Below are 72,089 nucleotides of genomic sequence, written 5' to 3'. Positions count from 1 at the left end.
CATCGTCGATGAATGTTTATTTGTTGTCTCTTTTCAACAGGTGTGATTGTATCAAACCGAAGGTCCAAGATAATTGGGAGGGAGCTCATTCAAATGTGAATTTAAAGCTCTTTTTTAATTGACCATACAGATTGGACCAGTGGAAAGTCTTGTTTTCTTGCTATTTTAGGGCACCAAGCTATGACTTTACCCCGAAGAGGACGAATTTGCAATCAATTTAGAATTCTGAGAAGCTAATTGATTTAGAAGTATCAATAACTATATTTTAGGCTTCCCAGTTGCAAAAGAAGTAATGCCACGCTCGCAGTACTGGATTCATGGGCGCCCATAAGCTGAATTCCAGGGGGGAGCAAACCTCATCTAATCGGTACCTTTAATGCTATATAATAGAGATCTCAGAACAAAAATATAAAAATAAGGCAGCATCATTCATCCAGGGAGGGCGGGAGCCCCCCACCCCGCCCCCCCCCCCCATATGGGTGCCCTTGACTGGATTCAACCAAGTTGATTCACTTGATTTGTAATGAAAATAAGTAGTAACCATCTTTTGAATTTACGGAGACATATAGGGATTTCCATGTTTTTTGCGGAGACATATAGCAAATACCATGTTATTCTAACAGACATATAGGAAATATCATGTTATTCTACGACGCCCCTGTACCAAACAGGTTTTTCTGGTAGGTATTCTACAGGGGCATTACACCCTTTCAAAGAGAGTGAGTATCCTCTCACATAGCCTTATACTTCTATGGCCCCTCCGTACCAAACAGGTTTTTCTGGTAGGTAAACATTTCTACAGGGCATTACACCTTTCAAAGAGATTTACACAATACCGGTCCTATAGGTAAACATTTCTACAGGTCATTACACTCTTTCAAAGAGGAACGAGTATAACTTGATTGGTGATGTGGATTTGAATAATAGGAATAGTTTTCTTTACACTTCATATTAATAAGATAATTGAATTCAAAGAGAATATTTTATTTGCGAGGATATTAGTGGAGAAAAAAAAATAAGTGATGCATTTATACTATTGGAGGTTAATAATGGAACCGACAGTAGCAGCAGCAACGATATACGAGTACCTAATGTAGCTGTGGAAATAACTGCTGGCTGTAGACTATGTCTTGAATGGGACACTATGTATGCTAGATACGTGATATTATTAAGCAAATTTAAGCAGGAGGAGCAGCTGTGTTTTGCTGGAAAAGTAAATATTCTCCATATAAATAAACTTCGGTCAGCATTAGATGTCCTATCGAAATATATTGATGAGAACAAAATGCATCAGTGAATATTATTATTGTAATTCTGATCAATAAAACTGTTTCTAAATCAATGGTATTTTTTCTTTCTATAGTATACAAGCGTATATTTCTTAGATTATAAAAAATGAATTCTGTTTAGTTTTAAGTTGGTTGTGATATATTTAGTAATAAAAAAAAAAAAAAAATGGATAGATTCGAGAAAGATCGAATCATGAGGAATCTAGTTCTTATGGAAAAACGTTTAAGTCTAGATGATAATTTTCTATAGTTGTCTATTCAAAGGAATACATTTTTTCCAGGAATGCTTGTCGATATAATGAAAACCGATTCTCCATCATTAGACTATTGTATGAAGCTTCTACATCGTGGTCCAAATGCATTTACACAATTTATTGATATATTGATCACAACACGACAAAATGATATTGTGTATATGCTTTTAAACATTAGTTTAGAAATTTAGGACTTTTTTTCACAAGAAAGAGGGTACTCAAGAATGATTTACTCCTCTCTCTCTCTCTCAGGCAATTGTTTTTTGTTACTAGCTCAGTTTCATTGTGGTAGTGAGAGTGTCAACACATGACAAAATGTTCCATACATGTCCGTTATGTATGTACTCACCGGGCAGCTGGTCATCATGTGAGAATTGCACAATGATTGAGGAATATGATGAAAAGTGTAGATTATGCAACCCGTGTAAATTGCATAGAGGATATGCTGTGCAAATTAAAGGTTGTAATTCCTGTGTTGAAGAGGTGTGTGACTCTCATCCTAGAGGTCACCTATGCTCCAATTGTCATTATGATAAATGTAATCAGTGGGAGAGTACATATCCCGGTATGATTGGAAAGAATCCTAACCGTGATTTTAGTCTATTGCTACGAGATTGGTATCGTCTTGGTTTTAGATTGTTCTGGGAGGAGGAACCGGGTCAACGATTCAACTGTTGGAACAACAAAGGAATATGGTTTTTACGTCATCGTTGTGAAGACACGGGGTGTTATGATTATAAACCCACTGATTTTTATTTGGCTGTGACGGAATGCGATTCGACACTTGAGGACACTGTTTGTGAAATTGCTTCAAATAAGCAAATTGAAACATGTGAATTCTATAGAATGAATGAGAATAGTATCATTGACTATACAAAGAGATATGACAAGAGAGAAGTCACACTCTACTGTAGAAAATGTGACCCTGACATTGCACTACATCAGGACCAGTACACTGTGAATTCAGATAATCTACCTGCACTAGTTGTTGTCGACAAATACCTAGTATTGTATGGAATCTAAAGAGTAGAAAAGTCGTTTTATCATGTATATATTTTTTTTTTATTAATAAACAATTTAACATACATCTTTAGAACATTTTATTCTTATGGCCATAAAATCAATATCAAATACACTTGTAATTATTTTATCCTCTAGAAAGTCGTTCCATCGAGGTACGTCAACGTAGATGTTGAGAAACTGCTTGTAGGTGTAGCCACGACATCTTAACATGAAAAAGAGTAGTGCATGAAAGCCACGTGTCTTAGTCGCTAAATCCTGTACTCTTCGTTGATTTTGAATAATAGTTTTCCCCCTGCTTTCAATAAATTTGCTGATGTATGGAGCATAGAATTTATACGATAGGCCACGAGGATAAAAAAATTCAATATTCTTTGCTGTTTGAAAGATGCATAGCCAAATGGCCGGTCGTTAAAGTCAATGGACTACTATTAACAATGATTAGGGTGTTGCTAACACTTGGAATTTTTTCAATGAAGTCCAAGGGTATGCAATAGGACTTGTACTGGGACATGTATGGATCCATACTAAATACGTTGATTATTTGGTTTGTGTTCATGGTGCTAGGTCTAGTAGAACACTGCCGTCGGGCGTGATTCCCCAATAGGTTTCAAATTGACTCAGTGATATTAGGGTGATACTCTCAGTCAGAGCATTGGCAAATGTACACTCTAAATGTACATTCCCTGTTCGTACTATGGTCATATCTTGCGTGCCTGACAAATCCAAAACAATAACCCCATGATTTTTTGAAAACATTGACTCAGTTATTCCATTTTCAAATACTTGAGAGCCATGATCTAGGGACTCCATGGTTAACTCATATAGAGTTCTATAGGATTATTTGTCAAATGATAGAGTGTACAGTGGAATACCATTCACTTTACGCACGGGGCTAAATAGATCGAAAAAATTAAAATCGTGGGGGGATTCAGTCCAGGATCCAACGGCACTGCCACTCTTCACAAACACCAAAGCCAATTTTGAAGGGATTTATCCATTGATAAATGATGAATCACTATAATTGCGAGAGCCGGTGGCAATGTGACATTGATCTGTGATCGTATGGGGGATACGAAGTTTAAAGTTGTTACCATTGGCTCTTAGCTTTTCCAATGCAAAAGAGCTCATAACCTGTTGTTTTCGAACGTGGAGAATTGCCGATTTGATAATAACATTTGCATCGGGTACTGCAGGAAGTGTTTTTGTCAAAATGAAATTCGATGGTCCCATCTGTAACTTTATGTCAATCTTGACATTGGGGGGTAGCCATTGGGATATATTGAATATCTCATGATTTAATTTTCCAAATAGATGATACTCCTGGGTCACTGCAGTAGTCAACTCACCATCAGTATCAACACCTGTTCGATATTCATAGCCAAATGGTTCTCCTCTCAACTCCTTTTAAGCTTTTGGCGTCATCATCATAAATTGTATATAGCTTGCATAGTTGGATAAATTATTGCTAGTGCTCACCAATGTTCCATTAATAAATACATTAATTTGTTTGAATAGGTTGTGTAGAATACAGTTTTCATAGGAGAGACCATCGCCGGCATTTGGAGTAATATTATCTGACTTTTTCTTCGCCACAACATTTAAATCAATAAATTTTGACGATAAATCAATCAAATAGTCTTAATTGGAAAATATTTCAAAGTGTATATTCTTCGAGTAGGGTGGTTGGGGATGAAATTGTTCAGAGTAGCCATAATTGACACTGACATCAACATTTTCAGCATTGAATAGATTCGATGAGGAACTGATTGATGGATATGATATCTTGTGAGGGAGATAAGTCATCTTAAGAGAAGAAATCCTTCTTTGATCTAACAATCTTTTTCTTCTTCTGCTGCTTATTGGCCCTCGTTGTTTTATTTCTCAAAGTCCTTGTTTCTGTCCTTTGCTTCCTGCCTGGGTGGAGACTGATGAGTGAATGACGCGAACGCATCCTTTTCAATCCCTCCCCAGTTTGTCGAGATTTTAATTGCTCACCAACGGCTCTTGCTGAAGATCTAATATTGTCCTTACCACTCTCCTTGAAATTCTTGCCCGACCCCCAGTCCTGTAGTCTGGAGGCAGCAAAATTTGATGCAGCAGGTACAAGATATGTTCTGGCAAGGGGTAGTGCAGAACGAAATAGCTTAGCAAACCAGCTGCCAAGTTCATAGCCAGATATTGTTGCACGCCCCTTGTAGTAGTCCAATCCATTGCCTATTTGACGTGGACTCAAAGCACCGAGATAACAGTCAATATTAGGACAGACAAATGGAATTCTTCTATTGTTCATATTAGGTTATTGTATCCGTTGTCGTTGACAATGGGTCAAAAATAACATGTAATCACAGCTAAGCCTTTTATTATTCCTAAAGGATCACCCCATTCACTTGTTAGCGTTAATTGACAGAATTCCAAATACGAAGTGTTTACAGGAAAATACAGAAGACGCTTTATATTATAGTGATGAACAAGTTCATGATTTGTTTTTCGTTCAAGAACACTTAGGAGGGGAACATTTGAATTACCGACTCTCGACGTTTCCACAAAGGATGCATAGAGAAATATGCAAGAGTCCGAGGCGAAACCAGGTGGATAATGAGCAAAAATAACTTGATCCATCCCGTAAACAGTGCCAGCATTTTTCCCATGGATCATATTCTGTTTGAAGCCAAGAACATCTCTCAAGGTGTCATTGAGAATAATTGTTTCATTGTCAACAGGTGCGCTAATGTAAATACTATCATGTTCCAATGAATAATTAAAATGGAACGTACCATTCCGACGATATGAGATTTTTCTATTGATTGTACGACACAAATCCCCCATATTATCATATTCAATATATTTCAATCTGACATGTAGATAGTCACTAGATTTAAGTGCTTTAACCCATTCATAGTGGGCATAACCCAACCTGTTCATATGCCAATCGAATGGTATAACTTTTATATCATACACACGATCCTTTCTCAGGATGTCATAGATATTTTTGATGATACAGTCGACAAGAGCCACTTCGTATCCACCGTCAAATTTGATGGCGGGTAAGAGTTTTGTCCAGAAATCACTTGTCATATTTAAGTCATTGTAGAGAGGATCGGAAACGTTGGACATGAAAGTTATATAGAAATCATGGGCTATTGTCATTATCTTCAAAAGCGATTCAAGAATGAAAATCAGAGTTGTATCCTAGCCACAGAACAATTAACTGTTTCTTACCCCCGCGAGAAAGCGTCTTTAATATCTTTTCAATTTGATAGATTTCACTAGAATTTTTAACTTTTTGCAATTCATAGTCATAAAAGCCACCGAGAATCTCTTCATCTTTGGTATCACACAGGCGATAAGTTATGTGTTTAGTGTCTAGAATTTTTGACACTTTAAAAAGTGCAGTGGACCACAAGTAAGTCCCCTTTTCAAAAACATTAGTTGTTCTATTAATTCGAACATTATCACAAACATTGAATTTATTTTTCTTCATCTTGACTTTTGACTCATTGGAATATTGTTTAAGAAAGGTGTCAAGTGTATTATGATCCGAATGATGAACTTCCGTTGGTGTAGAGTTGGACAATGATCGATGAGGTCTTTGATTATAAATCAACATGATTTTATCCAGATCATGAATATAAGCCGGCGTATTTTTCAATGTACAATATGTTGAAATTAAAAGTCGAATAGTTCTTATCAATCGTTCGTCCAATGCGGCCTTTATAGGACTGTGACTATGATAGAGCAGTGTACTATATTTCTCTAGTACTTTTGCAACATGAGGATCAACAAATTCACTACCGCGATCCGTTTGAATTTTTTTATATGAATCCTTTTCGAGAATACTTTCAATGGCCTGAGCTACTTCAACACCTCTCTTTGATCGCAATGGAATTGCATATACATAGCGACTAAAAACACTGATTGCAAGTAGAATGTACTTGTACGGTGTATTGTGACGTCTTTGAAGCTCATCTAGAGTCAGGAGATCTGCTTGCATTATATGCAATGGGTAAAAGGCTTTAGTTTTTCGATATTGATTGGCATGAAGTCTGTGATTTCTATGGAGAACGTAACTTTGCTCATTTTGTTGATAGTCTTTTACACTTTTAGTGTGAATAATTGTGACTTTGGAAATAGTTGTGAGGGAACCTAAACTCACTACCTCGCCAATGTTTTCACAAACACCTTTCTGAACTTCAGCCATTTTGAACATAAACACGATGTGTAATGTCCGCTACCCTTTTGTATACTGGCTGATGGTGACCTTGGTTTGATATGTCTCCGCTGTAGTCTAGCCACCAGTGGTGTGCTAGTATTTTCCAAAACTGATTTAAAATCTTTTTCTTCTTCAAGTTCATATTTTAATGTTGATGATGTTGATGATGCACCTTCATTTATTTTTTTTTGAATTTGTCTATTGCCAATAAGACTTTTGGGGAAGTTGAATGTATTTAGAAAGTTGTATAGATGAGTGTCAAATGATAATAGTCCTTTACGATTTGTGACCATGTCATACAATAATTCAAGAACATTATAGCTCCTGCCCTGAATTATAATCCTTTCACCTTCGCTCTCAACTTGAGTTTCACCATTTCCCAGAAGATAGATTAAGAGTCATGTTATTTTTTCACGATAATAGATGGGGAACAGATTTACTAATTTCAATAAAATCTAATACAATTAATACTTCTATAATTGTGTTCCAGCAGCAGCAGCAGCAGCAGCAGACTCTTGAGGAGATGATTCTTTTTTGAGATCAGCAGTGGGCTTTGATCGATAGTGTTTGTCCACTCGGCAAAGTGCATCTTGAAGTAAAATACGTTTTTTATCATCCTCAATAGTTTTATTGTCGACGAATTTAATCAGATTCTCCGCAAAGTGCTCGACGGGTTAGAATGCGAGTTCTATTTGGGTCAATTTATAGTGTTTTGCCATCTACAGAAAACTGTCTACAAGTCCTGCAATTATTGGCAGTAAAAGTGTGAAAAAGCTAATGCCCGCCTGAAGAAGTCGTTTCCTTTTAAAATTCTTTCCTTGCTTTTTAGAGGCCAATGTACGTACAATGGAACGATGTTGCTTTGCCTGTTGCTTAACTACTTCTGGCACTTGAACATTATCCTCGGTCAAATTTAAACAAAGTTCAGATATTAGATTAATAAAATCATTGTCAATACCGTGTTTGAGTATCGCTTTCCTAAGCGGAGGTTTTGAAGTGCTTAGAACTGAAAACAAAAGTCTATTTTCATTTAGTTTCTTCAGTGTCATTATAGCACCTAATACGTCTTGTTAGTGTTCACAGGAAGATATATTCTAATTTCACTGACGAAAATATCTTTGACTACACGTATATCCTCGGATATATTTTGATTAAGATCCAATAGGAAATAGCCATGGGGTTTATTACTTGCCTGATTGTATGCTGAGAGCAGAAATTTAGGGGCACCTTGATAGATTTGTTTATTGAGGTTTATTAGCGAGCTAGAATCACGAACAACTCTGTAGATGATGTAGTAGGTGCAGTTCAAAGCAAGTGTTCGCATACATTTGCTCTGATGAAAGAGATTGTGTAGAACCAGAGTAACGGAAATCTGTTCATAATCAGAGCGAACAGTGAACAATTGCAGCATTTGCTGAGACCATTGTTCAATAGATTCAGCCAGATCTTCAATGATCAGCCAAGAGTTTGGTTCAATAATGTTGAAAAAATCAAGTCCCTGTATGAACTGTATCTGCACTGATCCCATGGCAGCAGCAATTGCTTTTATTTTATCTTATGACTCCTGCCAAATAATATAACAATAGTATATTTTTTTTGGCTTTTCCACAAACATTTTATCACAATTTTTTATTATTTCAGTTAAATTTTGTTTTGCCTGAAAGTGAAGGCCCAGACAGAAACGATCGAAATGGTGATTTATATGGATACATATTCTTTTCAACATTTCACCTGAACAACTAACTGTAGACCCTAATAGTCTAATGACTAAATAATTTCCCTACTACTACTCTGTTCTTCAAGAAGGAGAAGAAGAAGACAAAGACGAATAAAGAATCATATTTTTTTCTTTTATTATATGCACATAAGAAAGTAACAATACATTGAAAAAAAAAATCCACTTTTTAAAATTTATTTATAATAAAAAAAATACAACATTTACATGGGCACAAAGAGAAAAAACACTTTTTTGTTTATTTATAGATAAAAAAAAACATTAAATTAGAGAGAGCACTTGAAAAAAAAAAATCTGCTCTAAGTCCAAAAAAAAAAAGATAACTTTGGTGGCGGTGCGCCCCCCCCCCCGCGCTGGCGGCGGCGCCCCCCCCGGGCCACGAGCCCCCCCCCCCCCAAAGGCCGCGAGGCCCCCCCAAAGGTTTTTAGGAAATAATTTACAGGACTTTATTTAAACCGAGACTTTCCCTGTGGGCAATACATTCGATCCGGTCTTGAAGTTAAATAGTGTCCAAGGGGGAGGGTGGTCACACCATCTTGACAAACATAGACCTTGTCGGAAATGGTACTCATGGCTATTTTTTCTACATTTACAGTATAGTTCCTGTAGTTCAATGAACGAATTGCCAACAATTTGGCCTTGTGCGGCGTATTTAGGACAATACAAGCCCATTAAATGTCAATGTCAAAATTCGGACCCACATAGTGCATGAGCAACTTTGCTCATCGTTTCTTGTTTTCCTTGTCGTGTGTTTATATACATTCCACTGGTAGACCGAACAACATACCATGAGCCATCCGGTCGCGTCCGGGTTACTAATTTTAAAAAATAATCTGCGTTGGCGCCCGAAGGTTAAAAAGATAACGGTAAACACCCCCACTCCCATTGGTGTAGTTCATCCGTGAACTGATAATTTCGCCGTGCGCCAAATCATCAGCTATTGTCTAAGTTATTACTTTGAGCTGTAGAGACTTCGTGTCAACATAGCATACATATACGTTTTCATGTGCCTGCTACTTTACCCTAGACAACCTGTCAGGGAATTATAACATGATCCATTTATATATTTTCAAGATATTACTGTCAGCTGCACTATTTTTATTCAGAACAATGCGTCTTTTTTTCCTATTCAAAAGTATTATGTCTGGGCCAATGATTGTAAAGGAAGTGTAATTGGGATTGGCAATAATTCGAGCACATTGTTCTGGATCGGTCACAACGTCACAACGATTCCTATTGCGAACACTCTCACACATTTTGCCGAAAGCCGAATTCAAAATGAGTTTATAAATTTATTTTTCGGCTTTCGTCTGTGCTGCAGAACGTTTGCCGACAAAAGTGTCAACAAATATTTTTAAATATGGTTTTTGAGTAAACTCGAGTCATCTGTGAGCTTTTGTGACGTTGAAACCATTGTTACACATCCATTTTAACGCTACATGATGTACAACTGTTTTTTTTCTGGTAGTAGGTCAGCAATAAGTTTTTGTTTTGAAGGTGTTGATTGCAATCCATCCAGCTCGATTGAACGCCTATTGTGAGGACTCAAAGAGTCCTTAGTCACAGGTTTATTGATAAATGGGAAAAAAAAATCCTTTACTGAATCGTGAAGCTCGACTGGTATCTCTCCGTCCATTTAAAAAAAACATTCTACTAGCACATTCTCTTCAACACTGTTAATGTTGGGGAACTGTGGAACTTGAGGGTCCTTGAGACATTTATATTCATAGCAAGGTCGTGAATAATGGGACATGGCCGAGGGGTAGAGAGAATTCATATCAAGGAAAACTGCATCCGATTTTGTCCCCGTCTTCTCTCCTGTTGGATCAGTTTCCAAGATATGGTCCCCGTGACAAACAAACCCCCCCCTCATTGACCTCGCGAGGACCAGATGCTGATCAATGTCAGTGATTAGCCCAATTTTTTCCCACTAATTTTCAGGATGAGGTCCATCACTAGATGAGGCGAAGAAAAATAATAACCCAAATCAAGATTAAATTCCTCATAAATTTTATCTGTATTGTTACACATAATGTCTAACAGTTTTAAAACGTCACTCGAAAAATACAGCTTGTAGTTGTCATATCCATTTTTACATCCTCGCTCTGCCCAAACTTTTTAAGAAAAACTGTATTCCTCGGGGGTGCAACTACGATCGTGAAGACTGTCGTAAAACGATTCAATTGGAGGAATAGTCTCCTCGGCGAATCTCGACATGGAACAGTAATAATCATAAGGATAGATGCCCTTGACTGTTAACAAATCATATAAATCATTTGGAAGTTGTTGCTTGAGAAGGGGGAAAGGATTGCTGCCGTCATCTTTTTTCTGCACCTGAATTCATTCACTCAATGATTTAAGGAAAAAACTGTATGAATTTAAAAAGTGAATTTTATTCGTGTACTCAATATCAGCTTCAACAAATTTCCACATAAATTCCAAAACAAGCAACTTTTCCGATGATTTAGGTTTGATTTTGTACGTAAAGCTGTCTATCACCAATGCATCATCGTCATCTACTGTTCCATTTCTTTGAAGATGTACCAATGCAGGTAGCACATACTTTAGATCATAGTTAGAGTTATGCATAGAAACCGGTAGAACATGTCGTCGTTTAATTTTTAAATTACACAAATTGTGAGCCCACCATTGAAAGTTACTTTGTCCCGTTGAAGTAGGGTCAATAAGGTGATTATGGTTCTGAACCGCATCTTTTGGAGCACGGGCCCCCCTACACACCCAGCAAATTGTCCCCTCTTTCAATATACGTGTTCCTTTAGTAGACACTGTCATTGGATAAGATGTATGAAATAATCATAAAAATTCCCCGTTTAATGTTTAAATTACAGAAATTAATTGCTTTTCAATGATTCCCTCCTCATACATAGTAAAAAAAACCTCTTTCAATTGAATTTTATTGATGGCATCACAACTGGCATGTGTGTAGGAACACGCAACTAGTTTGTGTTCCTTGACTATATTTGTCCTTGATGAGTTCGATACCTCAGCCAGTCTTGTTTCACAATCTAAAGACACTTTATAAGATTGCAGAAGAGAATTTTGAAAATTTTTAAATTGTAAAGTGTCTTTGCCTTCTACCGGCATTTCTATTCTTTTATTTCTATAAAGTTAGCAATGCCCCATGTGGTCTGAGAATGTTCGCTCAGATGTGAATGAGAAAAGGCACATGGGACAATAGAAACGTTTCCCAAATTTTTTACTTCGAGATAGGAGTTGACTTATCGCAGTAACGGGGAAAAAATGACCATAAGAATTTACATCTTTGGGAGGTTGGTAAATAACCCATACCTAATTTTTAACATTTTCCACTGTCGGTGTCTTCACTGAATGTAACAACCCTTTTTTATTCGGGTTTTATCCCCCCTCTCCAAATTCAGTGTCAAACTGGAGACCACATCCCTCCCACCCCAGAATTTAAGTTTATTTCTAGAAAATTGTTATTTCTTTAAAGGACACCGGATACTTTCCCTCTAAACAATCAAAATTTACTTTTTACTTACCAACGGTGGAAATTTTTTCCACCGTTGCGTGCAAGTCTGTCGAGACTTTTCATTGTTGACTCATTGTATAATGTCTCTTAGGCTGCTACTAAAAATGCGTTCTTAAAGCATTGCACTCCCGTTTCAAATGTGAAGCCCTGAACCCCACTTGTAGCCGATAAATCTGGGTAGCATTTAATTTTTTTACCTTGTCCATCCCTTAAAATAAAGTTTTTTTAAAATCTACTGAGATTCAGATCCATGCGTTCAATGTATAAAACGGTGGACCCACTTCCCCTCTCATTAAATTTATTCAAAGTTGAAATTAGTTTATTTATCCGGTTGAAAAAAATATCTTCAAATTCGTTTGGACCTGGATAAAAAGTCTGGTTGCCTGTCGGAAAATTAAAACAAAAATTACCCCTGGATGTTCCATTTCGTAAGTAAACTTTTTAATTCACAGACGCTTTAAGTCCCTCTCGACACTCCCAATTCTCGATCTGAATCTCAATTATTGCTTGAATTCACTCGATATAGCGATAGAAAATTTTCACACGGTCATTTAGAATAATGCTCGCGTTTTCCTCGGGGGGGCTAAAATCTATCCTTTATGTTTGCAAATGGCTTAGAGCAGATTCTAACAAATAAAAATCAGGCAATTCCGGGGACGTAGCACTGTTTTCATGTCCTGACCCTGTTTGTTCAGGACTCAATTCACTAATAGTAAAGTTATCATTAAAAATGTCCCCGGAAAAATTGAGGCCAACACTTTGCATAAGTCGGTCCATGTCTATAGCTTTAAATTAAGAATCCAGGGGGATATCATATAAAAGACCTTCACTAATCTCCGTCCAGAGGGGGCAATGACAGATGAGATTCGGAATTCCCGGACAAGTGACGTAAGAATTTTTCCCATCTTCCCAATGACTCTATAAAATGTCGGGATTAAGTTTTTTTTTTTACAACAGTTTTATCACAGTTACAATACCAGGTTCTTTTTTCTTTTTTATCAAGAAATGTATATTAAAACAAAAAAACTGTTAATAACACACACACACACACACACACAAGAAGAAATAGTAGGAACGATTTATATAGAGTTTCTAACCCCATAGTCTACAGCATGCTGTATGAAACAACGTCAGATAGAAATGCACTGTGAACACAATTCTTTCGATGTTTTGAATTTATACTTAAAAAATTCTTACGAAAGTTTTATCACAATTGTAACACACTTTTCTTTTTTTTTATCAAGCAATTTCTTTTTTTTAACTAAAAAGTTACCCCCCCCCAACCCCTCCCGGGGGGGCCCCTTTGGACCCGGGAGTTTCCTTTGCGGGCGGAGGCTCGATACCCGTTTGAGTTGGATGTATCCGACTTCACAATACTGTTCAAATAGAACAGCTTCAAATTCTTTTTTCGAAAGCATCTTTCAATGAGAATAATTGTTTGACTTGGCCCAAAATAATGTTTCTTTGTATCGTTGTGGAATACACTTTTGGAGATTATTAAAAATAGCTTCTTATCGCAAAAAGACGTCCTGTTACATGAAACCATACTTAAAATTCAAAGCGGATTAAGTGGTGATGGAGTAATTTGATAAGAGCCCGGATGTGTGCGAAAGCTTAGCGCAATAATACCAGTTTAAAGAGTGCTTTCCAACTGTGAAATAGCAAATCTTTTTTTTTTTTTGTTTTTTTTTTTCAAATAGTTAGTTTTTGTTTAAAATGAATATTGGAATTATTGAACTATAATGCGTCTTGGTTAGAAGTTACAATGTAAGTTTTTTTTTTATAGAAATGCGTTATAAGCATTCCTTTATATACCGCTAATTTGGTTAATGAAAGAAAATGAAATAGTTTAGAAACAAATTTTAATTTTTACTCATCAAAAGCTATGTTCCTGAGAAAATTTTTTCTTATTTTTGAAAAAAAAAAGGAAAAAAAAATATATACACTTACAAGTTCTGGCTGTACATCAGAAGTCCGTGGCATGGCTTGAAGAGGAGTGTCCCTTCTATCTTGATTTGATCAGGCTGAGGCATTATGTGAAGCAGCCCATTCCCTTTTCAACTTCCTTCCAACTTGCGTGGAGCTAACACTGGCGTCAGAGGACTCTGGCATTAAAAGATTCTTGGCTATTGGCCGGTCCAGGTCATGTGTAATTCTATCAACGTATTTTATAAGAGATGGCCTTGTGGCTTGCATCAACGCAGGTTCGATCCATCTCGCTTTCTTTTCCAGAGTGGCATTATAGCACTTATCTTCTTCCTTTAAAAAAAAAAGGGCAAAAATTTAGCATGCGACAAAAATGCATTTTGGGTTTGGAAAATAATTCAGTTTATGTTAGGCATCTAAATTAGTGTAAAAAACATCTTGATTTCAAAATCAGGGGTTTTCAATTAATTTTTTGAGCAACTGAATATTAATTCGAAAAAAACTGGGTTTTCCACAAAATTTTAAAAAACCTTAATTGTGCCTTTTTTTTTTCTGCTTCGAAAAGGTTTCAAGATGCTGATCTTTCTGCTAAAAAACTGGCCGGGGCACTGGGACAATTTTGGTCCTTGGGTGATAAAGATTAATAATCTCCGGATTATTCTGATTTAAACAGGGTGCAATATGTGCCTATTTTTTGCATTAAAATACTGGTGTTAAAATAGGGGGAACTTAAATTTTTTTTTTTTCAATTAAATAAATATTTATATTTTCCTTTATTATCAAAATAAAATACTCATTGTTACAAATTTAGATTTTTTAGAATGATTTTCAGCTCTTAAACTAAGGTAAGCAGCATAGATTCTAAATTATTTTGGTTCTTCTTCTAAAGACTAAAAGCACCATTAGGCTACTATGATCTAAAATATCACTGAAATACATTTTCCAGCAGTACATGGTAACGAACTATAAGTAAGGAACAAATCAGGTTAATAGTAACCAAAACTCTAAAAAGGAAGCTTTTGTAACAATACAATAAAAGAATCAACATTTTATTCTAACCACAAATTACCGATCGAAAGCTAAGCAATTTTTCAAAAATATCCCTATAAAGGCCCACTGATCTTGATAAAAATCGCACCGTAAATGCAGACTGGGATGGAAGTATTTTCAAAAACATCCCTAAAAAAGCCACTGATCTTGATAAAAAGGAAGCTTTTGTAACAATTAATACATTAAAAGAGTCAACATTTTATTCTAATCCCAAATTACCGATCAAAAGCTAAGCACTTTTTCAAAAACATCCCTAAAAAGGCCCACTGATCTTGATAAAAATCGCACCGTAAATGCAGACTGGCCTGTAATTATTTTAAAAAAAATATCAATAAAAAAAAAAGCCACTTATCTTTATAAAAAGGAAGCTTTTTTAACAATTAATACATTAAAAGAATCAACATTTTATTTTAACCCCAAATTACCGTTCGAAAGCTAAGCAATTTTTCAAAAACATTCCTAAAAAGGTCCACTGAACTTTAAAAAAATCGCACCTTAAATGCGGACCGGGCCGTAAGCATTTTAAAAAATAAAACTAAGAAAAAAAGCCACTGAACTTGATAAAAATGAAGCTTTTGTAACAATTAATAAATTAAAAGAACCAACATTTTATTCTAATCCCAAATTACCGATCGAAAGCTAAGCACTTTTTCAAAAAACATCCCTAAAAAGGCACACTGATATTTATAAAAATCGCACCGTAAATGCAGACGGGCCTGGAAGTATTTTAAAAAAAATCCATAAAAAAAAAGCCACTGATCTTGATAAAAAGGAAGCTTTTGTAACAATTAATACATTAAAAGAATCAACTTTTTATTCTAATCCCAAATTACCGATCGAAAGCTAAGCACTTTTTCAAAAACATCCCTAAAAAGGCCCACTGATCTTGATAAAAATTGCACCGTAAATTTCAGCCTATAAGAGAACTATGTAGAGGTTTCAGCTCCTAAGCAATAGGCTTCTAAGTGCATAAGTACCCTTAGTTCTAGTGTCTGTCTTAAATAGTCAAAACTTTTTAAAAGAGGTAAGCACACAGTGTAAGGAAAGAATTTCTTCCTTGACTTAATGACAAGACAATTTCTTTTTATTATAATAATGAGAAAATTTAACTCACCAGAAATTGCTTCGAATTATCCATTTCTATGTAAATGTTCACAAAAAATGTCAGTAGTGTTAAGTTGAATAAACTATTCAAAACTGTTGAAGAATCTAATTTGAAACCTGAATGTATACAAAAAATAGTTGAATATATTGGCAACTAAAAAAAACACACCGGTTTTTCTGACACGGATTTAACCTAAAAAAAAACTTGTATATCATGAAATAGAAATTCAGTTAATTGTGTCAGAAAAACTTGAACCAAAACAGATTATACCCAACCTGTTTGGTACGGGGGCGTCAGTAAAGTATAAGGTTCTACCAGAAAAACCTGTTTGGTACGGGGGCGTCCTCAAATTCAATAGATGGTAAAAAAAAAAACATGTATATACCTTGAACTACAAATTGCGTAAATCTCTTGGCAAAGGTGTAATGACCTTTAGAATAGGACTACTAGAAAAACCTGTTTGGCTATACCTCCAAGCAAATTCATTATTAGCATTCTACTAAAATAGGCTACGTTTTGTGATTTGTAATTGTTTATCAGCTATAATGAGGGGGATGTGAGTCATTGTTTAGGTGGGGGTAGGGTAGATTCCTAAAAAAGTACATTTTAATGGATAAACTGCTTACTCTTCATGAGGCTTCAGATGAATGTTGAAAGAGGAAGGGGGAAGAGTAGGAATTATTTAAAACGTTTCTATATTCAGATAACATGTTATATTCCCACATCTACCAGCACAAAGGTGGGAAATGCAAGGCAGGTTATCATCAGCCCCGCCAGGAAATTTCTTTTGGATGGCAAAAACTGCTAGGAACTTAGTTTTCAGCAATCTTAAATGGTGTTATTTTCTTTTCTATTTATATGAAGTACTTTAATGCATTCTAACAAATGTATGTAATATATTTATCGATAAAAATCCTGTTGTAGAGGTTGTGATGGCTTCAGTTATGTAGAAGATCAAAGGTCTCACAGAATTTCAATCCATACAAACAATAATACTCCTTTTTCATCCAACCGAAATTCCTTAATAATAACATTAACAAGGACTTTTTGCCAGAATTACTATTCATCGCCAATTTTTAAATACCTTCAAATTTTATCCAAAATAGATGTTATAAAATTAAACGTAGGACGGTATTAATCAACGTACAATTATTGATTTGCAAATTTTAAAAGTATTATATCTTGGTTAGGCCTGGGTATGATTTGGAAAACAATCAGAAATTAAATAAAAAAAGAGCTTTTCAAATGAATGCAAGGAACAAATTTGAAAACCTATTTGAATAGATTACTCTTTATATAAAGGGGGCTGTCTCCTCCTTAGCTCTTTACTCGTTATACTCTTTACTGCCCACCTGATCAATCTTTTCGTTACCCAACGTCACTTATTCCTCGCCTTACCCAACGTCTTTATTAATTCCTAGCCTTAGAAACTTAGTGTTCTTAATATTAATTTTTAAACATATTCTACCACCCTGAACTCGCAAAAACCTCTAAAAGTTCATTCATTTTGCCCAGACTTTCATCTAGGATGCTTAAATGATCAGCATAATCTAAGTCCAAGAAAATATAAAGGGGGATAGAACACAACCCTGCATAATTCCTGATTTAATACGAAACCAGTTGCTAACCTCATTCCCTACCTTAACCGCAGCAGTGTTATTCTCGTACATCGCACTAATCACTTTAATGTATTTATCCGGATAAGACCTTCGCTAAAACTCTTCTATCAACAGTGTCGAGCTCTTGCTCATAGTCTATAAAACTGAGGACCAATGGTGTTTGATAGCTCAGCTCTTGCACTTCTTAATTATTAACCTAAGAGTGAAAAGTTGGTCGACACATCCTCTACCCTTTCTAAAACCGCACTGTTCTTCTCTTATCACTTTGTCTACATTACCGCTCAGTCTCAAAAGTATCACATTAATAAGTATTTTGCTACACATAGAGACAAGGCTCATGCATTGATAATTACCACACTCACTCGTATAACCCTTCTTATACAGTGGTTAGTTAGGGTTTTCCTAAAATCACTAGGTACTTCCCCTTTTTCAAAAATCATATTCAGAATCTTCAGTAAATTATTTCTAACCTCAGAACCACCATATTTAAGAAACTCATTTACCAAATTATCTGCACCTGGGGCCTTATTATTTTTTAATATTTTTAGAACTGTCGCTAATTTTTTTCTCACAAAACAAATCTTCTTTCACATCCAAGGTATCAGAAACTTTTTCATTTTCCTCTATATCTTTTCCTGCAACTCTACCTCGGTTTAGCACATTCTCAAAATGTTCTGCCCATATCTCTTTAATTATTTCCTTATCATTAATTGTGGCCCTGTTCCTATCTTTAACAGGGACAAGGCCGGATCGACCACTCTCTCTCAATTTATTAACATGCCAATACGATATTTTACTATTAGGCCGTCTAGCTGCATCTTCCAGATCCTCGACAATTTTATCCATGGCCTTCGCTTCGTACCTTCTTAGTTCATATTTTAATGCTTCCTCCACTTTCTTTACAATGCTCTTGTTTTTATATGATCTGTCATTCAGATAATTATTGTACTAGCCCCTTCTCCTCTATATTAAACCTAAAGCTTTTTCACTAATATTCCTATCTGCGTTCCTAATTTTCTTCCATAAGACACCATCAGCAACTTCACAAATTGTTTTCCCTAAATTATTCCATCCATCTTCTACATTGTCAAATTTTAAACTCTCAAATTTAGCATTCAACTGTTCCTGGAAAGTTTTTCTCAAATTCTCATCCCCGAGCCTACCAACATCATAACTTCCTGGGAAGTAGTTAACCTTCCGAAATTTTAGCTTAAATTAGCCCTAGAGAATACTAGATAGTGATCTTTACTTTTAACATCAATAACAGCACTCCTAAACACCCTACTATCTTCTATTGATCCTGCCAGTCTTCGGTTTACTATAACATAATCAACAAGGTTTGTTGTCTTACGATCACGTGACTACCACGTTAACTTATGGGTCATTTTATGACCAAACACTGTATTGGTTATAACTAAATTGTTATACCTACAGAATTGCAGTAGTCTATTTATATCTTACTGTTTTCCTTTCCTACACCAGATTTACTAAGTTTAGGATATCATCTCTTCCTATTTCTAGCAACCTAGGCGTTAGAATATTAAACTAAAAATACCATATTTCTACATGGGACCCTTTCTATTTGCTCCTGTAACTGTAAGTAAAATTCATCTAAGTCAGCAGTATCTCCGTCAGTCCGTTCTACAGGGGCATATACCACCATAACTGATACCCTAAACTTTTTAGTCATAAAATTAGCGATTAGTATTCTATTATTAGTATCTTCCCAGCCTAGACAAGACTTAGAAGCTTCCTTATTCATCATGAGCCCTACCCTCTTTTATGTACCCCATCCTTCCTGCCTGAGTAAATAAATTCTATATCACCTAATTTCATCCTTCCTACCCCTGGGATATGAGTTTCTGAAACTCCTAATAAGTCCAATTCGAATCGTCTGAATTCGCCATTCAAAATGTCGATACGATAGTTAGATGAACAGAATGATCTGAGTTGATATACAGTCAAACTGAAGCTGAAAATCGGATATTTTGCGAAGATACTTTAATAGGTAAACCAAAACCTTGGAATTGGTTATTGAAAAGAGATTAGAGTATTAAGTCACTTGGATTTATGTTTCTTCAATACCAGTATTTTTTAGCTTTTACCCAAAAGAAAATTTGGTTCTTCGAAATCCAACCAAAAATTAGCCGTACGAACACGAAATACAAACTATTTTTTTTTCTGGAAAATTTTGAAAGACTCAATTGTAGACTTGGGAAATTCGAAATAAAGTAGAATTGCTCCTGAATTGAACTCGTGTTAGAAAATACTTGAAACCACGCGAGAAGAGAACAGAGCAGTATATGCTTTCATTATATTTTAATCATTTTAGCTGGTCAAATTACTTGTGAACGGACTTTTTATGATAAACTAAATAAAAATGACATGTTTTTATCAACTGAAAGTAAGGAGTAATAGTAAAACGTTAGCATATTATCAAACAGTTCGTGGTAACAAACTGTAAGTAAGGAGCTATCCGGATCAATGGTAACCGAAACTCTAGAAAACGGGATTTTGATACCAATAGATACATACAAAGAATCAGATTTTTTTGCTGATTTCAAATATGTCTGTTTCATTCAGTTTAATCATACCCATCGAAAGTTACGCGCCTTAAAAAATTTGACTTATATTCGAAAAAAGGGGGAAAGACCCCCTACAAGTTATAGAACCTTAATGAAAATCACACCATCATATTCAGCGTATCAGAGAACCCTACACTAGAGGTTTCAAGCTCCTATCTACAAAAATGTGGAATTTTCTATTTTTTGCCAGAAGAAAGATCACGGATGCGTGTTTTTTTGTTTTTTTTGTTTTTTTTTCTTTTCCCCAGGGGTGATCGCATCGACCCAGTGGTCCCAGAATATCATGGAAGGGCTCATTGAAACGGAAATTAAAAGTTTTAGTTCTCTATTGAAGTGACAAAAAAAATAGAGGGCAACTAAGCCCCTTCTAACACTCATTTTTTCCCACTGTCTTCCAATCAAAATTTGAAACAGCCATATTGTTTAGCATGGTCGAAAGTACGATAAATATGTCTTCCAGGATGACTTAGTCCCCCGAAGTCCCCGGGGGGAGGGCTGAAAGTTATGAACTTTACCCAATAGTAACATATAGTATTGGTTATTGGGAAGTATACAGAAGTTTTCAGCGGGGATTTTTTCTGGTAGTGGAGGGAGGGTGGGTGGGTCGAGGGATACGTGGGAGGATCTTTCCATGAAGGAAGTTTTCATGGGGAAAGGGACATTGCTATGAATGAGGCGCCGGATTTCCCAGCATTATTTAAAAAAAGATCAGAAATTAAATATAAAAACAAACAAGTTTTTCAAGTGAAAGTAAGCAGCAACATCGAAACTTAAAACGAACAGAAAATATTACGTATATGATTGGGTTCGCCCCCTAGTCAATACCTCGCTCTTTAAGCCAAAGATTTTTTAAGTACTTTCATAAGAGCTATTTATTCTAAATAACGGCCTTTGTGATTAAGGGGTCATTTTTAAAGAATTGGAACAAAATTCGAACTTTAGCTTAAAGAGCGTGGTATTGACTATGGGGCGAACCCCCTAATATACGTATTAAAATATATGAATATAGAAGTTCGTTACGTAAGTTAATTCGTAAGTTAAGTATATTTATTACTAATAAAAACATTAGTAAATAAAATTAAACTATTAAAGTTTCGATAAATTTAAAGTTTCGAGAAAGCCATTTAACCAAATAAAAGTAAAATTAATATGCAAATTTTGTTTTAATTTTTCATGTACGGTGAGCCAAAATCAAAATCTATATTAATTCAAAAACCTTAAAAAATTAAATATAAAAAACAAGTTTTTTTTTAAACTGAAAGTAGTCCTAAGGAACGACGTTAAAACTTAAAACTAACAGAAATTATTTAGTATATAAAAGGGGCTGTCCCCTCCTCAACACTTCGCTCTTTACGCTAAAGTTTGACTTTCTCGCAACTCTATTTTTTTTTAAACAATAAAAAACTTTAGCGTAAAGAGCGAGGCGTTGAGGAGGGGGCAGCCCCTTTCATATACGGAATAATTTCTGTTTGTTTTAAGTTTTAACGTCGTTCCTTACTTTCAGTTAAAATAAATTTTTTTTTTGTTTAATTCCGTATATGAGGGGACTGCCCATTCTCAACTTTTCGATTGCTACGCTCAAGTTTGACTTTTTGTCAAATTTCTTGAAGAACAAGTGCTGAAACACAAGGGCTGCTGAATTGGAATAAGAAGCTTTTTTAAAGCACTAAAAAGCTGTAGCATACCGAGTGAGGGATTGAGGAGGGGGCAGCTGTCTTCATATACGAAATAATTTTCTGTTCGTTTTAAGTTTTAATGTTGCTAGTTCTTTCAGTTGCAAAACCTTGTTTTATTATTTAATTTCTGATTGTTCTTCAAAACATGCCGGGAAATCTACCTTCTCTCTCTGTGAAGAATCCCCCAATGAATGGTTCCTCCCCCAAAAAGTTCTCTCACGGAAAAGTCCTCCCGCCAAAAGTCCTGAGGACAATCCCCTCCTTGCTGAAATTTCTCCCCAGATAATTCCCCAGGAAAATTCCCCCTAGTGACAGGGGGAATTATTTTTTTAGGGCGGGGGGCAAAATAGGTTAATCCGATAAAATTGCATCAGGAGCAAGTTTATTTAACGCAAACCCGCGTTAATTAAGTAAATTACACTACTTTAGACTACGTTAGGGGGGGGGGGGGTCCTCCACTGCCTAGTTACCCTCCAGTCTTGGGGGGCTGGTTGCCCTCCAATATTGTTGGTCACTTAAAAAGAGCACTTGAACTTTTACTTTTCGTTTCAATGAACCCTCTCGGGATCTTCAAGGACCATTGGTTCGATACGATCACACCTGGGAAAAAAAAAAAAAATAATAAACACACACCCGTGATCTTTATTCTGGCAAAAAATAAAAAATTTTGCGTTTTTGTAAATAGGACCTTGAAACCTCGACAGCAGGATTCTCTGATAAGCTCAATCTGATGCTGGAATTTTCAAATTTCTTAGGCTCTTAGCTTTTAATTCCTTTTTCGGAGTTTCCAAAATTCCTTTTTCGGAGTTTCGAAAAATAGTGCAAATTACCATAATCACTAGACGAATTTTCTTGTGGGGCATAGCTTTTCCTTTGGATATGGCTGGTATTCCGCACTAGTACGTATTTGAGAAAGTTTGCATACACTCTAGGGCAATATCCAGATATTAAGGGTGGTGTGGGGGCTGGGATGCAATTCCACTGGTAGAAGTCGTTCTTCTTGTAGAGAGTGTTGAATGATAAACCAAATGGTATGTTTAACTTTTAGCCAGCGAATTTATTCATTATTCTTAAATTTTACCAGACATTTTTCCTGCGGAGGGGAATGAAGGGGGCAGGGAGTGCTACCAGCAGTTTTTATTGTACCAGGATTTAAATGGGTATATTTATGATATTTCTATTTTGGCACATTTCAATCGTCTTCTTTTTCCCAGGCTCCCATCACCACTTATTGGCTGCACTCATGTCATTTAGGGCAACTTAAAAAGTTGCCTAGAAAACGGTTGCAGTATTATTTAGGAAACCACCCTAGTGTTGAGGGATTATGACTTCGTAATACCACATTAGGGATGGGGTTTAGGACACAATTGTGTCAGTAACAGTTAATGTATTTGTAAAGAGCGTTGAATGGTGAATCGGAAGATAGGTTTATCTTTCATCTAGCGAATCCAACGTTCTTAAAAATTTACCGGATATTTTACCACAAGGTGTTATTCCTCCTGAAGCTCGGATTTTACTCACCTCTCCTATTAAATAACTTCTTGTTTAACTCACTTATCCTTGAGATGCTCGACTGTTGCGATATTATTTTAATTTTCCATAAGATGCCGCTACTTACCTGTCGTCAGAAAAATTATATTAGATGGCACTAAGGAGGGCAGAAAAAGACCTCCTTCTGCGCTTTTCAGGAAGCGCTAGAGAAAGAACTCTGTTAAATTGTATTCGTTAAAATTAAATTAGTTTAAATGTCCACGTTTAAGGGGAAGGACAGGGTTGTGCTGTGATAATTTAAAGAGAAATGGCGAAGAAAAGTGTAACTGTTCCTTTAAATACAAATATATCTTCAGCAACAGTAGACACATTACTAGTGACGCTATTAGAAAAACTCGATAAAAGAAATGATGATGATAATCTGGTTATACCATTTCAAGCGGAAATTAGGACTTTGGAATTTTGGAGATCGGTGGTGGCTGAATGTGTTGGAACTTTTTTTTTGATATTCCTGACATGCGGTGCTTTTATACCTTGGTCAGGACACAGCCCTCCATATATTGGAATTGGTTTAACTGTTGGATTCACTGTAGCCATGTTAACACATTGTTTCGCTCTAATTTCCGGTAGGCCTGTTTTTTTAATTTATAGGAAACCGTTGCTGTGTTTTATCAGTTTTCGCATTAGGGTATATGGAAGCATATTTGCTTGTTGCCAGCTCGGAAAACTTCTTTTGCATAACCAAAGGTGCACTCCCCCCCTCTCCTTATTATGGCTGTAGATCCATTCCTGGAAAGGAAAAAGCTGCTGTACTATGTAGCCTAGGCCTATTTTTAAAGCAAGAGTCTTGGCCTATACTTTAAGAATCAGTATTATTTAGCTTTGCCAAGGCTAGCCGAAAATAGCATAGCCTAAGCTACTGACACAGGTATCTAAGGGGAGGATGTTTACCTGGTTTTACCCCCCCCCCCCCCCGAATTTTTCGTCTGACTTATAATAACAGAAATAAATGTAAATAATTACCAGGTTTTTTTTTTATTTCAAAAAATGAAGATACAAAATAAATGTGCTCTTCAACATCCAAGGAGATGTAGTTTTTTTTTATTTTGTCGATTTTTTCAACCAAAAATCAAAAATATATTAGGCCTATCAGAAATGTAGGAGTTTGTCCGGACACGTATAACTACGCGGTGCTTGGTTCCGTGCCTTCAGGGGAGTCCCTTTTTGAAATTATATTGTTGAAAAATTAAACATGACTGATCATATTATTAGTTTCAAAAATAACATTTAAAGTCCAGTAATTCGAGAAAAAGAACGGGTAAAATTTAACCAGTCTTTTTCATCAGGGTCCTCCTTTATTTCGAGTATATGATCTTACTAAAGAACATGGTTGCCAGTCAAATAAAAAAAGAAGCCAGATTCTTGATAGTTTTTTTTGCTATTTATCTCATTCTAAATATTTAGCGTTTCTACGGGATAAGTTATATTTATCTTTGTGTTTAATTCTTGACGTACTAAAAGGGAGCTGAACTCTGAAAAAATTGGGAGACTGGGTTTTTAACTCAGTTTTTTAAGGTCACGCTACTAACATTTATTTAAAGCATACGCTATATTGGAAACCTCGCTACTGCTAAGATTAGTAGGCTAAACACAAAGAATTGATTGCATTTTGGTTGGTTGACCTTTGCGTAGGTTATTTTTTTTTTGGGGGGGGGGGGGTAAGTTTTACAGTGGTCAAATATGGTTCTGAAGCATGGGCTCTTCGAAAAACGGCGGAAGATTTGCCATATATCTTCCAGAGAAATTGCCTATGGATTGTTTTGGGTTTGGGATTATTTTAAAAATAGTTTACACGGTTTTTTATAGCACAATATATTATATATATATATATATATATATATATATATATATATATATATATATATATATATATATATATATATATATATATATATATATATATATATATATATATATATATATATATATATGATATATATATATATATATATATATATATATATATATATATGATGATGATATGTATATATATATATATATATATATATATATATATATATATATATATATATATATATATATATATATATATATATATGTATATATATATGTATATATATATGTATATATATATGTATATCTATATATATATATATATATATATATATATATATATATATATATATATATATATATATATATATATATATATATATATATATCTATATATCTATATATCTATATATATATATATATATATATATATATATATATATATCTATATATATATCTATATCTATATCTATATCTATATATATATATATATATATATATATATATATATATATATATATATATATATATATATATATATATATATATATATATATATATATATATATATATATATATATATATATATATATATATATATATATATATATAATTATCACCAGCTAATACGGATTGTTTTGGCTGACTGGCCGTATTTCAGCAAATAGGCTGTACGGAAAGTGTGGTTCAATCCCGCTTTCTTGGGATATAGTGAGAGAAAGACTGACATGACTAGGGCACGTTTTGCGAATGAAAGATGAAAGGTTTCCAAAGATCGTCCTTTTCAGTCCACTGTTTAGGACTAAACGGAAAGCAGGTTGTCCGCGGTTGGGATGGGAGGATGCTGCAAATAAAGACTTAAGGGAGATGAAAACTTGTAGGGAGGATGTAAAGAGGGAGGCTTTGAATAGATTATGATGGAAGAGGAGCGTGCGTAGCTGTTTTGGCCCAAGGCGGTTTCGTGCTGCGGTGATTTGTTTGTAGTAGTAGTAGTAGTTTTTGATTGCGTTTTTCCCTTTAGGCGTTTGTTTAGTTTGTGTTTCTTTTGATAAAATGTGTATATTTTTTATTGCAGTGTGATCTTCGTTTTACAATTGAATTCTTATTTATTTAAGTTTAGGTTGTTATTTATCAGAGTATTTTCCCTTTCCAACGGAGGGGAAAGAGGACTGATCATGTGCATACGCAGGACGGAGCACTCGTCTCACCTTCTCAAAGGTTCACATTTATGCGAGTTGGTCCATACCGGTCCTCTCTTTAATTTTCGTACGCTTGACTTGTTTTTGGAATTTGACAAACTTGTCATTCTCAAAATATGAGATTTCAAATTTCTGAATGAGAATTTCTCAAAAATACATAAAAATTCTCGAAATTTGACTAATACGGTCAATGGACGATTGTTCAGTGGTGGGGATTCAGGTTTCCTATTTCCGATGTGTGCAGATAAGTCATCTTCCCTTTTGAGCTTTGATTTATGTCACTGTTTGGTACTTGTATCTTATAGCCACCACACTCAAGTTCCATCGAGAAGTGAAGTTTGGTTAATGCTAATGAAATAAAGCAAAATATGATGAAAATATAATAGTTTATCAACAAAATTTTGATGACTACAACAAAAAATTATGGAAGGGGGCCGCCCAAACCGCATTATATTAAATACATAACCTAACCAAACCAAAATACCAACTGAATATTTAATTAAAAAATAGCTACAATGTAGTTTCCCACCGAGCCGAAGCTAATATTGTCTGGTATAAAGACCATGAAAACGAGTTATTGTCTCATGTTCGCGATACAAGATCTTGAGTGTGGTGGCTATAAGACAAAAGTACCCACTGTTGTTTTTTCTGTAATCATGATTATGCCGAAATATCTTAGATTATTTTATATAATGCTCTGATTTACGATTGAAACTATTTTTAGGTTCAAATTTCAACCCTTCGATAACGTTGGCTTTGGTTGTCAAAAGATCTATGTCTCCATTTCGTGGTGCTTTGTACTTTGTGGCACAAATTGGAGGAGCAATAGCCGGATCAGCTTTATTATACGGGTAACCTTCCAACCTGCCTTTTGTTTACATAGGCCTCTCTTTATATGGGCTATCTCCGTTTAAATGTATTTGAAAACGGTCATGCTTCTGAAAGTGTTTTTGTTGCTCTTTAAACAAGTTCCTCCGATAATGGATTGTTAAAACCATCTGTGTATTATTTCAGGCTTCTTAGACAGAGGGGAAAGAGACCTCTGTCTGTCCCCTGTTTGTTAGTTAGATTTGAACCTTATAGATTTGGTTAACTCAAGATGGTGTCATTATTTCGCGACCTGCGAGTAGAATTGTCCTAGCGCTCGAAAACTCATTGCACCCAGACAAGGCCGTACCCAGGATTTTTGTCGGAGGGGGTTTTACTCAAAGATCATTTTTCGGGGGGGGGGTCACAAAAAAAGCGTACAAAATTTGTTTATATCCATTTTTGTTACGTTTTTACGAGTCAAAAAAACATTTCGGGAGGGGTTCAAACCCCCCTCTGGGCACGGCCTTGCACCCAGAAAAGGGATTGAAGATTTTGAACGCTCCATAGTCCAGTGAATTGAATTGAATCTGCTTAGTTTTTTCTTTGGCCGTTAATGATAGTGTAAACAAATAAGCAGGAAAGGAAGGGGCTCTAGGAAAAGGCGCTGACCGGTGGCGTCAGTTCCCGAAAATTTAGGGGGGAAGGCAAACTGTATTTTTCAGAATCTAGGAGAGGTAAGTTTGTCGGTTCTTGTGCACTTTATGGTACCCACCGCTATATATTGTACAAGGAACTACCAATGGATACCCGTCAAACGGGTATTTGCAATAGAGAAATGGAATGCAAAGCGCGGTTTTCATTGCGTTTACAATATTTAAACTGTTGTTTTTGGGCTTTAGGGGGGGGGGGGGGAAGGCACCTAGGTTAGAATAGATTATGTATTTAATATAAACTATATTTTACCCGCCACCCCACCCCCTAATGTGCAAATATTTAGCCCAAATTTGTTTCTAAACAATTATATAATCATCCAAATTTATTAAAATTCATTAGCATTAACCGAACTTGGCCTCTTTCGTGGGTACCATAAAATGAACAAGTACCAATTTGTCTTTTTCAATTTTTTCAATAATACCAAAAAAGATATTTTACAATGTAAATACTTCCAAAAAGGATGTTTTCTTTTTTTTGATCAATTTAGCCCCGACAGCCAGGAGAGTATATAGGAGTTTGCCCCAGGGCAGGAGCATACCTTTGAAAGGTGAATTATAAAATAGAAATTATAAAATTATAAATGAACTCGTAAAAATCACATTTCAGGGGATTTTAGGGGAGGAACACTTGCCTGTATGTGACTAGGGTATTTTTTTTGTATTGGCGCAAGTATGGTTGTTATGGGGTTTGCGTGAGCAGGATTTTTCAGATAAACTTTATTATGAGTGTTCTTCGTCAGTCGGATGTGCAGCTTATCGCTCCGTCGACTGTTTGATGTATGTCACACGACGCAATACGTCTGTGTTCAAACGAATCAATGCCTGGAATTGCCTTTCTAAAATCATCAGCCCCTTCTTCCGGAAAAAATTGTCTGTTTGCTTCTGTCGTAAAACCGATGCCTTCCGGACTTTCTTAAATATTTTCTCGCCTGGACTTTCAAAGCGTCAAAATAAAGAAACGATTCTTTCTCTTTCTTTTTTTGTAATTTCGGAATTTCCTGTTTTCTAACGTAAAATCGACTATGTCCAGAATTCTTCCAGCTATCCAAGAATTTTAGGAATATGTTATTGGATCCTTTCTCTTTTGGGATCCCCTCTTTTTAAGCTTTGCTTTGGGGGCGGTATTTCTTTTCAGCAAACTTTCAAAAGAAGAGATATGGCCTTTTCATGCTTAAGGAATTTCAAGACATTTCAAACCGTAATCGAAATAGATTCCAAGCTTATATAAAATGTATGTGATTCTATTATGTTCAATAGTTCCACCTGCTTTGAATTTTGAATGGATATTCTTTTTGGAATGGGGTTTTGTTATACCCTTTTAATATATAGACGGGATGCTTGATTATACGGATGTCTTGTCTTTGTGCTGTATGTACCCTTTTTCACTAAAGTTTAATTTAACACTTTCGGATGTCTTTAATATGAATGTGCTATTTTTGACAAGAATTCAAGCTCGTTTGGGAGGAACTAAAAGGAAGGAAAAATTTCTGACGCTTAATATTTATCGTATAACTAATTAAATACTTTAACTAAACTATCCAAATGAGCATTAATATTTATGGAAGTTACTTTTTTCACAAATAGCCAAATTTTCCTAGAAATGGTTTTTCTTCCCCTACCTTTGAACAAGGAGCTGCTTTTACGCAAAGGGGTGAAAGTGCTGTTAAGTCTTTTAGTGCTGCTTTAACATAAAGCAAATAAAGACATTTAGGTACTCTTGCATTATGTGGGTCTCTCAGGTTAACTACTATAGACTAGGCAATGATAAACCCCATTTTTGACATATTTACCGCTATAGACTAGGCAATGATAGCGTGGTTTTCATTGCGTATACGATATTAAACTGTAGTTTTTTGGGGTTTGGGGGGGGGGGGGTTACCTAGGTTAGGTTACCTATTTAATATATGCTATTCTTAACCCCCCCCTCCCTCCTAATTTGCAAATATATAGCCCAAATTTGTTTCTAAACTTATATGTTCATCCTATTTTATTTTATTTCATTAGCATTAACCAAACTTGACTTTTTAAAAAGGCCCACATAATGCAAGAGTACCGACATTTAAAATCAGGAGCCCCAGCCCCATAGAGACCTAGTGGAAGATTTTTTCTAATGGAAATAGGCATATGTTAGGAGTTTAATTGATTTTTTTTTATTTAATTTGTAATCCAAATATTTGTTTTGTAAAATTTTAAAACCTTTCTTTTTGACGATTCTTGTGCCGGGACGTAAAACGAAAGCATATTTGTTTTGAAGGAAAAGGTGTTCACTGCAAATAAATACATTACAGAACAAAAAAAGAATATTATATCTTGAATTTGACCACTCTGTCATTCCATAATTCAAAATATAAGACACTTTATAGTCGGAACCTTTTTTTTTATCCTAAACCAATGACAAAAAAAATTAAAGCAAACCCTGTTTCTTTCAATGTATAAATTTAGTTTCTGTTGTATAATATTTTATTTCATATCAAAATGTAGAAAGATAGTGTATATGAAAAGTTGACAATATTCTTTATTTTTCCTAATTAAGATTTGTCTTTTTTGAGCTTTTTTAAACTAATTCTGGTTCAGTCTTTCCATAATTTTAAATATTTAAATAAAGCAAAGTAAAGCAACTTACTGAATTAAAGTAAAGCAACATGAACTGCGAAAAAAAGCATGAAAGAGCTGTAGTGCATGTCGTGTAGGAGTATCTCGAGATGGTAAGTTATTTCAAGGCCACAAGGACTCAGCAAGGGTAAAAGTATGGAGAATTCTGTGCTAGGGGTCGCCCACTTTCCCCCACCTGGTGTAATCTTGGAGCGCCACGTGTACCGCAAAGTTTTGCCACGCGTGGCACTGTCCCCACAACACTTGGTACAGTTCTGATACGCTCTACGTGATATATGAAAATTGATCACCCCTCGATTCTGGCCTATTTGGGTAACTGATTCTCTTTGGGTTCTGTGAATGGCATCATGCTATTCTATGTGACCATTATAAAATACAGGAATAAATATTTGCGATATTTATGCGTCCAGCATTGCACATGCGTGTCCCACAAAGAGAGCAGGTGACCTTAGCTCAAAGAAGATCAGCTGCTCAGTCTTTACAGTGACCCCCGAAAATCCAATGTAAACATATTTGGGCAAGTACAACCCAGACCCAGCTTGTAGTGATGAATGGTTACAGCAGATGAAAGTAATAGTTACAATCTTTGTTTAACACCTGCTGCTGAGTAATGCTACCTGACAACACCAGTTTCAAAGTCATCGAATCGTGATGATCCTTGGTTCCCTTAACATTGCGTGACATCCCTGTAGTAATTATGCACTACCAGTATATGATTGGAAGCGTGTTTTATTTAATATTATAAATAAAATGCATTTATTAAAAACATATGCAAGTATAACTGAGAAGTAGATCGGGTACTGTTGTATTAGCTGGAACCCATGCGATATATGTTATAGGGAAGGTGCTTAAGAAATTAGTCAAACGGGTTTCTTTCAATAGAGAATTGAATTGCAAACGGTAGTTTGTCATTGTGTTTACAATATTTAAACTTTTGTTTTTGGGGTTTAGGGGGGGAAAAGATACCTAGGTTATGTTACGTATTTAATATATGCTATGCTTTACCCCTCCCCCCTATGACGCAAATATATAGCCGAAATTTGTTTCTAAACTGTTGTATTTTGATCATATTTTGTTTGATTTCATTATCATTAACCCAACCCGATTCCTCGTGTGGTTTCCAGCTAATACAACAGTACCGTAGATTGCATTCTGAGGGGGAAAACGAGAGATTGATAGATCAATATTTTTCTTGCATACAAGACTGGCAAAGTTGGAAACTAAGTTTCTTGAGTTTTTAACATGCTCTCATTCTTGCATAACTACACACTCGGAAGGATATAAAGGGGGATCCTCCTCATATTGGCCCAAAGAACATTCTTCTGGAAAAATCGAAGAAAATGGCATAAATTTTAATTTTCTCGTATTTTTTACCCCCCCCCCCCCATTGCGAGGAATAATACTAAAAGGGGCTTATAAAAAAACGTCAACAATTTATTTATATTCATTTTGTTACGTTTTTACGAGTCGGACAAACATTTCGGGGGGTGAGGTTCAAACCACCTGGATACGGCCTTGTCTATTTCTATGAAATTACTCGTATATACTCGTTCCTTTTCTGTTCTTGAGTGAACACAAGCCAACATTAAAAGCTAATTGTGTTCGCAGTCGTCATTTTGTTTTTGTGTCTTTTAGTCAGTAAAGCGATCAGTTTTACTATTTTCCCAAATCAGGTGAAGATGATAGGGAAAACTGAAAAATGAGCAATACAGTAACATGAAGGTAAAGATATACTAAGGAAAACTGACCCGTTTCTATGGATGCTTTAATTATGCAGGTTTATCTTAGTTTTTAACATATTTTTGAAGAAACTAAATTTCAGCGGGGGGGGGGAGCTGGAGGCTACCCTCTTCGTGCTCCATAGATAATTACAACCCTGTCGAAGATTATCAAACATAACATTTATCATTTAGCTAAAAACTAGTAACGTAGATAACGGATTTCTCTCATTCAAACCTTAAAAGAGTACATTTGTTCTACTTTAGATTGATTAAATGTAAAACAAACGTTATGTCGAACAATATCGGCACAGGGCGGGGTAAAGGAGAAGGGAACCTCTGGACCCACTCTCTGAAATAGCACAATTTTTTCATTAATTTATTTATTTGTTAATGGAAGGGTGGCAAGATCTACACAGCTTGTCGAACTAAAAATTGTAAAATTAAAGACAACAACAAAAAAACCAAAAAAAAAGAAAAAAAAGTGAAACATAGGGCCTACTTCATAACAAGATACATCAAAAGAATAACTAATAAAAAAAAAAAAAAAAATCAAAATGAATCACAGTAAGACCTTGTATGGAACTCTATAGAAGCTTTGACTTTTGAAAGATTGTACTGTGATAGCTTCAACTGTTTCCCAGACACGACTGGACAAAGAGTTTTGGCCTAATCTTTTCTTTGGGCATTGTGCCCTCCTCCGAATTTGTGCCTGCTTACGTGTTTGTGCCCAAGCATCCAGGCTTTAGTGTAGGCTATTATGATTTGATTTTTAGGGGAAAAATTGAGATGGTCTTTCAAAGATTCTGGGGGGAGGATGAAGGTTTTCAATTTTCTCCTTATTGCTGTTAGCCTATAATAAAGATTGTACTAACTGTGTAAGTCTGAGCTTATTAGGGGGGGGGGGGGGAGTATACTTCACAGAGATACAGGAAGAACGAGGCATGTCCGTGGAATTTTTTGTTTGGGGTTGGGGTCCGATATTTCAGGACTGGACGCATCTTCGAACAAAAATCGTGAAAATATAAAATTATTCGGAACCATAGAAAATTTTATATCTCAGGGATGCACGTCCCGAAGCCGCCTTTCTACTCTCAAAAGCCTTCCTCGAAATGACTCTTGTAGGGGTTTTAAAGGGGCATAATTATGAGCTAAAAGACCGAATCTAATTATGTAGTCTTTCTATTTCTTCCACCTTGAAGCTATCACTTTAATTACAAAATAACAATAGTCAACTTCTGTTCCAATCAAAGCACATCTCATTTATGTAACCGAATTATGCCTCATGCTTAAAAAAGAAGAATATTTGAATCCCATTTGTGAAAAATAAGATGGGACTTCTTTTCTTTTACCTGTCTGCCATATGCTGTCTACCAACCCCTGGGCACAAGTTTGTGCCGCGACCGTTCGGGCTCGCTGTAAGCCAGGTGTTGCCTCTTAAAGGGGGAAGTTTGAAGTTGTACAGAAACTATTCTCTGGTAATTGGAGTTTCACGATTGATTGTGGTAACGAGTTGGGTATTGTTGACGATTTTGTATCAGACACCCGCTCTACTTTTAATTTCCCCAAATCATGAAACCAAGCAATGGAATTTCACAAACTTCTGTATTCTGCTTAATTTCAGGCGATAATTCAGAGCAGAGTAGGCGTCCAAAATCAAACCACGTTCCATCCAAAATCTTCAACAACACTTCAGCTTCAAGATGGGGTTACATAGATTTTGTTTGTGCCCACACTTATGGCTGAGAGTAGGAATTACCCGCAAAATCTTATTTTGTGTAATTCATTTATAATAATATAATATCCACAGTAATTTATTAGTAATATATATTTATGAATAGTAATTATTCCCATGTTTTCAAATAATAATAACTTTTAAATAGTAATTATTTTATAATAAATACCAATCTATTTGTTGTAAAAAAGTTTATTTCACGTACGCACGCAAATCAAGGATTTATAAATAAATATAGATAGTACTATGGAAATGGTATTTAGGATTAGAGGCGCAATTACTGAAGAGAAGAGTTTTAGCTTGGTTAGGTTTAAAAGCTAGAGATTAAAGAAAAATGGGATCTTTTCCGTTATACTTTATAGCAATTAAGAACAATACTGGACAATATAAGAAATAATTTAAAAAATAGAGTATATCTTGGCATACCACGGGGGAGGGGCAAACCATATCCCTCTATATAAATGCCTGCTACATGATGTCAATGAGCAATGGAAAAATAATGAATAAATTTTTCTTCAAAATAAAAATTAACACAGGAAATCAGCTTCAATTTTGGATAGAATAAGAATAGTTTCACAAAATATGCGCTAGGAAATATTATTGTTGGACAAATTATGGTACTTACGTGTTATAGCGACCACACCCAAGAAGTGAAATTAGGTTAATCTTAATGATATATACCAAAATATGATCAAAATATAATACTTTGTAACAAAACTATGGGAAATACAACAGAGAATTATGGAAAGTGGGCCGCCCAGAACGCATTATATTAAATATCGGTAGGCTACTTATTAAGAATCCGGTAACCTTGCGAGAAGTGAAGTTTCGTTAATGCTAATGAAATAAAACAAAAGAGGATGAAAATATAATAGTTTGGAAACAAATTGGGCTATATATTTGCACATTAGGGGGGGGGGGTAAAGAATACCAGATATTAAATACGTTACCCCTAGATACCTTTTTTTGCCCCTTCAACCCCGTGAAACTAAAGTTTAAACCTTAGTCATGGAGTGAGCAATCCCTCACTAGGCAGCGAAAACCTGTTTTTCATATAGCATCTTTGAGATTTCGATGTGGTCTTACTCGCATGTTTACCGGATTCTTAATAAGTACCTAAATACCTAACCAACTCTATATTAAATATTTAATTAAAATATACCTACTTAGTTAGCCTACCGTCTATCTCGGTCAGGCCAAGCTGATTATCTCCGAGTGGACACAGAAAACTGATTTCATTACAAATCAAGAAAAAAGTGGTCGCTATAACACATAAGTACCCAAATTATTATCCGTGAAACAAAGCTTCTTGAAATGGTTGAAAGTTTGTACTGTGGTTTAAACTTCAGCAATCCCTCCCATGTACATGATAAATAGGATAATTTATGTTAGTCCCAAGGTTTAATGTACCTTCATCTGAAAGAAAACATCCGTTTTTTTAATTTAATCAAAAATAAAACAAAGTCTATGTGCAATATATTATAATTGTAACGTAATTTTATATTTATATATAATTCATAAATATAATTTTTTACTTTAAATTCACAAAACCCGTGCAAAATAAGAATCGTGTGTGGGGTTCCCTTTTTTTAATCCTTAGATCAGAAATAATTAACATAAGTAAATATGGTACTCCTGTATTAAACGTACTCTTTTATATACTACAATGGAAACTAGTCACGAGAAACCCGTTTTTGATGGGTTAATTCAAGACACCGCTATAGAGTAATGCAATGCATAGCGCGGTTTTCATTGCGTATACGATATTTAAACTGTTGTTGTTGGGGTTTCGGGGGGGGGATGGACCTTGGTTAGGTTACGAAATAATATATGCTATGCTTTAACCACCACCACCCCTAACGTGCAAATATATAGCTCAAATTTGTTTCTAAACTTTTATATATTCATCCTATTTTATTTTATTTCAATAGCATTAACCAAACTAGCAGTATATACAAGAGTACGTTTAATACAAGAGTATCATAAATATTGTTTTCAAAAGACAAACTACATTTATCCCTTTTATGACTACCATCTTCAATTTCAAGGATATTCGAATCATTTCCGGTCCGGTCCTATCGCCCGCATGTTTTATGAATTGTAATATCTGCTGAAATTAACTCTCGCAAAGATTTACACAAGGAAAATGGAGACTGAAATTTGCTTTGAAAGCATACTTTAAGATGAACGACTGAATTTACAGGCATTCAAAGAAAGTCCTTTTCTTTTTAGAAATAGGATAATTAACTATTTAGGACGGGATAAAAGAATGGGGGTGTTCCCATTTGAGCGCTTTCTCATTTGAGCGCCACGGAATTTTGTTCCATTTGAGCGCCACGGAATTTTGTTCCCATTTGAGCGCCACGGAGTACCATTTGAGCGCCAAACCCAAAATTGTGATTTTGCGGTGGATGAAGCGTGGTTTGCTGCCACATTGACCTGTACAAATATTTATTGCCACGAAGACAACGAACAAAACTGAGGATTTTATTGGGTCAATGGTTGTGAAATAACTCTGTACTGAGAGTTAAGAAGCTAAACGTTTGTTAAGCTTGTGAAGAATATAAGTGAAGATTTTACGCACGTTCATAGGGTAAGAACTGATTGCCGCTGAAGAAGGCTTGCTCGTCAAGTCGAAATATTCGGCTCTTTTTTTAGAGTTATTTCACAACGATCGTTTAGAAATGGAACGAAATCACCCAAAAATCGTGCCAAAAACGGATAATTCAAATTAATATATTGGTAAAAATACAAACAAAAACTGCTAATATCACACATCCGGCGAAATGTTATGTGCGACACCCAAGAGAAGCTCGTCTGCTGTTCGAGTTCCAGCCCTGTACTCCGTCGACAGCTTTTCGAGTCGTTCGTTCAGCCTTGCATACTTCTTGTTCGTCCGATGGATGACATGACCCTGGAGTAGCTGTGTCCTTGCAGAATCGACGACTGCTTGTTCTTCCTTCAGGAAAGAGATAAACTGCCACAAGTTCGGGTGGTAGCGACCGACTCTTCGGTTAAACCGCATGTGCCATGATTCGAGGTCGTTGTTTGTCCTTCGCTGGATGCCGTAGACTGACCAGAAATGAGGAGGACATTGGTCGAACCACTGACGGCTGAAGTAAGTGACAAACGGACGAGCCGAAGGCCAGGTACGAACGATGTGAGAAATGATTGGACCAGAATTGATTCTGACGATCGCTGGAGGTAGGAACGCCAGAGCCAGAAGCTTTCGAACGTAGAGGTTGAAGTCTGCATCGGTCATGTACAGCTCACGGACTGAGTGACGCCCCAAGTTTCTGATTACTGCTTGGCAAAAGTGGAAGTAACACCCACGGTGCTTGGCGGCCGGAAAAACTTGCTTCACGGATGTCAGCAGACCGGTCTCAAAATCAGAGACGACGGTCGTCGGGCGAAGTGTCACTCCTTTCATCGCAGCCTGTAGGATCAGCTCGCTGAAGACGTCGTTGTAAAGCTGCGCAGACTTGCTCTCCATGAGCACGAAGACAGCGGGAAGTTGCTTGTCGCCGAAGAAAACGTGAACGGAGAACAACTGGCCGAATGGGGAAGGAGCTGAGTCGAAGGTGCCGTCCATATACCATTCCGGGCTTCGTTCAAGCAGACTTAACGACTCGTCGGTTGCAAAGCAAATCGCAGCGTTATTTTGAAGCTGAAAGAGGAGGAATCTCTGGTTTGCAGACGTCTGTATCAGCAGTTTCGTGATCAGTGGTGGTATCAGCTTGTTTCGTGATCTGTACATGGACGACTTCACGTGCTTATAGGGTAACTGAGGCAAAGCACTCAGCCCACTGGCAGCAGCACTTGCGACCTGGCCGTCGTAGATAGCGGGAATCGGACGAGTAGTACGGGCTGACTCACTTCGAAGGTCTGACCGGAATTTGTACTGCTGGGTCTGCAGAGGATCAGCGCTGTGGTCGTGCGTACCAACTGAAACTGGTGAGCCGTCGCTGGAATCAGTGTGTAACCGCCCGAGACATCCCTTCTTCATGCATCTCCAGCTCTTCTTTCTTCCTCCAGAAATCGGCTTATCGAATCTGTAGACGAAACCGTCGTGTTCTAGCAGTTGTTTATTCTTGGAGCTCTTCATTGTCAAACTGACTTATTAATACTAACCAGAAATATTGTTCCTGGCATCATTAAATACTTGTTATAAGAGGGTAAAAAAATATGCTCCCACACTAAATCCTATTGCATTTTGTGGGTAAACGGTTGTGCAATCGCTTACGCAATTAGGTCACCTGACCTAATTATCTGGCGCTCAAATGGGACACAACTGAACTAATTAAAATACGGCGCGCAAATAGGAAATTCCCATTTGCGCGCCATGGCGCTCAAATGGGAAAGCACTCAAATGGGATACACCCAAAGAATGATGTTAAAGCTTAAATAACCCATAAACTATTGATAGAATATCAAATAGTTTTTTTTTTACTTCAACCAGGGGACAGGACGAGAGGTCTTCTGGCACCAACCCCTCAATGTTTCAAGATCTCTACCATTTCTCATAATTTTGAATGTTTGTCAGCTAATTTGCCTATTTTTGAGTTATTTTTCAAATGGAATCTCTCCAGAGGGAACTCCTTCGTGCACGCATGTCCTCACTCATCTGATGCTTATAGAAAAATGTGGCTATAGACAAGGTTGCAACCCGGTGTAGATTTTAGTGATTTTCTGATTGATTTAGTGACATTCCTCAATAATCTAGTGATCTATGTGCAAATTTAGTGATTTTTTGTTTAGTTAATGTAAAAAATCACTAGAAATAGTGATAAATTACTAGGGGTGGCAACCCCGGGTCTACACACACACACCCAAGCTCGGTACATATGCAATAATTTGGTTCGGTGCTTGTATTTTAAGGAAGGAGGAAGAGGTCTAAGTTCGTCGTAACAGCAAAAAGGAGGATTATAAAAATTGGAAGAGGAGGAAGAGGAAGAAGGAAGAAGAAGGAGAAAGAGGAAAAAGAGGTCTAAGTTCGTCGTAACAGCTAAAAGGAGAATTATAAAGTCGTGAATATGGGGAAACTCATAAAGACCACGAGCTTTTGGAGCGCACGCTTTGACAGACATTCTCCCCCAAGTAAATTATTGTGGACGTCTCTAGGCTTACTATCGGAAAAAGATGACATAATTATGTTATCGCTAACTTAATGCACGACTCATACTATTGTCACACCTGTCACTACAAAAGCCAAGAATTATGAATGGCATTAATTTTAACGTCGCACTTGTATTACAGAAGCAGAAAATTAGAATGGCAATAAATTTGTTTGAAAAGCTCTTGTCAACACTATTTTGTTCCCAACTATTTTTCTGTTAATAATGTCTTTGTATCTTTTTCCAGGTTCTAGTTACATATATACAAATTTCTGTTCTAAGCTTTCATCTTTTCTAGTTTCAAAATATTGTGCCTAAAACCTTGACTCGAATAGGTCAACCACAAATTTTATGCTTGAATTTGAACAATGTTCAACTTGTGAATTTGCGAACGGCATAAATAATTGTCGCTGTAGTATGCCTAATTTTGATTTTATTGATATGTGTGAGTGAGTATAATGCGCTTAAGTATTAAAAAATGGTTTGTAAAAGTGAGGACGCTCAAATAATAATTAAAATACATTTATTTGCAGAGTGACTACTTCCGGCTCGCAGGGTAGCCTTGGTGTAACAGTCATCGCATCAGGTCTTCGGGATTGGCAAGGGTTCGCAATAGAATTTTCCTTCACATTCATTATTGTGCTGTCTTATCTGGGCTCGTTGCATCCTGAGCAAAAGAGAACTGTTTCAACTTCAATGGGAAGTGGTTCAATCATGGTTGGATTTAGTTACCTAGCCTGTTCCCTTGTTGCTGTAAGTGTTCCATCTCATTCTAATCAATATATACCTCAATCAAACACTCATGAGTGAGTTTCTACGGGTCCATGCTCACTCCCTGCAAGTCCATTTTCCTCACCAGTCCTATCCCATCTCTTCTTAGTTGTTAATTGCTTCAGGCAAAATGAACAAATTTGTAAGGAAGAAAAAACGAGGATAATTCGAGCCGGTGAAAAAGAGAAAAATAGTATGCAAATATTTCGGTCGAGGCCTCCGTTCAACCCTCCTCAGTGCAAAGACAGAAGTAGTGAGTAAATAAAAACAGATAAAAGTCCACAGGATAAAATAAAACAAGACAAACCTTAAAAACAAACACTGAATAAATAATTTAAAATTATTTATTTACCTCTGTCAAACACTCATGAGGGAATCCTACGGGACCAATCTTCCCCTCGCAAATCTATTTTCCTTGTAATTTCTTATATTTTCAATATAATTCGCTTAGTCTTGTCACTTTTTTTAAGGTTTGTCCTCTCTCAAGACATAATTCTGCGTCCGTGTCAGATCTGCTCTTCAGTATTTTATAAACCGATCAAGATATAAGAGGGAAATAGATCTTTCCAGTAAGGGCATATCCAGGATTTTCGTTTGGTGAGAATTTTGTTTGTGGGGTTGGGGGATGGTTACAAAAATTTAAAAACGCACCAGAAATTTGTTGATATGCATTTTTGTTACGTTTTTATGAGTCGGGCAAGCATTTTGGGGCGGAGAGGGGGGGGGGCGCTTCAAGCCTGGTAACCCCCTCCCATTGTATACTGTCTTGCTTTCCAGGTCAGCATACAAAAATTAAAAAAACCAGCAACTGGACTTTTCATCCGCAAATTCAATTGCGGAAATTAGTCAGTCTTATGCAAAGTTGTTACGAGATTATAAAGCACATTAAATAAAGGGTACTCTTCTATTAGCTGGATTCTTTTATATAGTGCTAGTTTGGTTAATGCTAATGGAATAAAATAAAATAGGATGACTATATAATAGTTTAGAAACAAATTTTATCTATATATTTGCACATTAAAGGGGGGGGGGGCAAAGCATAGCATATATCAAATACGTAACCTAACCTAACCTAGGTACCTCTTTCACCCCCAAAACCCCAAAAAATAACACTTTAAATATCGTATACGCGATTAAAACCATGCTATACGTTGTATTTCTCTACAGCGGAGTCTTGTAACCTCCCGTTGAAAAACGGGTTTTTCAACGTGTCTCGAGTTTGAGGTATAAAAAGAGTCCAGCTAATAGAAGAGTACCAAATAAAGATATCAAGCTGTTGAATGCTTTCAGTTTTATTCCCTATTTTAGAAAGCCCATTTCAGAACGTTGTTTCTTTTATATATAACCTACAAGGTAGCTCAATCGAAGTTAAGTCGCTCATCCGGACGGATTCTAGTGGGCTGGCGCTGGTCTGGAGAACTTCCTGTCGAAAGTCAATGCTTTAAGGTAATTCCTTGAGAATTAAATATCTTTGTTGATTGATTTACAATTTACTGCCTAAATTGAGTTTCTATTTTCGTCTTTTTGAGACTATTAGTTCCATGTGAATTAATAGTGAACATGACCTCCATTAGCTCTACCTCAACCAAGAGTCCAAATTCACTCTCCCCTCTTTCCCTCTTATATCTTGATTGGTTTACAGTAAGAAAAAATTATTTGCTGGCCAAGTGAAAAAAAAAGAAAGAAAAGTAACGAAATATCCTGAATTCTGTTAATAAATCGATAATAAGTCGGTTATTAAATTTGTTCCGATTTTATCAGCCGCTTTTAAACGTTGTTTTGATATTTGATCAAAATTCCGTATAATTTCATCCCCAATTTGTTTCTAGTTCCTCAAAAGTTATTGTTGTTTTGCGACACATCCCAATAAAACAGTATTTGTATCAAGACTGAATTCAGTTGTATAGGATATCATTATGGGACATATTCCATATCCGCCAATTCAGTTACAAAGCTCTGTTGCTAAAGAGCTTGCAGCTCTAATGCTAGAATTTTGGGTTTATACTTAGCATTTAGTTCTCCGAGACCAAATTTTACTGCGTAGGATTTCGTTCTTTAATATACTGAAGGAATTGTTATGCAAATGAATTTCCAATCTCTGTCTATGAAGCTTCATGTGACGGATTAAGAATGAAGCTGCGAATAAAGTCGAGTGGAGGCGCATAATGCTTAGCTACGTTCTCTTTGGCAACTTAATGTTGCTATGAGATGTCAGTATCAAACAATTCGTGGTAATGAACTGTAAGTAAGGAGCGACTCGGCCCAATGGTAACCGAAACGCTAAACAGCAGAATTTTGATAACAATAGGTACATCAAAAGAATTTGCGTTTTATGCTGATTCCAAATATATAAGATTCATTAAGTTCAATGTTACCCATGGAAAGCTACGAGCCTGAGAAAATTTGCTTGATTTCAAACAAGGGGGAAAATTCCTCAAAAGTCAAGGAATCTTATTGGAAATTGCACCATCAGATTCAGTGTATTAGAGAACCATTGTGTAGAGTTTTGAAGCTTCCATTTTTATAAATGTGGAATTTGTATTTTTTTTTGCCAGAAGAAATATCACGGATGCGTGTTTATTTGTTGTTTTTTTTGCTCTTCCCTGGGGTGATCGTATCGAACCAATGGTCCTAAAAGATTGGAAGAGGGCTCATTTGAACGAAAACTAAAATTTCTAGTGCCCTTTCTAAGTGACCTAAAAAATTCCCACGCCCTTTTCCCGCAAACTCGTCCCATCAAAATTTTGAGATAGCCATTTTGTTCATTATAGTCGAAAGGTCCAATAACTATGTCTTTGGGGATTAAATAACCCCCAAAACCCTCGGAAGAAAGACCGCAAGCTATGAAATTTGCCCATTGTTTACATGTAGTATTTATTATTGGGAAGTATACAGACATTTTTAAGGGGGGGGATCTGGCGATGTATTTTCTACCGGGAAAATTTCCCATTGGGGTGGAAGCTTCTGGAGGTCAACCTTCCAGGGGAAATTTTACACATTTTGCATGGGGAGATGCTCTGGGAGAATTGTCCGAGGATATTTTCAGTGGAGTTGGAATTCTCTGGGGGATTTGTACGCGGGGGATTATCCACAGGGAAAATTCTCCATGGGGGAATTATTATTAGAAGAAATTCTCCATTGCAAACGTTTTCCGCGGGAGAAACTTTCCACTGGAGAGTGGGGAATCCGGGGAAAATTTCCACACAAAGGCATTTTACCAGGGCCTGAAAAACGATCAGAAATTAAATAAAGAACAAGTCTTTTATCGAATAAAAGTATGCAAAGGAGTACTTTTAGGTAGAATTGTCAGCAAGAAGTTTTGTGGGGGGAATTCGTAATGAGGATGGAAATGTCCAGGGGTAATTTCCCGGGGGGAGGGGAGGATTTTACGGGGGAGGAACTTTCTATGGAGAAGAATTTTCGTGGGGGATTTTCCAGGGAGGGGGATGTGGGTTTCCTGGGGTTATCTGAAAAGTGACCAGATATTAAATGAAAAAAGTTTTTCTACTGAAAGTAAGGAGCAACATTAAAACATAAAACGAAAAAAAATATTCCGAATATTAGTGGGGCCGCCCCTCCTCATACCTCGCTCTTTACTCTAAAGTTTGACCTTTTGTCCCAATTCTTTAAGAATGATTTTTGAAAAACAAGGGTCGTTTAATTAGAATCAGAACCTTTTTTAAAAGTATTGAACAACTTTAGGTTGATGAGCGGAGTATTGAGGAGGGGATACCCCCCTTCCCCTAATATACGGATTAGTTTCTATTTGTGTTATGTTTTAATGTTGCTCCTTACTTTCAGTAGAAAAAAAAACTTGTTTTTTTTTTACTTGATAAGGCTTTGACAATGAGGGCAAAAGTGTAGTGTTGGATAAATTGCAATTTGATACTAGCTACTAGACGTAAATACTACTATTGCTAGCAAATCACTGTAGCACCAAGCTGCCTGTGGCCAATACAGCTACGCACGCTTCACCTCCCTCCCAATCTGTTCAAAGCCTCCCTCTTTGCACCCTCCCATGTAATACTCATTTCCCTTTATTTCCTTACAAGATCCTCCCACCTCATTCGGGGACAAATTTCTTCCCATGGACGTATTCGATATACTAAAGATCTTTGCTACTAATTTGTTTTTTGGTGACTTTTCTAACAGAAAAGACAATTTATTTTTGCCTTCGGTAGCAACTCTGTTTAGTAGTATTATCTATGAAACAAGTGTAAAACCTCCCTGCGAGGCATCAGTAAACCTCTGCTGTCACCACTCTGTAAAACCTCCCTGCGAGGCATCAGTAAACCTCTGCTGTCACCACTCTGTAAACCTCTATTTAGTTCTTTCTATATGCCCTTTTATATTGGCAGATGTAATGGTTTACGTAAATTCCAAAGATAGACGATAAACGTTGGTACATGGTCTTTATTGAATAACGTGAGAATACACATAGAGAAAATAAGGTAGTACAAGAACAACTAGCTACGACGAAGGCGAAAGATGGACTCCATTTTGAAATGAGCCAATAATATACCTTTCCTGTAACGGAATTTCCAGCTTTTGGTTTTTAAACCATGCATGGTAATGGACCCTTTCCAATGAATAGTTTTTTTCCAAAACGCCCCCCCCCCCCTGGACTGGTCTCGTTGACATATACATGGCCAAATCTCTAAGAAACGCGACACCAGACACCGCCTTCTCGAATTTATGTTCCAACTTCTTTACAGCTTCTCCCCCCTGTTTTAAGTTAGATTTCCCAAATTTGGCTTATCCCCTGCTCGTTAAACCCTCAAACTTTAATTGACTTCAAAACATTCAATACCCTTCCCAAATTATTCACTTCTCACCTACTAACATTCTTCAGCATCAACTAGTAAAGAATTACATAATATAAACACTACACAATACTTGCATAAGTAAAAACTTGCATAGTATAAACGAACCACACTAATAACAGTAGTCGGAAACTGGATATTTTAACACTTCATTTTTCTCTCTATACTTTAAAATAGACTTGTTCCCCATACCCCTGAATTTTCATGAGGACAAGAAAAGTTGGGATTATGTATAAACTTCGGATTAGGGCAAAAGGAATGACCGAGAAAGGCTAATTAATCCTGAAAATATTGGTGACAAATAAATGAAATTGCATAAACTTATAAATAATGGAATAGATATGTCAACCATTGCAGTTTGATTGGCCTACCATGCTGCAATGACGTCAAGATATTATTATCAATAAAAGGCTTGGGGTTTTATTGCAGCGGAACGGCTCGGTTTCGACATATTTGGTTTTGCTCTACTAACTTGTGGTTCGACAAATGGCAGTACTACTGTTGATATCTCTACATAACTATTAGCGCTACGCATTAAAACCATCCCGTGAGGCATCAACCTCATCCCACTGGGCTTGACCACTTGTCAGAAACCTTCAGGTTTTTATGATAAGATTAGTGTTGCTTACAATTAAATTTATCTCGTCCGTTTTGGTTTTACCTCCTCTGAAGTTTGCCTCCCAACCCCTTACAATAAACTCATGGGTCGTATCATAGGCAGCACGCTAGCGCTGCCTAAGTAAAGAACGATGTGGGCACAATGTGTTTTTTTTTTGTTTTTTTCAAAAATACAAATGAATGTGCATTGTCAGTTTAATATACATATACTAATATTTAGTTATCAAAACGTTTAAATTATTTGATTTATTAAAGTTATAAAAGTAAAAACATTTAAATTTTCTCAGTAAAGTGCAAATTTTGTTCTGGCCTTGGAAATGCAAAGGTATTTTGCGCCCTACTTATATATTCATTTCGGCCCACTTTGAGTTTGGTTCGGTTATTTATGGTATTTGATGTTCGTTGTGGGTTTCATTTATTTATCGATGCTGATTTGTGGTAGTTTCACGCTTGGTAGATTATTTTATTTTATTTTTGCAAATTTTTGTTTAACGGAGTTCTTTACTTTTCTTTGAAAAACTTATTTTGTGGAAAGTTTTTCAAATTAATCTTAGATTAAAGTCGTGTTCGAAATCTTCACAAAGAAACAAGTTGAGTGTTACGTTAAGATGATTTCAAATATAGTTCAAAACTGAACTAAACAACTGCCGGAACAGCCTAGAAGTTGCAAGAGAAACCCCACTACGGAGTAAATAAGTACTAAAACTAGTGATGACTTATAAAATGTAGCAAACCAGATTTGAGTTTTTTTTTTATTGCTACTAACTTCCAATGCATATACAACTTTAGTACTTATTTAGTAGCCGGGCAGCACGCGAGAAGAACCGCATATAGAATCTCAAAGATCCTAATGAAAAACAGGTTTCCGCTGCCTATTGCGGTATTGCTCACTCTGTGAAAAATATTTAAACTTTAGTTTTTTTTTGGGTTAAAGGGGCAAAAAAAGGTACCTAGGCTAACTTAGATTACGTATTTAATATATGGTATACTTTAACCACCACCACCCCCTAATGTGCAAATTTATAGCCCAAATTTGTTTCTAAAGTATTATATTTTTTATCATACTTTGTTTTATTTTATTAGCATTAACCAAACTTCACTTCTCGCGTGTTGTCTGGCTACTAAATAAGCACCACAACTTTTTTCCGATAAAGCTTTATTTTCACCCGCCATTCTTTTCAGTAACAAAAAAGCAGGCTTTTTCCTTATTTCTTCTGAAGAAGGTCGAATTATATTAGCTCAACAAGACTGACCTATAGTTTCTAATGCTCTCCTCTTAGAGTGTCTTTTTGTTTAAGATGTTTCTGAAATACGTTGTACCATATATCTCTCACATCATCTTTTTCTAAATCAATTTATACCTACAATCTTGTTGTGAATACCTTGTTACAAGTTATTTTTTAAGTCTAGGGAAATCTTGGCACCTACTCAGGGGGAGGCCTTGCCCTTCCCCCGAAGTTTTCTTGAATTTTCATGAACTTGTTATTCAAATCAATTTTTTTTTTAATACTATCCCCTTCGTAATTTTTTTTTATAAGAAAATTCATAGTACGTGCCATTGTGGCCCTCCTACCCCCCTCAACTGACACCATTCCACGAGTAGCTTGCTCTTTTGTTGTACGCTTGTATCGCAAAATCAACTAACCTTAGCTTTCAAAACAAGGCGCAACATTTAAAGCGAGTTCCAGCCAACCCCTACTACCGGGCTGTTATAAATCATAGACTAATCAAAACATGGCATCTATTAATCGGAAGTGATGTTTTTTTTAGTTACCGTCCACTGGCGCGTCGTTCAACCCTGTGAGGTCGCTGGGACCGGCGTTTGTGATGAACAAATGGGATAGTCACTGGGTAAGTACTAGAAACACCATTGCACAATTGAGATTAAAAAAAGGCAAAAAAAACTGTGGTCTTATATGCACAAACTTGGAGGTATCTCATGGGAAGGATATATTTTTCTCAAAAACAACAAACAAAAGAATCATCTGAAAACTGCAAAGAAAATGTATGTTTTTTTAAATTTCACAGGGAGGATGGAGGATCCTGCGCCCAGAAAACTTGCTTGGTCCATTATATGAGTTTCCCAAAGGGGTTTAAGATTTAATATTGCTTTTTGGAACCAAAAACAAACTTTTAAGTTTTATGTTGTACTTATCTTATTAGCAGCAAAATAATTAGACTGTATTAAAAAACAACATATTAGTGATTGAGCCTTGATTTTTTTTTGCGGTTATTTGGTCTAGCTACAGACAATGCGAAATCAGTCAATATTACTTTTTTCTTATCGCTACGTTGGTTTTTCTTAGCCTTTTAGGTTTATTAGCTTAAAACAGACTTGGGTACTCTTCTACTAATCGGACTCTTTTATATAGTGCTATTTTGGTTAATGATAATGAAATAAAATAAAATATGATGACTATATAATATTTTAGAAACAAATTTGAGCTTTATATTGGCATATTAGGGGGGTGGGGGCAAAGCATAGCATATATTAAATACGTTTATCTAACCTAACCTAGGGACCCCGCCCCCCCCCCAAAAAAAACAACCAAAACCCCAAAAAACAACACTTTAAATATCGTATACGCAATTAAAACCACGCTATACATTGTATTTCTCTAGAGCGGTGTCTTGTATCATCCCGGGAAAACGGGTTTTTCAATGCGTCTCGATATTGAGATAAAAGAGTCCGGTTAATAGACGAGTACCCAGATTTGTTTCCAGCAGTGAATATTGGTAGAGTACAAGGCCCTACCCAGGATTTGTTTTTTCGGAGGGAGTTTTACTCAAAGATTTTTTTTTGGGGGGGGGGGGGTTACACAAAAAACTATAAAAACGCATACAAAATTTGATTATATCCATTTTTTTACGTTTTTACGAGTCAAAAACATCTCGAGAGGGGTTCAAACCCCCCTAACCCCCTGCCTGGTACGCCTTGATAGAGTATATCTGTCTTTTGTATTTTCCCTTCCTTTGAATAAGGTAGTATGGCCGCCCAAAATCTAAATTCACTCCCTGCATCAAGCAAACAGTAAGCAACTAGAAAAGAGGCGATATATTGTTGTCTTTAGTCGGGATATATCCCAGACATGAAAAAGTCGTCCAATTTTTCTTAGTGAGAACCTAGTAAAGAGTGAGCACTGTTCTAAAGCTATCCCTCTCTATCAGGGCCGTATCCAGGATTTTTTTTCGGGGGTGGATTTTACAAAAGGATTATCTTTTCGGGGTGGGGATGGGTCTACAAAAAACTTCAAAAGACCCATCAAAACATGTTTATATTCGATTTTGTTATGTTTTTACGAGTCGGACAAACATTTGGGGGAGGGGGGGGAGGGGCGGAAATTCCCAACCCCCCTGGATTCGACCTTGCTCTCTACTTGGATCCGCTGACGTCACATTGATAATATTACAGAAAAAGCACCAAAAGTATTGCTTTTTGCGGTAAATTGCATTTTACTTTGACTCAGTCTCAAAAACGGGAATAGAACTTTAATTTTCTAGTCGAATGAGTTCCCTCCCAACTTGGAAGTCCCAAGTTTTCTCGACCACTTCTTCACACAAAGCGATGTGAATGACTGGAAGACACTTCGCTCTTTAAGCTGGGTGCCCAGAGAAAACGAATTCGTCGTCGTCAGGCGAATATTTTCAGCTTCGCACGTCCAAAATTCACAGTTCGCCCCTTTTAACTCCGAGTCGAATTTTATTTGCACGATAGATATTCGCAAGACGAAATACAATAAACTCCTAAAAACAACCTTTCTTCGGTAAAGTGGCATCACCCAGAACTTTCTTGATAGTTTCAGCTTATCTCAGCTAAAAAATAGTAACAATCCACAAATCTTTTGTTTCTGTCTTTTAGAAATCATATTTGAAATTTCGTATTATGCAAGGCATACCACATGAATTCACTTTCGTAATGTGAATTGATAAATTCGTCTGCGAAAAAAATTCGCTTTCTGTGGGCACCTAGCTTTACTGTATGTAATGTCAGGGCATTGCCTCTGATGCACAGAAAAAAGGACGCTTACGAAATTATCGGACTTCACTTATCGATACTGTAAGATACTAATATCGATACTCGAATCGATACTAATATATTTGGGGTTCAACGTTTAAGTGTGTCCTGTTTACTTTCTACATTTTCCAATACAGATACCCAATCATGGCTGAAATCAGTGTTTTTAGTAGATTCGAGAACAAAAGTTTATTTTGTGCGTTGGCTTTACTAAAGGGGTTTTTCTGCCGTTCAATTGTTAGCTAACAATGTTAGCTAACAAAAATGTGTTTGGACAGCAAAAACAGAATTGTTAGCTAACAGAAAGAGTTAGCTCACAATTCGCAGAAACATGATATTGGGCAGGAAATTCAAAGAAAAATTCTGACCTAGATAGTGTTGCTGAGAGTTTATCTCAGATTGATAATACCCAAAGCTTTGAAATTCAATTAACAGAATATTTCAAAAAGATCATATCTTAAAGAAAAAAAATATAACTATTAATGCCAGCAAGTAAAACAAAGACACAAAACATTTTATTAATTGGCAAAGTACATTGAATTTTGACGAAAAATTAAAATACCAGTGCTTAAGCTTTCCTAAAGTAACTGTTTAGTGCATTTACATAAGTTATCCCACAAATGGAGGAAGTGGATCAACTTAGAAAAAATATAATTTGATTGCATATGTGAAATTGTTTCATTTTTGATCATATCAAATTGCTATGACTACGTGACAATCTTGTTGTTTTCCTATTTTTTTCAACGAAAGAATTGATTTTTTTTTTCAATGAGATTACCAGAAAAGATATTTCTAATAAATTAAAAGGGGAAAGGAAAAAAAAATAAGAAATAGGAGCAATCCTCGATTCTCCATCAATATTGTAAGCATAAAAAGTACCCATCTTGCTTATTTTTGAATATTTTGCTTTAAATTCCCCAACAATTTCCTTCAACAAGCATTCGATTTGTTAGAGAAATCCTCTAACAATGTTAGCTAACAATTTTTAGTTGGACGGCGGAAAAACGATTGTTTGGAAAAATGTTAGCTAACAGTTTTCTGTTGGACGGCGGAAAAACCCCTTATAACAGTTTTGTTATGACACATTTTTGGAAATTCTATAAATCTTAAAAATCTGATCTACGGCAATTGGAGGGGGAAGGGGGTATAATTTAAAATCTATGGTCAGGACAAAGTTTAGGCTCTGGATACACTCGTGAAAGTTTCATTCACATAACTAGCCTACTCTCTAAAATAATAACACTTTCATCTAGAATTTCCGCCGAAGATGATCCAACATGATTCAAAGCAATAGGTTTTCAACGTGCAATATGGTTAATCAAACAGTTCGTGGTAACGAACTGTAAGTAAGGAGCGACCCGGCTCAATGGTAACCGAAACTCTAGAAAACGGGTTTTTGATACCAATAGATATATCAAAAGAATCAGATTTCAATGCTGATTTCAAATATATAACTTTCATCAAGTTTAGTGCTACCCATCAAAAGTTACGCGCCTAAGAAAATTTGGCTGATTTTCAAAAAAAGGGGGAAAGACCCCTAAAAGTTATAGAACCTTAATGAAAATCACACCATCATATTCAGCGTATCAGAGAACCATACTGTAGAGGTTTCAAGCTCCTATCTAAAAAAATGTGGAATTTTACATTTTTTGAAAGAAGAAAGATAACTGGTGCGGGTTTATTTGTTTGTTTGTTTTTTGTTTTCCCCAGGGGTGATCGTATCAACCCAGTGGTCCTAGAATATCTTGGGAGGACTCATTGGAACGGAAATAAAAGTTCTAGTGCCCTTTTTAAGTGACCAAAAAAAATGGAGGGCAACTAGGCCCCCTCACCCGCTCATTTTGTTTTTCCCAAAGTCACCTGATCAAAATTTTGAGATAGCCATTTTGTTCAGCATGGTTGAAATATGATAACTATGTCCTTAAGGGTGAATTAATCCCCCGAAGACCCCAGGGGGAGGGCTAAAAGTTATGAACTTTACCCAATGTTAACATATAGGCCTAGTAGTGGTTATTGTGACGTATACAGAAGTTTTAAGGTGGTTTTTTTTCTGATAGTGGGAGTGAAGGGTGGGTCGGTGGTTATGTTGGAGGATCTTTTCATGAAGGAAGTTTTCATGGGGGAAGGGAAATTGCCATGAAGGGGGCGCCGGAATTGCCAGCATTATTTATTCGTTATTGGGAAGTAAACAACCATTTTCAGTAATGATTTTTTCTGGAGGGGGGCTAGAGGAGGGGGTTAACCTGGAGAATATTTCCGTGGAGGATGTTTCTTTGGGGTAAGGGACATTTCTATGAAGGGGGCGCCGGATTTCCAAGCATTATTTAAAAACGATCAGAAATTAAATAAAAAAAAAACAAGTTTTTTCAACTGAAATGTAAGAAGGAATATTAGAACTTAAAACGAACAGAAGTTATAGTGTATTTGAGGGGGTTCTCCCCCAAGTCAATAACTCGCTCTTTACGCTACAGTTTTTTTTTATTTCTTTCAAAAGAGCTATATATTATAATTAAACGGCCTTTGTGATTCATGGGTTTGTGAATAAAAATTTTTTTTAACTTTTAACGTAAAGAGCGCGGTATTGCCTAAGGGGAGAACCCCCTCATATACGTAATAAAAAAATAATAAAAAAACAAGCGATACGGCTCAATAGTAATCGAAACTTTTAGAAACGAAATTTTGATGTCAATAAATGAATCAAAAGAATGGGTTTATAATGATGATTCTAAATTTATAAATTTTATTAAGTTTAGTACTACTCATCAAAGGCTACGAGCCTGAGAAAATTTACCCGATTTTTTAAAGAGGGGGGAAACATCCCCTACAAGTGAAAGAATTGAATGAAAATCACACCGTCAGATTCAGCGTATCAGAAAACCCTATTACATAGGTTTCAAGCTCATATCTGCAAAAATCTGCAACTTTGTATTTTTTGCCAGAAGAAAAATATACGAATATAGAAGTTAGTTACGTAAGTTAATTTGTAAAGACATCCATTTAGCAAAAGAAAAGTAAAATTTTTATGCAAATAAAAGCTGCATTAACTAAAAAACGATCAGAAATTAAATAAAAAAAACAAGTTTTTTTAACTGAAAGTAAGGAGCAACATTTAAACTTAAAACGAACAGAAATTATTCCGTATATGAAAGGAGCTATCCCCTCCTTAACGTCTCGCTCTTTACGCTAAAGTTTTTTATTGTTTTAAAAAATAAAGTTGTGAGACAGAGTCAAACTTTAGCGTAAAGAGCGAGGCGTTGAGGAGGGGAAAGCCCCTTTCATATACGGAATAATTTCTGTTCGTTTTAATGTCGCTCCTTACTTTCAGTTTAAAAAACTTGTTTTTTTTTTATTTAATATCAGTTATAAATCACTCCGAATGTAGGCTACTTAAAGCTCGGTTTATCTCACAGTTTAATTGCGACTGATTAACACATTGCCTCCAGAGGTTCGGAGTATTTCATATGGAACTCATCTGGTTTTGCGGATAATGTTTCTGAGATTTTTTACTCTTGAAAGATGAAACCCGTGGAGAGCTCAGTTAATCATCATGACAGGTCTGTTTTATGATTTCGCAATGCTCTTATTTGTCAAATGTCATGTTTTAGCTAACAGATACTGAAACATCAAGTTCTGCATTTAATGAAGATCATATTTACATCATCAATTTGAATTCGTAACTAATGAATTGAATTCGGAAAGTAGCAGGTAAGACTAAAAGCTCATTCAAAGACCACGGGGAACTTATAAGAGCAGAAACTGGCGCTAGTGTTGAAAAGGAAATGACCAACGCCATCTACCGTTTGGTGGTGCTGTTGGTTTTTTGTGTTTGGCTCTTTTTTTTTATCTTTTTTAGCCACTCTGAACTGCTGCACACTTATCTTTTCAGGTATTTTAAAATGTAGGGGGGCGTAGAGACAGCAGAATTCTGTCACTAGTAGGCCTACACGCTTCCAATCAAATAGCCTGTTTAACCTGTCGAAATTTTCCAAAGCTAGCCTAAGCCTGCTTTATGCAAACAGGACTTCGATTTAAAATAATTTTAGAAAAAAATGCTGATTAACTATCACTTGAAGGAAAATTACGGCTTGAATCCTCTATCATTACGGATTAATAATATCAGTCAGGCTACCCCATTTTTATGGAAGTCACCAGACGCTAGTTATTAATCCCTACCTCCCAATGGTAAATCGTTGAAGGGCCACTCTTTTAAGCTTCCCATTCTCTTTCAGCCCATTTACTTGTTTCACCTCTGGTCTTGTTTCACCTCACTTGCATTTTCTTTTTCTTTTTGTTTGGGTGGGATAGTAATTTTTAATGGGATAATTTCAGTAAGTGCCAAGAAATTTGAACGAAATTTAAGATTTGACCCCCCCCCCTGCGCATGGGCATGCCTCGGGTAGCTCTAATACTAATAGAATTCAGATTTTAGAGTTCATTGACATGTCAAAACTAGCCAGTGCTGGCTGATCAGAATCATTTCGATAATGTTTTGATTGACCTTGCTTAGCTAAGTTTAGACCAGTTGAATTTGGGTTTTGGCCAAAATCTAGGCTCTGTGTGCAGGATAAATGTATTTTGCGAATGAGTTTAGATCAAAACTCTGCACGCTCTCAAAAATCTTGTACATCGCGTAAATTTGTACCACGCGCTGTGGCAGTCCGACATACGTGGCACGATGAATCAGGGTGAGACAATGATGTGTGCTGGAGAACAAGTAGGGCTTCAAGACGTCCATCAGGTGGTTAAGGATGCATAACCCCACAATGAATATTATAGGCTACTCATTCCGAACAGTATTAGCGCAATGCTATTGATAGTAAAATCCCTACCCCATTATTAAAGCCCTGTCCCATTCATTGAACTAAGTACGATAACACATTGAGCACGTACCTAATTATTGGGAGCGGGGCTAAATTTGGAAGAAATGCTAGTTGCGTGTAAAATATAGGAACGGATGGAGAAATCCTGGATTATAGTTCAAGATTTCTTCGAGCTAAGCCAAGATCCAAACCCCCTTTCTTAGATTTCTGAGACATATCATAGCAAAGTTTATTTTGCAACTTGAGGTATTTTTTCTGGTTGCTTAGTTGCTTTGTGTTCATTCTTGTCAATTAGTTTTGTTTATTTAAACAATGAAGGCTCTGCTTTCATTATCCAGTCCATCTTGTGCATCATGTAAAAAGAAGAACAAAAAACAAACTACAAAAACAAGAAAAAAAAGGTTTGATTAGACCGAAAAAAAAGAATCTAAGGAGTTTATACTCATTGTAAAAGAAAAAGGTTATAAAAATGCTTTGTTTTGATAGTTTTAGAGGTAATTTTGTATAATTTTTTGACTAGCTACAGAGCCAGTTATATATATATATATATATATATATATATATATATATATATATATATATATATATATATATATATATATATATATATATATATATATATATATATATATATATATATATATATATATATATATATATATATATATATATATATATATATATATATATATATATATATATATATATATATATATATATATATATATATATATATATATATATATATATATATATATATATATATATATATATATATATATATATATATATATATATATATATATATATATATATATATATATATATATATATATATATAGAACGTCTCGCTAGGGAAAACCAATCATGATAGTTTGTTTTCGCATACTTTATTACCCCCGGTTTTGAACTGGCTACAGAGCCAGTTAAGGTTTTAACATATATGTATATGTATGTATTAATCTATACATTCGTATATATATATATATATATATATATATATATATATATATATATGTGCATATACGAATGTATAGATTATTACATAGATATAAATAATATGTTAAGACCTTAACTGGCATGATAGTTTGGTTTCGTATACTTTATTACCCCCGGTTTTGAATTGAAATTCTGTTTTCATTTCAGATATACTGGATTGGACCATTACTTGGTGGCGCGTTTGGAGGACTTATACACGAGTTTGTTTTTAATACGTATCAAGATGGCTGCCAAAGAAAGTCAACAGGTGAAGGTGATAAGTTTAAAATCCCTTCTACTTTTCCAAACATCCTCGAGGGATTTCCTCATCCTCACTGGGGATTTACTGTGGGAGCGTCTATTTGATCCCTTTCCCAGGATTTGGTCGCGTGTCCTTTTTTAGGGGAGACTTGGCTTTGAACGACGTTCTAAGCACTCCCTCTTTGTAGTCAATTTTGCAATGTCCTTCAATAAATTGATTTTTATGACATTATCAATCCCATTGGAGATGGGGAGAAGGACTTGTTCTTTATCGTATGATAATAAAGCAAAACTAAGTTGAATTGATTTTAATTCTCCTTCTTGCCTTAAATATTAACTGTTTTCATGTTTTATTTGATGCTTTACACGTCTAACTGCACTATCGTTTATTATACTTTAGTATAAACCTTATATAAAAGGAAGGATTACACTTAAACATTAGAGGTAAAAAACGAAAAATTATAATTAACTTAGGTAGTTTTTGAGAATGTCTTTCTGACAACGACACCCGATCCTGTTTATAACTGGGGTGGGTATATGCGCCCCAAAATGCAAAACAGGAATAGTTGGATGGGCTCTGAACCGTTTTTCTGCTTAATAATGGATCAGTATCCAAAATTTGTAACAGGGACGTACCCTAGGGAGCACCCTGGGGTTTCTCCCCTGAAACCCTATATTTTCTTGAATTTCTGGATCCTCAGAAAAGAAAGTTCTGTGCACATGCCTGATTTATGGTCGAATAATTCATCTCTATTTTTCTACGGCCATCCGTCCTATATGATGACGCTGGGAGAGACAAAATTGGAGACATCGATTTTCTTACTAAGTCTACGCTATTGCGTATAACATTGCTTTTCAAGTTGTCTAGTGTTACACCCCCCCCCTCACCCGGAACAGATGGACAAAAATCGGTTGCACAAGTGTTAAATATATTCTGACCGACTTTGATTCTTGTCCATGGGATCGACCTCCATGGTGGGCAACGATGGATAAAAGCTACTTCTGCTTAAAAGCTACTAGCTTGCTACTTTTGAGGTCCCTTTTGCTACTTTTTAATAATTGTTGTCTTTAATTTTATTCGTATTTAATTAATTAGGTTAATTAAATTTAATTGCTTAATAGTTAGTGAGCACTAAAGTCAAAATTTTGAAGAAGTCATTAGGAATGAATAATATTCCTCGAAAATTAGGAACGAAGGTGTTTCCTCAGAGAGTTGGCTCGTAGTTACTCAAACACTTTTGTGTGTGTCCTCGCCTGGGAGAAATAATAAACTCGTGATTAATTAATCAGCTATGGCTAACAGCTCACATCAAATCAACTGACCATGTATTGTTCTAACAATTTAATGATTTTTTTTTACACCGATTTTGTTCTTGCCGAGGGGAGGGGGCAAGATCAAAGAAAAAAAAAACATTTAGGAAAATATATCACCGCCATTGTATAAGTCCGTAAATGCCCTGTCATGTTTCTTTTACACCAGGTCGCACGAGCCATTAAATGCTTATGACTGACTCAGAAATGTAGGTGTTTCGTCAACAACAGTGGCGTAATTTCGTCAAAAACCTGGGGGGGGCGAGGAGGAGCCAATTTTTCCAAATCAAGTTAAAATGACAGTGAAAACCGAAAAATGAGCCATATAATACCATAAAGTCAATACAAAAGAAAACTGACGCTTTTTATTGGACGCTTGAATTATATAGGCTTATCTTAGTTTTGACAAGATTCTAGAAGAAACTAAATTTCAGCTGAGGAACAAATTGGGGTATGAGAGGGGAAGTTGTCCCCCCCCCTGTCCCATTACACTGTACGCCCCTGGTCAACAATACTTATGTTATGATAGTAAAACTATTCAGAAGTAATTAAGTCGCTAGTTTTGCAAATACATGTAAATACTTTTTGATTATTTTGAGATGGTATTTATACCTTCCCTTCTTTAAAACTCCACGTAATGCCGCCGTAATGCGTAACTTGTTAAAATCTAGTTTTCTTCTTATAGTGGTAAATATCATATTTAACATTTTCCTTAATATACCCTAATTACATCATCCAGCTCAAAAATTAAAAGGGTGTGTGGTAGTTTTACGCTTTATAGAAAATTTGATTTTGTTTCTGCTCATTTTTAGTTTAGTGGAGTTCTTTACTTTTCTTTGAAAAACTTATTTTGTGGATTTTTTTTTTTAATTAATGTTTCACAATAACCAACGCTATATCTGAACAACAGGCAAATTTCATAACTTAGGATTCCTTTTCCAAGGAGCAATGGGGGTCATGTCATCCCCTAAGGCATAGTTATTGGACCCTTCAACTATGCCGAATGAAATGGTAACCACAAAATTTTGATCGTATGTCTTTGGGGGAAAATGGGCATGGGAGGGGGCCAAGTTAGCCTCTTCTTCAGAAACAAAAAAACAAGTATCCGTGATCTTTCTTCTGGCAAAAAAAGAAATACTCTGCTAGAAAGTTCTTTGATATGCTGAATCTGATGGTATGATTTTCATTAAGATCGTTTCAACTTTTGAGGGTGTTTCCTCCCTTATTCGAAAATCAGGCAAATTTGTTTAAGTTCGTAGCTCTTGATGGGTAACAGTAAACTTATTTTACATTTTATCTAGTGTGGGGATACCTAAAAACGTGGGTAGGTAGCAAACTTAAATGTGAAGTCAAAGGAATGATAGTAGAAACTATTATAATGTGAGAACCATTACTGCAGAAACTATATAAAATGAAAAAAACTGCGACAATTCTGATACTAATATTGAAAAAAAAAAGCTTAAGCACTTTAATGTTTTGGTTCATTTATTCTATGAACATACCCCCCCCCCCACTCCCTAAGAAACAATAAAACAAAGGTATTTTAAAACCCAGGGAAGGCCTACTTGCCCCTTCCCCCTCAATGGACACCCAGACCTCATATCTGAGATAAGCCCACATAGCTTTTATTACTTGTAATCTCGTTTCGCAATTTTAGAAAACAAACAAAAATAGGAAAGAAGGTGATTGCGTGGGAAATAAGAGATATCACTATGTTAGGAATTAATCAAAATGCAATTAATGTGATACCACTAGTCAATTAGGTTGGCTTTGAATTTACACAGGAAGTGAAATCAGTTTTGTACAATGAAAGCTCTGACACTAAATTTGATTTCTGATACTTACAGGGTTTTGATAACAGTTTTGGTGATAAGATTTTATACGCCTTTACTGCTAAAGCAGTTGAAATTTGCAACTTTTGGGAAAACTAGCTATAAGATGATAATTTCGATACACCGTTAGACACTATTAAAATATTGTATTGCAAATTAAATATAAAAATATTAAAAACCTTTGCTTATTAAACCTTTAAAGATATCCATTGTCACAGCTCTCTTGAGAGTGCCTTCTTATATTCCTCGCTTTCAATCATGCGTCTTACATAACGCATATGTAAGCGTTTAAAAAAAATTGTGATATCGATTAAGCAATTAAAAATCTAATACAAATGCATTGGTGAAATTCCAATGAAAAAAAACTACCTATTTAAATATAATTTCTAAATAATTGCACATTACTAATATAATAGTCTGCTACAAACTTCAGCGTCAAACCATGTGAGATCAACATATTTGCAGACTCTTCTTCGCCGTCCATTCCAGTCCAGAGCTTCTGCTTTTTCATATTTTCATTTGATTTGTAAATGGAGAATGTAGTCTAATAAATTATATAGCAAATTAAACACTACAATATTTCAACTTAAAATTCGACTTGTGTCGATAAATAAGTTCAAATAGGGATAAAATCCTTTTAATAGACAGTGTTTTACAAACAGTGATAGAAACTCACAAAAAATACCAGATATTTCCAGATATTAGGCTTTTTAACATTAATCGGCGTTTTTCGACTCCATCTGGATTATACGCTTTTCCCCATATGTCTCATAACTTAGCAAATGAATATTATTGTTACGTAAAGAATTTCCTGGGCCCGAGCCTCGAAGTGGCCTGGCGTGACTTTCCTTTTCCATAAATTGACAGCAAAAGTTTAATTGTTATTTGTTTTAATCGTAATGGATTTTTTTTTCTTCAAAATTTTCTATTACTGTGATCTGGTTTTTCTCTGTGTCGCATAAAAAGACAATTATCTATTTTAACCACGAAATTCCCTAATCACACGAAAATTCTCCTTATTTCATCTAATGGAAGAATCTTATTTAAATTCAGGTGATTTTTTAATTAAAATTACAATAAACCATTTTTTAGTTCCTTGTATCCTCTGTATCCCATAAAAAGATTTTTTTAAGTACAAACAACGTGAAAATAAAACTTTTTGGTCTCTGAACAAAAGGTGGATCTAGAGCAAAATCCTGGGCGGGGGGCAATGTGACAAGGGCGCCAATAATTGACTAAATTGACAATTTTATTTAAAAAAAAGTGAGAAACAGAGAAAACACGGAATAAGGGTGCCAGAAGAAATCTTGGGGGGGGGGGGGGGCTACCCCGGCCCCCTGGATCCCCCCGTGCTCTGGATCCAATCTATTCACTCGTGAAAACAGAGATTTTCTATGAATATCCTTTAGTTGTTTCAAAATTATTAAGATTTTAAGGCAGTGTTGCCTTTTTGAACCGTGGAAATAAATAAGCAAAATTAATTGTTTAGATTTGACGACACTTTTTGCTCGTAAAAACTAAACATTAACCATCAGTTGCTTCCCAAAGACAACTGCACCTTCAAGGGAAAGCTATTCCTTCCTATGAATTTTGGTACTTTTTGCTGATTTTTATTCATGTTTCTTTTTAAAATTTAGCGCCCGCTACTGACAAAAACTGCTCAACTGCAATTGGAGTTTTTTTTTTCAATTTATTGTTATTATTTTTTTTTATGTTGAATTCCTGATTTTCGTAATTTTTAAAGACAAATACGGTTATGAAAGTTTCCACTTAACCAATTTGAGCAATCAGATTTTACTTCCACTGTCCTTGTTACTTTAAAGTATGACGAAAAGAATTGAGAAATATTCTGAAGTTTCATTAATTCTGATATATTAATCTAATACCGACGGTGAGGACTGGTCGAAAAAAACTTCAATTTTAGTACAAACTTTCTTCTGATCGAGTCTTCCGTGCATTCCGAGTCTAGTAAAGAACCTTTATCTGCAGAAGTGAGAGTAGGGGGAAGTCCCCTAGTGTGTATCTAAAAGCTAAGAGTAAAAACAACGCAAACTCAACGCTAAAAACAAAGGAATTCTAGATGTTCGGGATTAAAACAGATATTTGTATAGTATGGAAGGTGAGACCTCCCCTAGGAAAAACTTGACCCATTCCGAGGGTTTAGGCTACATTCATCTATTTAGCTGAAGATATGGTTTGTGATAACCAGGGTTTACATGGTGGTGATTAGAGACGGTGACCCGGATAAATCAATTCTTTCGAGATCGACTTAATTTCAAATAAAAGAAAACGACATGTTTGAACACGTGTTGTCTTTTAAATTTGACAATGAAAAAGAGCGGATGTGAGTGTGTTTTAGTCCCCCTCGATATGTGATCCTTCTGTTGGTCCGTTTGAATTGAAACCATCTGTTTCAGATTCTTCAAGTGTACATAGCGACGAAGAATGCTATGAAGAGGCAGACCATGGTAGCACTCCATTGAGAGGTCCAGTTCCGGGAGCTCTGACTGCTAGAAATCAACATTATGAAGCTTATAAGCCAATGACCGTTGGTAAGTTCAACAATTCTTCGGAGAGTTAGAGGTTTCAGCAGCTACATACTTAGGATTTTTTTTTTTTTTTTGTTCGGAAGGGAGAGGGGTAAATTTCTTCCAAATGGCAAAACAGATGGATTATATAAAAATGCAAAAGGAGTAGAGTAAATAGTAGAATTGAGGGGGGTGGGGTAGTTGGACACGGAGGCACCTCTGAGTGTGGGTGTTTAGTCTAGTGCATCAAAAAGGGCTAAACATCTTATTAGTCTACGACTCTTAGCAAGTTCAGGCAATTATCGGGGGTAAAAAGGGAAAAGTCGCTCAGACTCCGTCATCTGGTGTAAGTCTCGGGAGCACTATCTGCTGCACCACTACTACTACTACTACTAACAACTCACCACAGCACCAAGCTGCCTGAGGCCAACACAGCTATGCATGCTCCTCCTCCACACCAATCTATTCAAAGCCTCCCTCTTTACACCCGCCCATGAAGTTCCCATTTCCTTTAAATCTTTCTTTATGCCGTCCTCCAACCCCAGACGGGGACGACCTGCTTTCCGTTTAGTCTTAGATGGTTGGCCGAAAAGAACGATCTTCGGCGATCTGTCATCCTTCATCCTCACAACGTGTCCTAGCCACCTCAACCTTTCTTTCATTATAGCCCTAGAGAGCGGTATTGAACCACGTTTTTCGTATAGCCTATTGTTTGAAATACGGTCAGTCAGCCGGGTACCCAGAACAATCCCTAAGTAATTTCTCTGGAAAACATCTAGCAAATCTTCATCCGCTTTTCGGAGCGTCCATGCTTCAGAGCCATATTTGACCACTGTCATCACTGTAGCTTCTAATATTCTAGTCTTGGTTTGCAGACTAATCTTCCTTTTCTTACAAACTTTTTTGAACTGTGAAAAAACACTTTTAACATCTTCACTGGTCTCACCATATTTACTAATAATACTACCAAGGTAAGTGAAGCTGCCCACCTGATCAATCTTTTCATTACCCAACGTCACCTTTTCATCTTCACTTATTCCTAGCCTTAGGGACTTAGTCGTTCTAACATTAATTTTCAAACCAATTCTAGCACCCTGAACTCGCAAAACCTCTAAAACTTCATTCATTTTGCTCACACTTTCATCTAGGATGCTTAAATCATTAGCATAATCCAAGTCCAGGAGACTTTTCCTCCCCATTTGATTCCGTGGTCTCCCATTGCCTTTCCTGTGCTCCTTAAAACAAAGTCCATCAAAATAATCCATATAAAGGAGGATAGAACACAGCCCTGCATAACTCCTGATTTAATACAAAACCAGCTGCTAACCTCATTTCCTACCTTAACCGCAGCAGTGTTAGTCTCGTACATAGCACTAATCACTTTAATGTATTTGTCTGGTATACCATACAAGGATAAAACCTTTACTAAAGCTCTTCTATCAGCAGAATCGAACGCTTGCTCATAATCTACAAAACTGAGGACCAAAGGTGTTTGAAAACTCGGGCATTTGTCAATCATTAGACTAAGAGTGAAAATTTGGTCGACACATCCTCTACCTTTCCTAAAACCGCACCGTTCTTCTCTCATAACATTGTCTACAGCATCTCTCAGTCTAAAAAATATCATATTACTAGGTAATTTACTACCTACAAAGACCAGGCTAATGCTTCGATAATTACCACACTCACTCTTATCACCTTTCTTATAAAGTGGCTTAACTGAGGTTTTCCAAAAATCGTTAGGTACTTCCCCTTTTTCAAAAATCATGTTCATAATATTCAATAACTTATTTGTAACCTCATAACCACCATATTTTAAAAAGTCTTTTGCCACACTATCAGCACCTGGAGCCTTATTATTCTTTAATCCTTTTAGTACTGGTGCTAATTCCTCCTCACAAAACAAATCTTCCTTCACATCCAAAGTATCCAAAACTTTTACACTATCCTCTGTATCTTTTCCTGCAACTCTATCTCGGTTAAGCAAAATTTCAAAACATTCGGCCCATCTCGCTTTAGTTTTTCCTTTATCGCTAATTGCAACCCCATTCCTATCTTTAACTGGGCCAAGTCCGGTTTGACTAATCCCTCTCAATTTGTTAACGTGCCAGTACAATATTTTACTATTATGCCGTCTAGCTGCATCTTCCAGATCCTCGGCAATTTTATCCATGGCCTCCACTTCGCACCTCCTTAGTTCATATTTTAATGCTTTCTCCACTTTCTTTACATTTCTTTTGTTTTCATACGATCTATCGCTACACCACGCATAGCTCATTTCATTTGTATCGTGCCTCTTCGTGCTTGGCATGGCATATGCCACCAGACGTGGCGCATGTAACTGGATATCAGAGATGTTCAAAGGGTGGGGGCATGGTAAGCTGCCCCAGGGATCGTGAAGCAGATTCGTGTAGAATTATAGAGCAGAAAATTTCCGTGAGATAACTGCGGAAAATACAAGACTAATTTAAAAGTCTATTACTAGCCTTTCACTGACTATGATACTGAAAAGTTGGAATATACTGTATTATTGTAGTTCTTTAAACAAAAAAAAACAACAAAAAAACAAGCTAGCTCAGTTTTCAGTAAAGCGCTTGTTTCTACTATTTTACAGATATTGAAAAATGCCAGGAATCAGTTATTTTGCGAGTTCTGTAGATATAGCCTATCTTGTGTAATCTGCAAATCAATAATTTTTGTTCGTTTTAAGTTTCAACTTCATTCTTTACTTCCCTAAGAAAAACTGCTTTCTTAAATCAACATAATTTTAAAGGAGAACGTATTCTTGTATAATTTCTTATAGTTGCCTATGGCACTGTCTAGGATCTGCTCAAGGAAACAGCTCGTTTAAAGAAACAAGAAAATAAAGCAAAATAGTAAAAAAGCAAAAATCAGAAAAAAAAGGTTGGCAGGGATCGTCAAAGGCAAATGAAAAAAATACATTTTATCTTATATGTATCTCTGTCTTATATATTCTATTTTATATATATAAGAAAAAAAAAAGATGTTTTTTTGTGTTGAACACAACCCATATAACTAAAATATCCTAAGTTTGCCACCGAAATTGCTGACTTTCTGATTGCTTTCATATGACAGAGATAACCAGAAAGAGCGATTAGGAACAGATGCGTGAGAAGATTTATTATTCTCAGGATGTAATGCCGTTTTTGACGAGAATCAAATTTTATGTCCCTTCCAAAATTTTCTAAGACATAAACACTCCCAAGGAATTCAAAACTTCCAAAGAAGAATTTGGTGACGAACATTTTCCCGACTGACAAATAGGAAACGTCAAAATACCGTTTCAAAATATGTATGGAAATAGGCTTAAACTGAAAGATTAACTGAAGTTTGATAAGGCGTTTGATAAATGTTGGTTTGGTGTCATGAGGGCCGTCTGTTTTTAAACTTGTTCGAAAATATCGATTGAAGGGAGTTTAAACTAACCAAGAACCAATCTTTTTTATTGTTCGAACGGTTCAGAGGCAAATTTGGCAAGGTCCATAAAATAGGACAAATTTGGCAACAAAATTCAGTTCTGACTTTGGTTTGAGTTCACCTAAAAAAAAAAAAACTGGCCAGAATTTTTTGATGCTTCTTTAAGGGGGTCAAGTATGAAGATTCGACGCCATATGGATCGAAACGCGTAATTGAATTTATAATGGGGTATGAGCAAAGAATCGAACCTTGGACGCAGTTACGTAATTTAATCAAAATCCTGGGTGGGGGAGGGGCAAAGTGGGAACCAATTTTCCCAAATTAAGTGAAAACCACAGTGAAAACTGAAAATGACCCATATAGTACCATAAAGGTAAAGATATACTAAAGAAAACTGACCCCGTTCTGTGGATGCTTGAATTATGCAGGCTTATATTAGTTTTGACAAGATTTTTGAAGAAACTAAATTTCAGCTAGGGGAAAACTAGGGTCTGGGGGGGGCAGTTGCCCCCCCCCCTCCCCCGCCTCGTAACAAACTACGTCCCTGCTCGGACTCAACTGCTTTCCGGGCACGTGTACTTCGGACTACGGTCAACTGTTTTTCCAGCAGCGTTTGTCTGCTTGCTTCCGAAAATTCTAGGTTCGATCTAGCGAAACTTAAATCTTTATTTGAAATCCAAACCAATAAATTAAAATTAAACTTGTTGTACTTTTCTGCTTCTTCTGGCTTATGCTACAATATTAGTGGCATATTAATTTGTTAATTCCATCAGCACCTACTGACTTAACCACTGTAAATAAATAATATACAGTAGAATCATTCCCTATCTCAATCATTATACATACCCGGGTTGAGATGCAAGGGCTCCGGAGAACGTTGAAACATAAGCGATTTTAGATTTTTTTTTTCACGGATAGATAAGTCAGATTTCTCTTGAATGCGAAACTTGGCATCATCTTTATAACACTAAATTTTAAAGAATCTAATTTTAAATTAATTTATTCCAATACATATATAAAAATCGGTAATGAGTAGTGTAATGTTATTATTAGGTGTTTTGAAAATTATAAGTTGGTTTCGAAGTCTCGAGTTGGTTTCAAAGGCATTTGAGAAAGTTTCTGCGAAAATGCGTGTTCCAGGATAATACATACTGAATTGTTGATGGACGAGGACGGACGAGGATATGGGTGGAGCTTTTATACGCGCCAAGACTGTAGTAGCCAAATATTACTGAGTCGCGATTCTACTGTATATCAATTATATACAGTGCTTTTAACTTAGTACGATAAAAAAAAAAAAAAGAAAAAAAAAGGTTCTTAAAAATGGATTAGCACTGACAAATATTTTAGCTGTTGAAGCCTAAATTTTTTTAGGAGTCAATGTGACATGATTAGATTTAGGATATATTGAAAATAAGACAAATAAAAATAAGGAAAAGAGACCACAAGGGGTTATAAACTTTAATAAAGAAACTGAAAACGCTACAAGTACAAACCAAATATTTCAGATTTTATATTCGAAATATTTTTTTTCATTTTTTACTCTTTTTATTCATGCTTTTGACCTCATTTTCCGTCTCATTGTTTTGACTTTAAATTATATATTATTTTGAATCCTGAACTGGAAATGTAATCTTCTTCTGAATTTTGTACCTTTTTATTTGTTTTATAAACTTGATTAATTTGGCTTCTTAATATTCAACTACTTCCTGCACTATTGTTATTTTATGCTAGTCTTATTGTATTTTGGAGCAATTATGATTATTGGATTGTTGTTGATACTTTTACGGTTTTGCCAAAACAAAAAAATATTTTTTTTCCCCACAAGATTGAGTCCAAATACCTTTTTTCCGAAGATATTGTTGTTCAAAAATGTTTCCCAGTCCATTTTTGATGGAAGGCTAGGCTCGCGTACAGTTTGAAGAGGACTTCACGTCCATGACCCCCTCCCCCCACCCCACCTAAAGAAAACAAATGCGCAAGTGAGGAGTCGCGCCAACACACTATCAATTTAGGAATTCTAAATTCTAAAATTTGGGAAATCACGATGTTAAATCATTCTTGTGTTGGAGTAAATTTAAGAAAGAGACCGAACTACTTCCCCTTAAACAAACTGTTTCTTTTTCTGACTCAAGAAAAAAGGAAGAACAAATATATTATCTTTTTATAAAATAACAGATCACTGGACTGGATGACATAGCAAAAAAAACTTGTAATTTTATTTCATTATCTAGTTTGCTGTGGGCTTTGATATTATTGTAATGACTCGCAGATATAATTAATTAAATTGATATAAACGGACAATACTTGCCTTTTCACATTACGGGTCTTTGAATCTGGTTTCATTTTTTCTAACCAAATTCTATGATATTTACAAAAATTGGTTAGTATTTGTCGCTGAGACTCTTTGGATCTGAATAGATAAAATCAAGTCGCATAATACATTTCCAGCAAGGCCAGGGGCCCTGCCTGCACACCTGGGCTGTGATAATGCTGTGATGTTTTATACGTCAAATTGAGCTAAAAAAAAATTGAAAGAGGCAGAAAAATTAGAAACAGCAATAACCCCTATGCTCTAAAAGATCAAGTGACAATTTCCTGTAAAAATATGACACTTTCCTGGCAAAAAACAACAACACTCTTTTTACCTTCCTGGAGTTTTCCCCCCTCCCCCTGGTACTTTTTTGATAATGATCAATGTATTCACAAACTTATCTAATTGCCAAAATTGAGTAGAATATGAATTTCCCTTTATAGACACTTCTCTTTCTTTTTTAATACCCTTTCAGGTTACATAGCTTTTAAATATCTCCTTAAGTTTGAGGCATGCACTTTGCATGAACAGCAGCTTTTCATCTTTTCAATTACATTTAAATTATTTCAATCTTTACATTTTTTAAAATTATATAATGTTCAGTTATTTCAGTTTGAATTTTCTATTTTTACTCTAATGTCCATCTCTGTTTTTTTTTGGAAACAAGAAAACTGAAAGGAAAAAATCACTTGCCTTAAATGAAATCAATTTGGTGTTGTTACTTGAATGATAATTGATTTTCTAGCACAAGACACCTTGTGCAAATCTTCAAGGAATTTAGACCAATCAGAATCAATATATGCTGGAACGCGTTCACTTTATTGTCGTTCACCGATTGCCGCTCAGCGCACCATGCTCAATCGCTCTCAGTCGGTCTACTCCAAGTCCCAAAATCTGGTCAATCAAAGGATTCATCCAGTGGCTAGCGTCGTGGCGCCAAAAAATGGTGGCTTTGAAGCACTTTCAAGACAAGAGAATATTTACGTTGGTAGATCCGTTGCACCATCTATGAGGTAAATTAACTTCTTGTAGCAGAGCAATAGTTATTAAATAAATTCAGCATCCCAACAAAAGCTAAGTTTGCGAGGGCATGCTCCGAAAACAGGGACAATTAGAAAAAATAATTAAGAAAGAAATTGAACAAATAGAAAGAAGTCAGTCTTTAGATTTATTTTAAGAATTAAGAAAGGGGGGGGGGGTAAACTAAATTAAGCAGAGACAAAATTACATCTCATGACTTACGATATAGCAGTAAGGTTTATGACGTCATAGTATTCTATCACGAAATAATATTGCCGACTACAGTTCCTTTGCTCATAACCTACTTGCTATTGCTATGTAAACATTCTGTTTTCGTTTGAAGTTCAGTTTTGACTTGATTTGGAGACAGCTAAGGGATTGTTACTCCTATCTTGTGACAGTCTCTTGTTTTCTATCAGAACTGAAGAACTTTTCTTGTTGGAATATGCTAATTTAAACTTTACAATTTCAAGCTACTATGGAATTATGTTATTGTGAGAAATAAATTTTTTTCCAAGAAATAACTTTCAATGTCGGGGCCGAAGAATGTTCTACAGATGCTATGAAAACTTTAGGCTGAATACATTATTTTTTAATGAGATTAAAAAAAAAGTATTTTTTGATCTTTTATATTTTTTCAGTACCAAAGCGAGTTTTCAAGTTAACCACTAAATTATTTCTTTTGGATTTTTTTCGTACATAGCGCACCCTCTTCCCTAACACCAGATCCTCAAAAGACCAGTAAAGTGTGTTACCCTCAAATAGCCATATTACGGGTATAAAAGCGGGATAGAAACACAAATGAAGTAAACGGTAAAGCATAAATCCATTCAGCCATAGATCTATACATAAAATTATATTCCCTGTACTGCGGGATCTTGATTTCCCAAGAACCTTGCCCCTCGCATTTGTATTAAGGGCATGATGAAATCGAGGGATTTAAACTTCTGCTTCAAAGGAATTCTGTAAAAAATGAAAATACTACAGTTAAGGGCTGGACACACGTAACTGATTTCGGGAACCAATTTTAGCATCAGTGGACAAACGGTAGCGGTAAGAGAAATTGGCAGAAAGAAAATTTTATTGCGCGAGAATTTCAAAACAAAGAATCATGGACACAAGTAGTCAACTGGAGTTTATTAAGAGCTGCATGATTGATCTCAGCTCAGTAGTGGGGTCTTTCACCACAGACATCTCTGGCTGACTTTTTATTTGTATACCTATTTTTTTTGTGATGATCATGATGAAAATCGATCCTGATTTTGTAAATCGGCGCGAAAACTAGAACATTTTTCAAGCTCAAATCGACGCCGATTTCTTTTAAAATCGGCACTGATTTGGAATTCAGTTCCCAAAATCAGCTACGTGTGCCCAGCCCTTTACTTTCGGGAAGCGCTGGAGCTGAACCTCCGATTACGACTATATAGATACAGCGTTGGGACGTCAGCTATTACCAAGATTGCCCAAAAATGCTTTTGGTGTACCAATAGAGGCAAGAAAGCACACAACTTAGGTGGGAAAGTGTTCAAAGAATTCGAAATGCTTAAAATTGTGAGGGATTCAAAATACGAGGACCGGGGAGGTGGGGAAAAACATGCTTCCGTACTGTAAATTCAAATTTTCCTGTTTTTCAAACTTTCTTGAACGAAAATCAGAAAATCAATAAACTAATAACGTTTTTTTTTTTAGGTCAGAAAGTATTTACGTCCCACGAAGCCAATTTCAAAATGAAGCAGTTTATTACTCAAAAAAGCAGAACGAAAACGTTTATTCAACAAAGCCCCCTCTTGCCTCCGATCCATACCCACGGAGTGATTCTGGCTATTCTCAGAAGGCAGATCAGCTTTACCAACCTCCTCTCCCCCCTACTCCTATGAGTGAAGATCAAAAGCTGGAGGAGGAAAATATAAGGAATGCCGAGTGCACCAGAAATGAGTTCACCAGAAGCTCGAATGATCCCTATAACCGAAATGAAAATGAATACGGAAGACGTCAGTTACCTCAAAGGCATGAATCCGTTTGTGGGGTAGTTCCTCCAATAAGGAGGGATGAAAGTTACAAACAATTCTCCCCAAACAATTCTCATAGTGATTCCGCATATGGGTCTGTAAATACGCCCTCTACACCTAGCGGAAGTAAAGGGTTTAACTACTCCCTGACTGAAAATCAAAATAAGAACTATCAGCAGACTGAACAATTAAGAGGTAATGAGTATAATAGCAATCAGGGAGCTTTAATCGTTGACGCCACGCGGGAATCGCTCTATGGCTATTCTAAACAAGAGATGCTGCAGAATCGACAGAATTCAACGGATAATCATAATGTGCAAGCTGTCAGATATTAAAACTTATATTGTCTGATTTATAGCTATTCAAAGATAAAATGTACAGATATGCGCTTTTCACTGTTCCCTCAAATTGAGATTCGAAATTTATAGCAGTGTGCAGCCCTTTACGTAATACTGTGGAGGAACGGGACATTAGTCAATCCTCGGAAGTTGATTTATTCGATTAAATCGAATTATGAATTTCAAATATTCCAGGAAGTTTGTTCATTATTACTATCAGTCAGCATAGGGTTACCGCCAACTTGGTTTAGACAATTTCTACAAATCGGCTAAAGTATCTATATTTTTTTCTGGCCTTAAAAACAAGACAATAAGATCCTGCTCAAAATTTGACTTCAGTTAGTAATTAGATTTGTCTAATAAACAGATTAAATTTGTCTAATTAAATAAAAAAAATAAATTTATCTAACACTAAAAGTCCGTAAAAACAATGTCCCGCTAGAAATAATTTCGCATAGAAACCTTGGTTAGACACCTAACCTAGCGTTAGGCTAGATTAGGCCACTAAGCAGAGATAAAACCCAAAAGTAAAGAGATATGTATCTGTCCCTAGACTAATTTTATTAATAAAGAAATTCGTGAAGAATGATAAGCTTTAAGTAAACGTTGGCGTGACCTTAAAAAGTGTGCTAAAAATGAGGGTTACAAAAATGTATGAAGTATAATTCCCTTTGGGCTCTGAATGAATACAAATACAAAAAAAGAAACGGACAACAAGAAATTTAGCAGAGAATATTTATTATAAAAAGAATAACACTAAAATTTTTATTTTAAAAATCATATGCGTCCAGGATATCTTTACGTTAAAAAAAAGTAACATTTTAAGTCCAAAAATCTGAATATATCTTTGAAGAACACAGCCGGGAAAATAAAGTAAAGCTTGATTTTTGGAAATCTGCCAATTGTTACCTATCTAATCGAACCAATTAAGCTAGCTTCAAAAATTCGCTGGCCGATTTCTTTCTTTATTAGCCCAGTTTGGGGCAACTAGGCCAACATGGTACCACTGCTTATGTCTACCCTTGAATTTGTCTTATTCTTATTTTGGAAGGAACAAAAATGACTTCGTACGTACATTTTACCTTTGAACAGCTGTGTTTAGAGAAAAGATCTCATTTTATAGCGAGGTTTGAATGCTTACAAAATCGTGATTTGAAATTATTAGTGCTAAACCCATTTAGATAGAAAAACAACTAGAGGCCATTTTCTCGCTAGCTTTGCTACTTATTCCGTTCTGAAATGGCAATGACACGATTGCGGAAAAGAATAATCCATCTTAACGGCAAAATCTAACCGCCAAATCTTGAGAATCGGGCCTCTAGTCTTTTTCCTCTTTCTATGGCTAAACCTCAGTACTTGCAAATATTGGAACATATTTAGCTGAAGACATTATAGTGTAACACAGTGGTTCTCAAACTGTGGTATGCGTACTTCTTGGGGGTACGGGAAATTTTTTAGGGGGTACGCGGCCAGGCAAAAAAAATAAAACAACCTCGTAACGCTGGAGCTGGCACATTCACTTACATTTTAGCAAAATATTAATTTGAGTCCGTGATCAGAAAAGGGTACGTGCAATTTTTTGTGGTTAAAAAGGGGTACAGTCTCCGATTTCGGTAAAAGGCTACTGGAATAATTAATAGATCATTCAAACTAATGAGACTACAAATATGGTATATTGTAGACTTTTCACTGAACAGGGTTCAGGTTGTTTTGAAAGCTGGCAATATTTTCTTTATTTAAATAGTGAGGCCAGCCTACGCCATTATTTTTTAAACGTAATATT

General features: G+C 35.9%; 1 protein-coding gene across 2 annotated transcripts; it reads left to right on the top strand.

Moving 5' to 3' along the window:
• Window positions 1-23,720: 23,720 nt before the first annotated feature.
• bib (MIP channel family protein big brain) lies at window positions 23,721-71,792 on the top strand. 2 transcript variants are annotated; one of them, XM_089089497.1, is made up of 8 exons: window positions 23,721-24,100; window positions 27,252-27,378; window positions 39,764-39,983; window positions 47,213-47,293; window positions 55,424-55,523; window positions 61,077-61,211; window positions 67,685-67,952; window positions 69,649-71,792. In XM_089089497.1, exons 1-8 carry the CDS (start codon window positions 23,782-23,784, stop codon window positions 70,301-70,303), a joined length of 1,905 nt encoding a protein of 634 aa, XP_088945623.1. In that variant the 5' UTR covers window positions 23,721-23,781; the 3' UTR covers window positions 70,304-71,792. The 2 variants fall into 2 exon arrangements, with proteins under 2 accessions (XP_088945623.1, XP_088945622.1); XM_089089496.1 differs by having other exon boundaries at window positions 23,722-24,100; window positions 55,424-55,529.
• The last annotated feature ends 297 nt before the right edge of the window (window positions 71,793-72,089 follow it).

Source organism: Artemia sp. Qi Xiang Cuo, chromosome 5, assembly GCF_049724085.1.
Source record: "Artemia sp. Qi Xiang Cuo chromosome 5, ASM4972408v1, whole genome shotgun sequence".
Lineage (NCBI taxonomy): Eukaryota > Metazoa > Arthropoda > Branchiopoda > Anostraca > Artemiidae > Artemia > Artemia sp. Qi Xiang Cuo.
The sequence above is the reverse complement of the archived record's forward strand: the minus strand, read 5'-3'. Positions and strand labels throughout refer to the sequence as shown.

Bases quoted from the DNA above. Each gene is read 5' to 3' on its own strand.
- bib (XM_089089496.1), top strand. From the start codon at position 23,782: ATGGCGAAGAAAAGTGTAACTGTTCCTTTAAATACAAATATATCTTCA. The intron at 27,379-39,763 runs GTAACCTTCCAA...ATTTATTTGCAG, and splicing joins GGATCAGCTTTATTATACGG to AGTGACTACTTCCGGCTCGC. The intron at 67,953-69,648 runs GTAAATTAACTT...TTTTTTTTTTAG, and splicing joins TCCGTTGCACCATCTATGAG to GTCAGAAAGTATTTACGTCC.